This window comes from Salvelinus namaycush, unplaced genomic scaffold (assembly GCF_016432855.1).
Source record: "Salvelinus namaycush isolate Seneca unplaced genomic scaffold, SaNama_1.0 Scaffold975, whole genome shotgun sequence".
Classification (NCBI taxonomy): Eukaryota; Metazoa; Chordata; class Actinopteri; order Salmoniformes; family Salmonidae; genus Salvelinus; species Salvelinus namaycush.
This window is the reverse complement of record NW_024061725.1, coordinates 40,001-96,915: the sequence shown is the minus strand read 5'-3', so window position 1 is coordinate 96,915 and position 56,915 is coordinate 40,001. Positions and strand designations below refer to the sequence as shown.

The following is a 56,915-nucleotide window of genomic DNA, read 5'->3' as shown; positions in this document are numbered from 1 at the left end:
ACCAGCTCAACCAGGTTAACGCTAAGGAAGGTATGTCTAGTGTGTGGTGTTTGTATGTTGTGTGTGTACATTTTTTCCTACCTTATCAGGACCACAATCTCCTGACAAGTCACTAGAATGTCCTGACAAGTCACTAGAATGTCCGGACAAGTCACTAGAATGTCCGGACAAGTCACTAGAATGTCCGGACAAGTCACTAGAATGTCCGGACAAGTCACTAGAATGTCCGGACAAGTCACTAGAATGTCCGGACAAGTCACTAGAATGTCCGGACAAGTCACTAGAATGTCCGGACAAGCCACTAGAATGTCCCGATAAGCCACTAGAATGTCGGACAAGCCACTAGACTGTCCGGACAAGCCACTAGACTGTCCGGACAAGTCACTAGAATGTCCGGACAAGTCACTAGAATGTCCGGACAAGTCACTAGAATGTCCGGACAAGCCACTAGAGTGTCCCGACAAGCCACTAGAATGTCCCGACAAGCCACTAGAATGTCCCGACAAGCCACTAGAATGTCCCGACAAGCCACTAGAATGTCCGACAAGCCACTAGAATGTCCCGACAAGCCACTAGTGTCCCGACAAGCCATTAGAATGTCCCGACAAGCCACTAGAATGTCCCGACAAGTTAGGAGAACAAGAAAAATGTTGAAACGTCAAGACTTTTGTCATGTGCTGAATTAGTTTAAATGCTATTTTAGGTTTAAGGGTTAGGTTTAGGGTTTGAGGTTAAGGTTAGAGTTGGGGTTAAGATTAAGGTTAGGGTTGAAGTCAGGGTAAGGTTATGGGTCAGGGTTAGGTTTAGGCTTAGGAAAAATAAGATTTTGAATGGGAATACATTTGTACTCCACAAAAAGTCCTGAAAATGCATGAAAACAAAGCTGTTTGTGTGTTTTAAAGAGAAGGGTGTTTTTGAGTATGTAGAAGATGCATCGTTTTAATACAGTTCAATAAATTGTACTGTATGTCCTCTCTGACAGATGTGGCTGTCAGTGGGCCCAGAAACTGGATTCTGCAGAGATTGATCCTATTGCTGAAAAGCAGGGTAAGTGTGTATGTTTCTCTTGGTTTTCTATCTATCTATCTATCTATCTATCTATCTATCTATCTATCTATCTATCTATCTATCTATCTATCTATCTATCTATCTATCTATCTATCTATCTATCTATCTATCTATCTATCTATCTATCTATCTATCTATCTATCTATCTATCTATCATCTATCTATCTATCTACTATCTATTCAAGGGCTTTATTGACATGGGAAACATGTGTTAACATGCCAAAGCAAGTGAGGTAGATAATATACAAATTGAAGTAAACAATTAAAAATTAACAGTAAACATTACAACTTACAGAAGTTTCAAAACAATAAAGACATTACAAATGTCATATTATATATATACAGTGTTGTAACAATGTACAAATGGTTTAAAGTACACAATGGAAAATAAATAAGCATAAATATGGGTTGTATTTACAATGGTGTTTGTTCTTCACTGGTTGCCCTTTTCTTGTGGCAACAGGTCACACATCTTGCTGCTGTGATGGCACACTGTGGAATTTCACCCAGTAGATATGGGAGTTTATCAAATTTGGATTTGTTTTCGAATTCTTTGTGGATCTGTGTAATCTGAGGGAAATATGTCTCTCTAATATGTTCATACATTGGGCAGGAGGTTAGGAAGTGCAGCTAAGTTTCCACCTCCACCTTCCACCTTTGTGGGCACTGAGCACATAGCCTGTCTTCTCTTGAGAGCCATGTCTGCCTACGGCGGCCTTTCTCAATAGCAAGGCTATGCTCACTGAGTCTGTATCTATCTATCTATCTATCTATCTATCTATCTATCTATCTATCTATCTATCTATCTATCTATCTATCTATCTATCTATCTATCTATCTATCTACAAATAATAATGAAAGTAGAGCACTTGTGTTTCATTTTTAATAACTTTTGTTTAATCTTTCTCTGAAAGACTCTTTGCCTCAAGAAGAACTAGAGGCTCAAAATGACAGTAAGTTAATTCTCTCTACAACATAGTACATTGATACTAACTTTACTACTACCAGTAATGATAATAATGTAGCTTGCTGAGCAGTCAATACCTAGCTGGAACTAGTGTGTACATGTCCTGACACACTCCCAGATAATGATGTCTCTTATATACTATGATACAGTATGACAGCTGATATTCAAAGTAGACACTTGTGTTTCATTTTTAATAACTTTTGTTTAATCTTTCTCTGAAAAGACTCTTTGCCTCAAGAAGAACCAGAGGCTCAAAATGACGGTAAGTTAATCTCTCTACAACATAGTACATTGATACAGTGTTGTAACAATGTACAAATGGTTAAAGTACACAATGGAAAATAAATAAGCATAAATATGGGTTGTATTTACAATGGTGTTTGTTCTTCACTGGTTGCCCTTTTCTTGTGGCAACAGGTCACAAATCTTGCTGCTGTGATGCACACTGTGGTATTTCACCCAGTAGATATGGGAGTTTATCAAAATTAGATTTGTTTTCAAATTCTTTGTGGATCTGTGTAATCTGAGGGAAATATGTTTCTCTAATATGGTCAAACATTGGGCAGGAGGTTAGGAAGTGCAGCTCAGTTTCCACCTCATTTTGTGGGCAGTGTGCACAGCCTGTCTTCTCTTGAGAGCCATGTCTGCCTACGGCGGCCTTTCTCAATAGCAAGGCTATGCTCACTGAGTCTTGTATCTATCTATCTATCTATCTATCTATCTATCTATCTATCTATCTATCTATCTATCTATCTATCTATCTATCTATCTATCTATCTATCTATCTATCTATCTATCTATCTATCTATCTATCTATCTATCTATCTACAAATAATAATGAAAGTAGACACTTGTGTTTCATTTTTAATAACTTTTGTTTAATCTTTCTCTGAAAGACTCTTTGCCTCAAGAAGAACCAGAGGCTCAAAATGACGACAAGTTAATCTCTCTACAACATAGTACATTGATACTAACTTTACTACTACCAGTAATGATAATAATGTAGCTTGCTGAGCAGTCAATACCTAGCTGGAACTAGTGTGTACATGTCCTGACACACTCCCAGATTAATGATGCCTCTTATACTATGTACAGTATGACAGCTGATATTGAAAGTAGACACTTGTGTTTCATTTTTAACAACTTTTGTTTAATCTTTCTCTGAAAAGACTCTTTGCCTCAAGAAGAACTAGAGGCTCAAAATGACGGCAAGTTAATCTCTCTACAACATAGTACATTGATACTAACTTTACTACTACCAGTAATGATAATAATGTAGCTTGCTGAGCAGTCAATACCTAGCTGGAACTAGTGTGTACATGTCCTGAAACACTACCAGATAATGATGTCTCTTATACTATGTACAGTATGACAGCTGATATTGATATGAATATTTCATAAATACAGAGGCAGCTGCAGTAGGATTACTGCAGGAGATGCAGGGGACACCCAAATCAGAGAAGTTGCAAAATCTGTTTTGGGGATGGCGTTACAGATTTCGCAGGATTTACTGGAATCTCAGACGTATCAACCAGCGGCTGATCAGGCGTCTCCGACGTCTCAGACGTATCATGGGTCGTAGATGGTGGCGCCATCAGCATTGTGGATAAGCACCTGTAAGTCCTACTCTTTCTTTGAGAGGTGAGATGTCTGTGTGACCTGGATATCTGAAAGTAAAGTAATGTCATAAAGTCAGGAGGGAGGGTAAATACATCACATCCTGGACATCTGAAAGTAAAGTAATGTATTTACCTTCCCTCCTGACTTTATGACATCACATCCTGGACATCTGATATGCATCCACCACCTGGGTTCTTTAATCCTGCCTCCACTGATACAACAACCAATTAGAAACAAGTGTTTGTACAAATTAGTATTATAGCATTATCAAAAGTTACAGTAATATATATATATATGTGTGTTGTGTGTTGCCATAAGGTATTGAGGATCCTCTCCTGTCTCCATATTGAATGGACCACTATGGAACTCACACGTCACCTGACATCACCTGCCATTATTACCAACGGATGCAGATCTGCACATCACAATATATCCATCCATTGTACCGTCCATATCTTCTGAATGTACCGTCCATATCTTCTGAATGTACCGTCCATATCTTCTGAAATGTACCGTCCATATCTTCTGAATGTACCGTCCATATCTTCTGAATGTACCGTCCATATCTTCTGAATGTACCGTACCATATCTTCTGAATGTACCGTCCATATCTTCTGAATGTACCGTCCATATCTTCTGAATGTACCATCCATATCTTCTGAATGTACCGTCCATATCTTCTGAATGTACCGTCCATATCTTCTGAATGTACCGTCCATATCTTCTGAATGTACCGTCCATATCTTCTGATTGTACATCAGTATTAATGATGTGATTGATAAACAATGACGATGTGAATTCATGGTGGAAACGTTGTATGGCTCACCAGTTTATCTGTAATCCTTCAATAAACCTATATTAAGCATCATACATTTGTTAGCTGTGATTTTAAAATCTGCCAAATATATTAAAACCTCCCTCTCTTTCCTTGTCTGATTGACAGATCAGTAGTTGTCATCATGTTGCTAGGTAGAGTAGGGTGATATGCTAGTTTACACACTCTGCATGTGTCCTAAATGGCACTCTATTCTGTCCAGAACCCCGTGGTCTCTGGTCTAAAGTAATGCACTGCATAGAGAATGTGGTACCATTTGGAATGCAGTCTATCATGTACTTCCTGCTGACTTTATAGATCAAAGGTCACATTGGGGGATCTAGACACTGAGCAACAGGAAGATTAAAGGTCACATTAGGGGAACTAGACACTGGCCAACAGAAAACATTTCACTATCTCTGCTCTGACTCTACCTTGTGGACATGAGTTGTAGTTACATCTTTGGTTTCCGGGATTCATCCGATGACTTAATTAATAAACTTTCACTTTCAAGTTAAAATCCTTAGTTGCTACATACAGTTTTGGACTTATAAATGAATGTTATATCCATTGATTCTCCAATAAAATAACTTACAAATGCATCATGAGCAGTCTGAGAACCTGAGCACTCTGGAACAGGTTTTCATCAAGGATCTCTCTGTACTTTGCTCTGTTCACCTTTCCCTCGATCCTGACTAGTCTCTCAGTCCCTGCCACTGAAAAACATCCCCACAGCATGATGCTGCCACCACCATGCTTCATCATAGGGATGGTGCATGTTTCCTCCAGAGCACTCAGGACCTCAGACTGGGGTGAAGGTTCACCTTCCAACAGGACAACGACCCTAAACACTCAGGCAAGACAACGCAGGTGTGGCTTCGGGACAAATCTCTGAATGTCCTTGAGTGGCCCAGCCAGAGACCAGACTTTAACCTGATTGAGCATCTCTGGAGAGACCGGAAATAGCTGTGCCACAACGCTCCCCATCCAACCTGACAGAGCTTGAGAGAATCTGCAGAGAAGATTGGGACAAACTCCCCAAATACAGGTGTGCCAAGCTTGTAGCGTCATGCCCAAGAAGACTCAAGGCTGTAATCACTGCCAAAGGTGCTTCAACAAAGTACTGAGTAAAGGGTCTGAATACTTATGTAAATGTGATATTTGAGTTGTTGTATATTTTTCAACAATTTCCTGTTTTTGCTTTGTCATTATGGGGTATTGTGATGTCATTATGGGGTATTGTGATGTCATTATGGGGTATTGTGAAAAGGAAAATTCAAGATATATATTTCCACTGAGCTGCGCTTCGATAGATGGGTCGAAGATGGAAGCCTGGTTTGCTCAGCAGAGATCGCCATTGACCTTTGAAGAATCTATCTGGTCGTAATGTTGTCGAGCGGATACGTTATAGCCTGTCGTTGTTATTAGGAGATTGTCTGTCCTACGCCACGTACGTTTACAGCTGCAGCTGATACATCCTAGAAGTCGAGTTATCACTTCTTCTTTAGTCAATAAGAGTTCAAAGTTCATACCATTTTGCCATAATTAGCTCGTGCTGAATTCTGGCTAGTCTAGTAGAAATTCATCCTTCCAGCGTAGTGATCGTCACCTCCACGTGATCTGGTCTCATGTACATTTCGTTATGTAGAGTGAATATTCAACCATTCTCAACCACAGCTCACGCTGGGGTTTGCGTAGTCTGATGTGAATTGGGTCACGGGGGCTTTATACTGGGGAAGAGAAGGGCATGTTTCATCCCTCTCCAACCAATGTCTGTTCAGTTGGGCGTGGCCACCGAGTAAGCATAAAATGACTTATGAAAACAATTCTCTCATTTAGAAAGATAAAATTACATTTAATATTTTCACAAATAGTTTCATATTTAAACATTTAAATTGCATAACAATTCCATGTGAATCTGATGACTAGAATGTGTAGACTTTCCAAGATATAATTTATGCCGTCCTATCATCAGTAATAATGTCTCAGAAGACAACTGATCTGACATCATATTCTTTAAGTAACAACGGACACTTTCAACTGGTTGGATTACAGAAATATTGTTCCATTCCCCAACCTTTTGATGTTACCATATACTGTCTCTATGTTAAAAAAAGTATTTCCAAGAGTCCATTCTGTAGAGTAGAGAGAGAAAAGGGGAAAAGGTATTTATGGTGGGGGGGGGGGGGGTCATAAACCTCACCCAACAGGATAACGTCATGACACATGTTTTAGATCTGCAATGGCACACCTGTAAGAACCCTCTTCGTGCTGTGTCCAGGACGGTTGCAGAGTATGTCCTGCTCCAGCTTGCTTTGGATGAAGGGGAGACTGGCACTCCTACTTTGATATTCACTGGTTAACCTGTCCTTACACCTTTTGGTCCTGCTGTGTGTGTATGTGCGTGCGTGCAGGACTGTTGCAGAGTACTGCCCCAAGCTGCAGTCTCTGAAGGTGAACCACTGTCACAACGTGACTGAGTCCAGTCTGGACCCCCTGCGGAAGAGGAACGTTGAGATTGACGTGGAGCCACCACTACAGAGGGCCCTTGTGCTGCTGCAGGTATGAAGGCGAAGGACACACTCATGTACAATTATTACTGTCATTTATAACACAACAATTAGTGTATTTGAATAATCACATATCACCCCCCAGTTTTAACACTTAAGAACATCCGGCATCCTATACATTTAATGTGAAGGGCTGAACACACAGCGTCTTGTATTGTTTCACTGAGGCATTGATGAAAGCAATTGTACTGTAAGGACCATACAAAACAAAATGTCCATCTGAAAGGATTTGAAGTATCATCTATAATGTATTGTTGTTCTCTGTCTATTTCCCTGGTGATACTGCAGGATGTGGTGGGGTTCGCTCCCTTCATCAACCTCCAGATCTACGCTAAAGTACATCTGTATTACTCACCCAACCAACTGGAAACAGGTAGGCTAGCTAGGCTAAGGAACATCTGTATTACTCATCCAACCAACTGGAAACAGGTAGGCTAGCTAGGCTAAAATACATCTGTATTACTCATCCAACCAACTGAAAACCGGTAGGCTAGCTAGGCTAAAGTACATCTGTATTACTCATCCAACCAACTGAAAACAGGTAGGCTAGCTAGGCTAAAATACATCTGTATTACTCCTCCAACCAACTGAAAACAGGTAGGCTAGCTAGGCTAAGGAACATCTGTATTACTCATCCAACCAACTGGAAACAGGTAGGCTAGCTAGGCTAAAGGACATCTGTATTACTCCTCCAACCAACTGGACACATGTAGGCTAGCTAGGCTAAATGACATCTGTATTACTCATCCAACCAACTGGAAACAGGTAGGCTAGCTAGGCTAAAATACATCTGTATTACTCATCCAACCAACTGAAAACCGGTAGGCTAGCTAGGCTAAAGTACATCTGTATTACTCATCCAACCAACTGAAAACAGGTAGGCTAGCTAGGCTAAAATACATCTGTATTACTCCTCCAACCAACTGAAAACAGGTAGGCTAGCTAGGCTAAGGAACATCTGTATTACTCATCCAACCAACTGGAAACAGGTAGGCTAGCTAGGCTAAAGGACATCTGTATTACTCATCCAACCAACTGGACACATGTAGGCTAGCTAGGCTAAATGACATCTGTATTACTCATCCAACCAACTGGAAACAGGTAGGCTAGCTAGGCTAAAATACATCTGTATTACTCATCCAACCAACTGAAAATAGGTAGGCTAGCTAGGCTAAAGGACATCTTTATTACTCATCCAACCAACTGGACACATGTAGGCTAGCTAGGCTAAATTACATCTGTATTACTCATCCAACCAACTGACAACATGTAGGCTAGCTAGGCTAAAATACATCTGTATTACTCATCTAACCAACTGGAAACATGTAGGCTAGCTAGGCTAAAGGACATCTGTATTACTCATCCAACCAACTGGAAACAGGTAGGCGAGCTAGGCTAAGGAACATCTGTATTACTCATCCAACCAACTGGAAACAGGTAGGCTAGTTAGGCTAAAATACATCTGTATTACTCATCCAACCAACTGAAAACCGGTAGGCTAGCTAGGCTAAAGTACATCTGTATTACTCATCCAACCAACTGAAAACAGGTAGGCTAGCTAGGCTAAAATACATCTGTATTACTCCTCCAACCAACTGAAAACAGGTAGGCTAGCTAGGCTAAGGAACATCTGTATTACTCATCCAACCAACTGGAAACAGGTAGGCTAGCTAGGCTAAAGGACGTCTGTATTACTCCTCCAACCAACTGGACACATGTAGGCTAGCTAGGCTAAATGACATCTGTATTACTCATCCAACCAACTGGAAACAGGTAGGCTAGCTAGGCTAAAATACATCTGTATTACTCATCCAACCAACTGAAAACCGGTAGGCTAGCTAGGCTAAAGTACATCTGTATTACTCATCCAACCAACTGAAAACAGATAGGCTAGCTAGGCTAAAATACATCTGTATTACTCCTCCAACCAACTGAAAACAGGTAGGCTAGCTAGGCTAAGGAACATCTGTATTACTCATCCAACCAACTGGAAACAGGTAGGCTAGCTAGGCTAAAGGACATCTGTATTACTCATCCAACCAACTGGACACATGTAGGCTAGCTAGGCTAAATGACATCTGTATTACTCATCCAACCAACTGGAAACAGGTAGGCTAGCTAGGCTAAAATACATCTGTATTACTCATCCAACCAACTGAAAACAGGTAGGCTAGCTAGGCTAAAGGACATCTTTATTACTCATCCAACCAACTGGACACATGTAGGCTAGCTAGGCTAAATTACATCTGTATTACTCATCCAACCAACTGACAACAGGTAGGCTAGCTAGGCTAAAATACATCTGTATTACTCATCTAACCAACTGACAACAGGTAGGCTAGCTAGGCTAAAATACATCTGTATTACTCATCTAACCAACTGGAAACATGTAGGCTAGCTAGGCTAAAGGACATCTGTATTACTCATCCAACCAACTGGAAACATGTAGGCTAGCTAGGCTAAAATACATCTGTATTACTCCTCCTTCCAACTGGAAACATGTAGGCTAGCTAGGCTAAAATACATCTGTATTACTCATCTAACCAACTGGAAACATGTAGGCTAGCTAGGCTAAAGGACATCTGTATTACTCATCCAACCAACTGGAAACATGTAGGCTAGCTAGGCTAAAATACTTCGGTATTACTCCTCCTTCGAATTGGAAACAGGTAAGCTAGCTGACGCTTCTCAGAATCAGCTAAATATTTGAATCTTTTTGCTCTAAATACCTGTTTAGGTGTGTAATCCTATGTATTCATGCAGTATCAATGTTATGTAACTACAAATCTCCTGAAGTGTGCACTTGTTCACCACTCCCCATATATAAAGTATTGGATAGGTGTAGGTACGGGCTAGACCGTTTCCACAATGTTTATTATACCAGTAATTACCAGTAAATGCAGTGCATACTTAGGGACAAAGGACAGAATATTGGACTCTACTTTAATGTTCTGCAGTCTATGTAACCAGCGGTATTGTTTTTTTGCAGGTTTTCCTCCACTAGGAGAATGACCTGTTTCAATTGAAACACACCCTGTGTGCTGGGACGTCAATTAAGCAATTCAAGGACAAACAAAAACGGATGTATATGGGAAATATATTGTAGAACTTGTCTCTTATTTATTACAGTGATGTTGCAGATTATAATTATGCACTTAGGAAAAGACTGAAGGAAGCCATGCACTTTTCAGTAACGCTGTCATGAGTCCAAAAGATTCCTGCAGTATTTATTTGTATTTCATCACACCCTAACAACACTTTAGATGTTCTTGTGATCTATAGCTTTAGAAAAGGACCATTCCAACCAAAGGAGAAGACGTAAATATAAGAGCATATTGTTGAGTTTTTGTGTGTTTATTGACATGTTACTCTGCTAAATGTATGATACATACACCTCTAAATGTTTCATTCAGATTAGCTAGGTGAACTTTTTATATATTAGGTAGGTACACTTTTTATATGACGTAAATAAACGTTTTATATTGTGTGTTTGCATTGACCTTACATTGACTGAAACTATGCTCTTACAATATCCGTTTTAATGGTAGTTGAGCTGATCAGTTCAGGCCTGGCCCACCATTTTGTTAAAATGTCATTTTAAAATGTTGTAAGAATCTGGATACCATGATCTTGAAATCCTCCTTTTGTCTGTTTACTTCAGGAAATCTGGTTTTCCATTTGAACGTCTGAAAACATGTAGGACTAGTTGTAAAACCACATTAGTTCAATAAGCTTTCTCATATGGTAGGCTATGAAGAAGGACACATTTCTGTTTGTTTTTTCAATAGTCACATATTACAATCCCAGTTTTACATCTTGGAAGAAACATGAGAAGAACTTGCAGTGTAAAGTACATTTTAATGTGATTGGCTGATCACCCCACATTGTATTGTTTCACTGAGGAGTTGCAGTATTGAAAACGGTTGTATTCTATGTGTAATGAGGACCATCCAATCATGTCTATCTGAGAATATAAAGTTCTATCTATAACCTATGAGCTTTGTCTTGCTAGTTATCGTACTACATTATCTCTGGGTGGCAGTTGGAAGGAACAGGACTTCTCTTTGTGTAGACATAACATTACAACCAGAAGGAATGTTCTCTTCCTGTAACAAACATATGCCTGTACATGTGCACGTCGGTGAACTTCAAGTGAAATGGTTTGAAAACGTACTTCAATTCAGGCATGGAAGGTGCCACTGTACTACTAATTATCCCACAATGCTTCACTGCGAGTTGAGAAGTGGGTATTTTTACTGTCACAGTACTCAATCTCCTGACTGTTAATGCACCAGGCTGGGAGCAACACAGGGTCAGTATTACAGCCTTACCCTTGTAACAGTTTAGGGGTTAAATGCCTTGCTCAAGGCCACAATGGGAGTAGGGGATGGCACCAGCCCTGTGCCTGTTGTCTTTTAAATGCTGTGCTTGATTTAGCTTACCTGGTGCAATAGAATAGTCCCAAAAGTGCAAACCCCACTCACCCATCTGGCACTCCAGACAGGCTCAAGCAAACGCTCAAACAACAGGCTGAATGAAATCAACTTGAACTTTAATACTGTTGGTTCTACTACAGGAACCCTCACATGCTGACAGCTCTCTGACTAGCTGGAGGATCCAGTGTTACACCTCCTCACAGTAATATTATGCCAGTAAATATCTGAAGGCAAATGCACAAACATACAGAGATAGTCCTGAGGTAACCAAATACTGTATATGAACAATGTTGTGTATTTTGAAGTGTTCTTGTGGGTTGGCTAAGGCTTAATGCCCGAGGAGGCAGAGTAACCTATTATGCTTTTGAGAATAGAATGTTGATGCCTGGACGATGTAGAAACGATGTAGAATTGCATCATTTAAAATGTAGGCTTTTCTTAAATACGTCTGCAAGACATCTTGCCAATTAACAAACTATGTCTAAACTGCATCTTCCCAATGCGTAATGTATATAGGTTACATTGTGCCTACGTTGGGCAGAGGTTTGTGTGCTGTCTGGGATCAGGCATCAAATCAGCACGAAATGACAGGGGGAGAACATCATCATTGAAAGCACATAGAACATCATACATATTTATTGCCTGATGATCTTCCTTGATTTTTGGGGTCGGCAGGTAGCCTAGAGGTTAGAACATTGGACCAGTATCCGAAAGGTTGCTGGATTGAATCCCCGAGCTGACAATAATAAAAATCTGTCGTTCTGCCCCTGAACAAGGCAGTTACCCCACTGTTCCTAGGCTGTCGTTGTAAATAAGAATTTGTTCTTAACTGACTTGCCTAGACTGTGGAGTTTTTCAGGATAAAAAAATGAACAGAAAGGAGCTAAGCACAGCCAAAGTCATAGAGGACAACCTGATTCAGTCTGCTTTCCACCAGACACTGGGAGATGACTTCACCTTTCAGCTGGACAACAACCTAAAACACACATCTACACTGAGGTTCTATACCAAGACGACATTGAATGTTCCTGAGGGGACTAGTTACAGGTTTGACTTGAAAATATATGGCAAGACTTGAAAGTGTCCATCTAGCATTGATCAACAACCAACTTGACAGAGCTTGGAGAATTTTGAAAAAAGAATAATGGGCAAATATCCAATCCAAGGCTCTTAAGACTTACCCAAAAAGACCTGCGGCTGTAATCGCTGCCAAAGGTGATTGTAACGTATGTTTTTTTCGATGTGCTACAGGCCAGAACAAGCCTGTTTGACATGTTGTTTTGCATATGGATGTGGATTCATCTGGATCATAACAGTCTTCTAGGGTTGTGATGACAGAGGCTGTGGTCATAGAGCTGTGTGGTCTTCAGTGTGCTGGGAACATGGTCAATTAAAGACCTGTTGTGACGTTAACTCATTTATTTATTCATCACTTTGTTCATCTTACCAGGTTGGTGGTTTACTGGGAACTAATGATATTGTCTTATATTGGTTTATCTTGTCAGAGAACACACTGCAGGTTTGATATAACAGTTACACCAGGTTGTCTGGACCAGAACACACTGCAGGCCTGATATAAAATGGCGCTACAAGATGGCGTAGCAGTCAGACGTCTTTGTCTTGTCTCGTCCCATGTATATATATTTTTATATATTTTTCTTCACATTAAAAAAAATATTTTTCCTAAACCTCAACTTCAAAATACTCTCCCGCAACCCACCTCACCCAATGTGGTGTGGATCTGTTTTTTTCTAAAGTATTTCTATTTACCTCCGAACTGGAATACCTCAACTGAAGCTAGCTAACTAGCTACCAGCTATCAGTCAGTTAACCACTGCTAGCGGTCATCAGCTAACCTTTAGCTCGGAAAGCTCTCGCCATTTCGTACAACACGTTTCAAACCAGAGCATACCAGACCTATTTTTCTCTCCATATCTCCGGATTCCTGCCGCAAACTCTGAACCTTTTCATCTGGATCATCGCAGCTAGCTAACCGCAACCCGGGTTGACTACTCCTGGCTAACGTTTCCGTCCCGGAGCTAGCACCAACTAGCCTGGAGCTAGGCCATGCTAGACCCATCTCCCGGCTAGGGCTCCTGGGCTACTCCTGAAGCCCACTCCTCGGCTACAATATCCGGACCCCTTCTACTGCCGGTATGGGGCACGGAACCCCCCCCGATCCTTCACGACTGGAATACCGACATAATCTGCCCAAGGATCCCAACAGGCCCCTCAGGCGTGACGTCCCCTGAAGGCCCATTCTACTAACCGCGGCCTGCTAGCTATCTAGAGCATATTGGACTGTTAGCTGATCCATCGGCCAGTTTCTTGGACCACTATACCCATTTTGCCAATTGGACTTGGACCCCTCTGCTACTTGGAACCCTACTAATTCCACGACTGGTCTATCGACATCACCGCACGAGGAGGAGAAAACAGACTTTCCCCCATCGCGACGTCCCTCTAAGGCCCTTATGCTAGCTTGCTAGCCCCAGCCTGCTAACTGCTAGCTTGCTAGCCCTGGCCTGCTAACTGTCTGAATCGCCGTGTCCCCAGCCAGCCCAACCACTCACTGGACCCATACGATCACTTGGCTACGCATGCCTCTCCCTAATATCAATATGCCTTGTCCATTACTGTCCTGGTTAGTGATTACTGTCTTATTTCACTGTAGAGCCTCTAGCCCTGCTCAATATGCCTTAACCAACCATGTTGTTCCACCTCCCACATGTGATGACATCACCTGGTTTAAACGTCTCTAGAGACTATATCTCTCTCATCATTACTCAATGCCTAGGTTTACCTCCAATGTACTCTCTTCCTACCATAACTTTGTCTGTACATTATGCCTTGAATCTATGCTATCGTGCCCAGAAACCTGCTCCCTTTTCTCTCTGTTCCAAACATGCTAGACGGTCAGTTCTTATAGCCTTTAGCCGTACCCTTATCCTACTTCTCATCTGTTCCTCTGGTGATGTAGAGGTTAATCCAGGACCTGCAGTGCCTAGCTCCACTCCTACTCCCCAGGTGCTCTCATTTGTTGACTTCTGTAACCGTAAAAGCATTGGTTTCATGCATGTTGACATTAGAAGCCTACTCCCTAAGTTTGCTTTATTCACTGCTTTAGCACATTCTGCCAACCCGGATGTCTTAGCCGTGTCTGAATCCTGTCTTAGGAAAACCACCAAAAACCCTGAAATTTCTATCCCTAACTATACAATTTTCCGCTAAGATAGAACTGCCAAAGGGGGCGGTGTTGCAATCTACTGCAAAGATAGCCTGCAGAGTTCTGTCTTACTATCCAGGTCTGTACCAAAACAATTCGAGCTTCTACTTCTGAAAATTCACCTTTCCAGAAACAAGTCTCTCACCGTTGTCGCTTGCTATAGACCACCCTCTGCCCCCAGCTGTGCCCTGGACACCATATGTGAATTGATTGCACCCCATCTATCTTCTGAGCTCATGCTGCTAGGTGACCTAAACTGGGACACGCTTAACACCCCGTCAATCCTACAATCTAAGCTTGATGCCCTCAATCTCACACAAATTTATGAACCTACCAGGTACAACCGCAAATCCGTAAACACGGGCACCCTCATAGATATCATCCTAACTAACTCGCCCTCCAAATACACCTCTGCTGTTTTCAGACAAGATCTCAGCAATCACTGCCTCATTGCCTGCATCCGTAATGGGTCTGCGGTCAAACGACCACCCCTCATCACTGCCAAACGCCCTCAAAAACACTTCAGCGAACAGGCCTTTCTAATCGACCTGGCCGGGGTATCCTGGAATGACATTGACATCATTTCGTCAGTAGAGGATGCCTGGTTATTCTTTAAAAGTGCCTTCCTCACCATCTTAAATAAGCATGCTCCATTCAACAAATGTAGAACCAGGAATAGATATAGCCCTTGGTTCACTCCAGACCTGTCTGCCCTTGACCAGCACAAAAACATCCTGTGATATGCAACTTTTCAGGGAAGTTAGGAACCAATATACACAGGCAGTTAGGAAAGCTAAGGCTAGCTTTTTCAAACAGAAATTTTCATCCTGTAGTACAAACTCCAAAAAGTTCTGGGACACTGTAAAGTCCATGGAGAATAAGAGCACCTCCTCCCAGCTTCCCACTGCACTGAGGCTAGGAAACACTGTCACTATCGATAAATCCACAATAATTGAGAATTTCAAGAAGCATTTTTTTATGGCTGGCCATGCTTTCCACCTGGCTACCCCTACCCCGGTCAACAGCCCTGCGCTCCCCACAGCAACTCGCCCAAACCTCCCCCACTTCTCCTTCACCCAAATCCAGATAGCTGATGTTCTGAAAGAGCTGCAAAATCTGGACCCGTACAAATCAGCCGGGCTAGAAAATCTGGACCCTCTCTTTCTAAAATTATCTGCCGAAATTGTTGCAACCCCTATTACTAGCCTGTTCAACCTCTCTTTCGTATTGTCTGAGATTCCCATAGATTGGAAAGCTGCCGTGGTCACCCCCCTCTTCAAAGGGGGAGACACTCTAGACCCAAACTGCTACAGACCTATATCTATTCTACCCTGCCTTTCTAAGTTCTTTGAAAGCCAAGTTAACAAACAGATTACTGACCATTTTGAATCCCACCGTACCTTCTCCGTTATGCAATCTGGTTTCAGAGCTGGTCATGGGTACACCTCAGCCACGTTCAAGGTCCTAAACGATATCATAACCGCCATCGATAAGAGACATTACTGTGCAGCCGTATTCATCGACCTGGCTAAGGCTTTCGACTCTGTCAATCACAACATTGGCAGACTCAATAGCCTTGGTTTCTCAAATGATTGCCTCGCTTGGTTCAACAACTACTTCTCTGATAGAGTTCACTATGTCAAATCGGTGGGCCTGTTGTCCGGACCTCTGGCAGTCTCTATGGGGGTGCCACAGGGTTCAATTCTCGAGTTGACTCTCTTCTCTGTATACATCAATGATGTTGCTCTTGCTGCTGGTGATTCTCTGATACACCTCTACGCAGACGACACCATTCTGTATACCTCTGGCCCTTCGTTGGACACTGTGTTAACTAACCTCCAGATGAGCTTCAATGCCATACAACTCTCCTTCCGTGGCCTCCAACTGTTCTTAAATGCAAGTAAAACTAAATACATGCTCTTGAACCAATCGCTGCCTGCACCTGCCCGCCCGTCCAGCATCACTACTCTGGACGGTTCTGACTTAGAATATGTGGACAACTACAAATACCTAGGTGTCTGGTTAGACTGTAAACTCTCCTTCCAGACTCACATTAAACATCTCCAATCCAAAATTAAATCTAGAATCGGCTTCCTATTTGCAACATCCTTCACTCATGCTGCCAAACATATCTTTGTAAAACTGACCATCCTACCAATCCTCGACTTCGGCGATGTCATTTACAAAATAGCCTCCTACACTCCACTCAACAAATTGGATGCAGTCTATCACAGTGCCATCCGTTTTGTCACCAAAGCCCCATATACTACCCACCACTGCGACCTGTACGCTCTCGTTGGCTGGCCCTCGCTTCATACTCGTCGCCCACTGGCTCCAGGTCATCTACAAGTCTCTGCTAGGTAAAGCCCCGCCTTATCTCAGCTCACTGGTCACCATAGCAGCACCCACCTGTAGCACGCGCTCCAGCTGGTATATCTCACTGGTCACCCCCAAAGCCAATTCTTCCTTTGGCCGCCTCTCCTTCCAGTTCTCTGCTGCCAATGACTGGAACGAACTGCAAAAATCTCCGAAGCTGGAGACTCTTACCTCCCTCACTATCTTTAAGCACCAGCTGTCAGAGCAGCTCACAGATCACTGCACCTGTACATCTGTAAATAGCCCATCCAATCTACCTCATCCCCATACTGTATGTATTTATTTATCTATCTTGCGCCTTTGCACCCCAGAATCTCAACTTGCACATTCATCCTCTGCACATCCTACCATTCCAGTGTTTAATTGCTATATAGTAATTACTTTGCCACCATGGCTTATTTATTGCCTTACCTCTCTTATCCTACCTCATTTGCACATGCTGTATATAGATTTTCCTACTGTATTATTGATTGTATGTTTGTTTATTCCATGTGTTGTTGTATGTGTCAAATGCTTTGCTTTATCTTAGCCAGGTTGCAGTTGCAAATGAGAACTTGTTATCAACTAGCTTACCTGGTTAAATAAAGGCGAAAAAAAAGACAGGTACACCAGGTTGTCTGGCCCAGAACACACTGCAGGTCTGATATAACAGTTACACCAGGTTGTCTGGACCAGAAGACACTGCAGGTCTGATATAACAGTTACACCAGGTTGTCTGGACCAGAACACACTGCAGGTCTGATATAACAGTTACACCAGGTTGTCTGGACCAGAACACACTGCAGGTCTGATATAACAGTTACACCAGGTTGTCTGGACCAGAACACACTGCAGGCCTGATATAACAGTTACACCAGGTTGTCTGGACCAGAACACACTGCAGGCCTGATATAACAGTTACACCAGGTTGTCTGGACCAGAACACACTGCAGGTCTGATATAACAGTTACACCAGGTTGTCTGGACCAGAACACACTGCAGGCCTGATATAACAGTTACACCAGGTTGTCTGGACCAGAACACACTGCAGGCCTGATATAACAGTTACACCAGGTTGTCTGGACCAGAACACACTGCAGGCCTGATATAACAGTTACACCAGGTTGTCTGGACCAGAACACACTGCAGGTCTGATATAACAGTTACACCAGGTTGTCTGGACCAGAACACACTGCAGGTCTGATATAACAGTTACACCAGGTCGTTCTTCTCCACGTCTCTTTTGGACGTCCTGGATTTCTCTTCCCATCCTGTGTACTGTGTATTAATTGCAGGCTGTGTTTTGGTGATAGTCTGCATACTATATGTCCCATCCATTGCCATCTTTTGTTCTTCACCATCAAGGTCAAGGGTGTTGTGTCTGTCTCAAATTAAACGTCCCCTCAAACAGATCTTTATTCATCCATTGTCAGTGGAAATGTGTATATTTCCTGCCACAGACAGTACCCAACCCTCTGAAACACTGTTCACGTAACAGGCAATTAAACAATTAAGATATATTTCATCTGAAAATGTTTATTGAAAACATAAATACATTTGCCCAATAAGCACTTGTTGTCTTTAAAAGACAGTGTTACAGTTGTTGTTTAGCTAAAATGGTTCTATGTAGATCTTTTAGGGGTCTCGTATATTAAGAATGCAATAAAACCCCTTTAAGTTGTATCTATATATTATTTCTAAGAGTATAGTGAGTGACATTGTGTGCATTGAGTGTTGACTTATTTGATGACCTGGAGCGAGTTTGCATAGGTTTTCTGAAGAATCAATTTACATCATGTTTTTGTACCAAGATTAGCCAAAATCATGTGTTCTTAGGGAAATGCTTAGTGGGTTGGGGTAATGGAAATGACCTGGACAGGTAGGATAAAAGACGTAACAGCAGAGAGGCAACTCATTCTCTGGACCACATCGCAGTCTGCTTCTACCAACTCCAGAATCTCCAGGTTAGTTGAACTTTATTATTATTGTTGTCCTAGGAGGAAGGGTTTTCTAGACAATGTGTGTCTGCTTCTGCTTTGCTTGTTCTTTGGAGTCTGGAATGCCCAGGTTACTGTAAAATGTCTTTGTGACAAATGCTGATGTAAAAAAAGGATTTAGAAATTAATTGATTAATTGATTGGTTGGTTAATTGATTGACTTATTGTCCAACCTGGACGGGGGTGTTTTTTGTGTAGGAAAGGATGAGGCACCAGGGTGTGTTAGTGCTGGTCACTCTGCTGGGTTTCCTGTTGGCAAACCAGCTCAACCAGGTTAACGCTAAGGAAGGTATGTCTAGTGTGTGTGTGTTTGTATGTTGTGTGTGTAAATTTTTTCTTACCTTATCAGGACCACAATCTCCTGACAAGTCACTAGAATGTCCTGACAAGTCACTAGAATGTCCGGACAAGCCACTAGAATATCCCGACAAGCCACTAGAATGTCCCGACAAGCCACTAGTGTCCCGACAAGCCACTAGAATATCCCGACAAGCCACTAGAATATCCCGACAAGCCACTAGAATATCCCGACAAGCCACTAGAATATCCCGACAAGCCACTAGAATATCCCGACAAGCCACTAGTGTCCCGACAAGCCACTAGAATATCCCGACAAGCCACTAGAATGTCCCGACAAGCCACTAGAATGTCCCGACAAGCCACTAGAATATCCCGACAAGCCACTAGAATATCCCGACAAGCCACTAGAATATCCCGACAAGCCACTAGAATGTCCCGACAAGCCACTAGAATGTCCCGACAAGCCACTAGTGTCCCGACAAGCCACTATTATCCCGACAAGCCACTAGAATGTCCCGACAAATCACTAGAATGTCCCGACAAGTCACTAGAATGTCCTGACAAGGTAGGAGAACAAGAAAAATGTTGAAACGTCAGGACGTTTGTCATGTCCTGAATTAGTTTAAATGCTATTTTAGGTTTAAGGGTTAGGTTTAGGGTTTGAGGTTAAGGTTAGAGTTGGGGTTAAGATTAAGGTTAGGGTTAAAGTCAGGGTAAGGTTATGGGGGTCAGGGTTAGGTTTAGGCTTAGGAAAAATAAGATTTTGAATGGGAATACATTTGTACTCCACAAAAAGTCCTGAAAATGCACGAAAACAAAGCTGTTTGTGTGTTTAAAAGAGAAAGGTGTTTTTGAGTATGTAAAAGATGCATCGTTTTAATACAGTTCAATAAATTGTACTGCATGTCCTCTCTGACAGATGTGGCTGTCAGTGGGCCCCGAAAACTGGATTCTGCAGAGATTGATCCTATTGCTGACAAGCAGGGTAAGTGTGTATGTTTCTCTTGGTTTTCTATCTATCTATCTATCTATCTATCTATCTATCTATCTATCTATCTATCTATCTATCTATCTATCTATCTATCTATCTATCTATCTATCTATCTATCTATCTATCTATCTATCTATCTATCTATCTATCTATCTATCTATCTATCTATCTATCTATCTATCTATCTATCTATCTATCTATCTATCTATCTATCTATCTATTCAAGGGGCTTTATTGACATGGGAAACATGTGTTAACATTGCCAAAGCAAGTGAGGTAGATAATATACAAAAGTGAAGTAAACAATAAAAATTAACAGTAAACATTACACTTACAGAAGTTTCAAAACAATAAAGACATTACAAATGTCATATTATATATATATACAGTGTTGTAACAATGTACAAATGGTTAAAGTACACAATGGAAAATAAATAAGCATAAATATGGGTTGTATTTACAATGGTGTTTGTTCTTCACTGGTTGCCCTTTTCTTGTGGCAACAGGTCACAAATCTTGCTGCTGTGACGGCACACTGTGGAATTTCACCCAGTAGATATGGGAGTTTATCAAATTTGGATTTGTTTTCGAATTCTTTGTGGATCTGTGTAATCTGAGGGAAATATGTCTCTCTAATATGGTCATACATTGGGCAGGAGGTTAGGAAGTGCAGCTCAGTTTCCACCTCATTTTGTGGGCAGTGAGCACATAGCCTGTCTTCTCTTGAGAGCCATGTCTGCCTACGGCGGCCTTTCTCAATAGCAAGGCTATGCTCACTGAGTCTGTATCTATCTATCTATCTATCTATCTATCTATCTATCTATCTATCTATCTATCTATCTATCTATCTATCTATCTATCTATCTATCTATCTATCTATCTATCTATCTATCTATCTATCTATCTATCTATCTATCTATCTATCTATCTATCTATCTATCTATCTATCTATCTATCTATCTATCTATCTATCTACAAATAATAATGAAAGTAGACACTTGTGTTTCATTTAATAACTTTTGTTTAATCTTTCTCTGAAAAGACTCTTTGCCTCAAGAAGAACCAGAGGCTCAAAATGACGGTAAGTGAATCTCTCTACAACATAGTACATTGATACTAACTTTACTACTACCAGTAATGATAATAATGTAGCTTGCTGAGCAGTCAATACCTAGCTGGAACTAGTGTGTACATGTCCTGCCACACTCCCAGATAATGATGTCTCTTATACTATGTACAGTATGACAGCTGATATTGAAAGTAGACACTTGTGTTTAATTTTTAATAACTTTTGTTGAATCTTTCTCTGAAAAGACTCTTTGCCCCAAGAAGAACTAGAGGCTCAAAATGACGGTAAATTAATCTCTCTACAACATAGTACATTGATACTAACTTTACTACTACCAGTAATGATAATAATGTAGCTTGCTGAGCAGTCAATACCTAGCTGGAACTAGTGTGTACATGTCCTGACACACTCCCAGATAATGATGTCTCTTATACTATGTACAGTATGACAGCTGATATTGATATGAATATTTCATATGTACAGAGGCAGCTGCAGTAGGATTACTGCAGGAGATGCAGGGGACACCCAAATCAGAGAAGTTGCAAAATCTGTTTTGGGGATGGCGTTACAGATTTCGCAGGATTTACTGGAATCTCAGACGTTTCAACCAGCGGCTGATCAGGCGTCTCCGACGTCTCCGACGTCTCAGACGTATCATGGGTCGTAGATGGAGGCTCTATCCGCATTGTGGATAAGCACCTGTAAGTCCTACTCTTTCTTTGAGAGGTGAGATGTCTGTGTGACCTGGATATCTGAAAGTAAAGTAATGTCATAAAGTCAGGAGGGAGGGTAAATACATCACATCCTGGACATCTGAAAGTAAAGTCATGTATTTACCTTCCCTCCTGACTTTATGACATCACATCCTGGACATCTGATCTGCATCCACCACCTGGGTTCTTTAATCCTGCCTCCACTGATACAACAACCAATTAGAAACAAGTGTTTGTACAAATTAGTATTATAGCATTATCAAAAGTTACAGTAATATATATATATATGTGTGTGTGTGTTGCCATAAGGTATTGAGGATCCTCTCCTGTCTCCATATTGAATGGACCACTATGGAACTCACACGTCACCTGACATCACCTGCCATTATTACCAACGGATGCAGATCTGCACATCACAATATATCCATCCATTGTACCGTCCATATCTTCTGAATGTACCGTCCATATCTTCTGAATGTACCGTCCATATCTTCTGAATGTACCGTCCATATCTTCTGAATGTACCGTCCATATCTTCTGAATGTACCGTTCATATCTTCTGAATGTACCGTCCATATCTTCTGAATGTACCGTCCATATCTTCTGAATGTACCGTCCATATCTTCTGAATGTACCGTCCATATCTTCTGAATGTACCATCCATATCTTCTGAATGTACCGTCCATATCTTCTGAATGTACCGTCCATATCTTCTGAATGTACCGTCCATATCTTCTGAATGTACCGTCCATATCTTCTGATTGTACATCAGTATTAATGATGTGATTGATAAACAATGACGATGTGAATTCATGGTGGAAACGTTGTATGGCTCACCAGTTTATCTGTAATCCTTCAATAAACCTATATTAAGCATCATACATTTGTTAGCTGTGATTTTAAAATCTGCCAAATATATTAAAACCTCCCTCTCTTTCCTTGTCTGATTGACAGATCAGTAGTTGTCATCATGTTGCTAGGTAGAGTAGGGTGATATGCTAGTTTACACACTCTGCATGTGTCCTAAATGGCACTCTATTCTGTCCAGAACCCCGTGGTCTCTGGTCTAAAGTAATGCACTGCATAGAGAATGTGGTACCATTTGGAATGCAGTCTATCATGTACTTCCTGCTGACTTTATAGATCAAAGGTCACATTGGGGGATCTAGACACTGAGCAACAGGAAGATTAAAGGTCACATTAGGGGAACTAGACACTGGCCAACAGAAAACATTTCACTATCTCTGCTCTGACTCTACCTTGTGGACATGAGTTGTAGTTACATCTTTGGTTTCCGGGATTCATCCGATGACTTAATTAATAAACTTTCACTTTCAAGTTAAAATCCTTAGTTGCTACATACAGTTTTGGACTTATAAATGAATGTTATATCCATTGATTCTCCAATAAAATAACTTACAAATGCATCATGAGCAGTCTGAGAACCTGAGCACTCTGGAACAGGTTTTCATCAAGGATCTCTCTGTACTTTGCTCTGTTCACCTTTCCCTCGATCCTGACTAGTCTCTCAGTCCCTGCCACTGAAAAACATCCCCACAGCATGATGCTGCCACCACCATGCTTCATCATAGGGATGGTGCATGTTTCCTCCAGAGCACTCAGGACCTCAGACTGGGGTGAAGGTTCACCTTCCAACAGGACAACGACCCTAAACACTCAGGCAAGACAACGCAGGTGTGGCTTCGGGACAAATCTCTGAATGTCCTTGAGTGGCCCAGCCAGAGACCAGACTTTAACCTGATTGAGCATCTCTGGAGAGACCGGAAATAGCTGTGCCACAACGCTCCCCATCCAACCTGACAGAGCTTGAGAGAATCTGCAGAGAAGATTGGGACAAACTCCCCAAATACAGGTGTGCCAAGCTTGTAGCGTCATGCCCAAGAAGACTCAAGGCTGTAATCACTGCCAAAGGTGCTTCAACAAAGTACTGAGTAAAGGGTCTGAATACTTATGTAAATGTGATATTTGAGTTGTTGTATATTTTTCAACAATTTCCTGTTTTTGCTTTGTCATTATGGGGTATTGTGATGTCATTATGGGGTATTGTGATGTCATTATGGGGTATTGTGAAAAGGAAAATTCAAGATATATATTTCCACTGAGCTGCGCTTCGATAGATGGGTCGAAGATGGAAGCCTGGTTTGCTCAGCAGAGATCGCCATTGACCTTTGAAGAATCTATCTGGTCGTAATGTTGTCGAGCGGATACGTTATAGCCTGTCGTTGTTATTAGGAGATTGTCTGTCCTACGCCACGTACGTTTACAGCTGCAGCTGATACATCCTAGAAGTCGAGTTATCACTTCTTCTTTAGTCAATAAGAGTTCAAAGTTCATACCATTTTGCCATAATTAGCTCGTGCTGAATTCTGGCTAGTCTAGTAGAAATTCATCCTTCCAGCGTAGTGATCGTCACCTCCACGTGATCTGGTCTCATGTACATTTCGTTATGTAGAGTGAATATTCAACCATTCTCAACCACAGCTCACGCTGGGGTTTGCGTAGTCTGATGTGAATTGGGTCACGGGGGCTTTATACTGGGGAAGAGAAGGGCATGTTTCATCCCTCTCCAACCAATGTCTGTTCAGTTGGGCGTGGCCACCGAGTAAGCATAAAATGACTTATGAAAACAATTCTCTCATTTAGAAAGATAAAATTACATTTAATATTTTCACAAATAGTTTCATATTTAAACATTTAAATTGCATAACAATTCCATGTGAATCTGATGACTAGAATGTGTAGACTTTCCAAGATATAATTTATGCCGTCCTATCATCAGTAATAATGTCTCAGAAGACAACTGATCTGACATCATATTCTTTAAGTAACAACGGACACTTTCAACTGGTTGGATTACAGAAATATTGTTCCATTCCCCAACCTTTTGATGTTACCATATACTGTCTCTATGTTAAAAAAAGTATTTCCAAGAGTCCATTCTGTAGAGTAGAGAGAGAAAAGGGGAAAAGGTATTTATGGTGGGGGGGGGGGGGGGGGTCATAAACCTCACCCAACAGGATAACGTCATGACACATGTTTTAGATCTGCAATGGCACACCTGTAAGAACCCTCTTCGTGCTGTGTCCAGGACGGTTGCAGAGTATGTCCTGCTCCAGCTTGCTTTGGATGAAGGGGAGACTGGCACTCCTACTTTGATATTCACTGGTTAACCTGTCCTTACACCTTTTGGTCCTGCTGTGTGTGTATGTGCGTGCGTGCAGGACTGTTGCAGAGTACTGCCCCAAGCTGCAGTCTCTGAAGGTGAACCACTGTCACAACGTGACTGAGTCCAGTCTGGACCCCCTGCGGAAGAGGAACGTTGAGATTGACGTGGAGCCACCACTACAGAGGGCCCTTGTGCTGCTGCAGGTATGAAGGCGAAGGACACACTCATGTACAATTATTACTGTCATTTATAACACAACAATTAGTGTATTTGAATAATCACATATCACCCCCCAGTTTTAACACTTAAGAACATCCGGCATCCTATACATTTAATGTGAAGGGCTGAACACACAGCGTCTTGTATTGTTTCACTGAGGCATTGATGAAAGCAATTGTACTGTAAGGACCATACAAAACAAAATGTCCATCTGAAAGGATTTGAAGTATCATCTATAATGTATTGTTGTTCTCTGTCTATTTCCCTGGTGATACTGCAGGATGTGGTGGGGTTCGCTCCCTTCATCAACCTCCAGATCTACGCTAAAGTACATCTGTATTACTCACCCAACCAACTGGAAACAGGTAGGCTAGCTAGGCTAAGGAACATCTGTATTACTCATCCAACCAACTGGAAACAGGTAGGCTAGCTAGGCTAAAATACATCTGTATTACTCATCCAACCAACTGAAAACCGGTAGGCTAGCTAGGCTAAAGTACATCTGTATTACTCATCCAACCAACTGAAAACAGGTAGGCTAGCTAGGCTAAAATACATCTGTATTACTCCTCCAACCAACTGAAAACAGGTAGGCTAGCTAGGCTAAGGAACATCTGTATTACTCATCCAACCAACTGGAAACAGGTAGGCTAGCTAGGCTAAAGGACATCTGTATTACTCCTCCAACCAACTGGACACATGTAGGCTAGCTAGGCTAAATGACATCTGTATTACTCATCCAACCAACTGGAAACAGGTAGGCTAGCTAGGCTAAAATACATCTGTATTACTCATCCAACCAACTGAAAACCGGTAGGCTAGCTAGGCTAAAGTACATCTGTATTACTCATCCAACCAACTGAAAACAGGTAGGCTAGCTAGGCTAAAATACATCTGTATTACTCCTCCAACCAACTGAAAACAGGTAGGCTAGCTAGGCTAAGGAACATCTGTATTACTCATCCAACCAACTGGAAACAGGTAGGCTAGCTAGGCTAAAGGACATCTGTATTACTCATCCAACCAACTGGACACATGTAGGCTAGCTAGGCTAAATGACATCTGTATTACTCATCCAACCAACTGGAAACAGGTAGGCTAGCTAGGCTAAAATACATCTGTATTACTCATCCAACCAACTGAAAATAGGTAGGCTAGCTAGGCTAAAGGACATCTTTATTACTCATCCAACCAACTGGACACATGTAGGCTAGCTAGGCTAAATTACATCTGTATTACTCATCCAACCAACTGACAACATGTAGGCTAGCTAGGCTAAAATACATCTGTATTACTCATCTAACCAACTGGAAACATGTAGGCTAGCTAGGCTAAAGGACATCTGTATTACTCATCCAACCAACTGGAAACAGGTAGGCGAGCTAGGCTAAGGAACATCTGTATTACTCATCCAACCAACTGGAAACAGGTAGGCTAGTTAGGCTAAAATACATCTGTATTACTCATCCAACCAACTGAAAACCGGTAGGCTAGCTAGGCTAAAGTACATCTGTATTACTCATCCAACCAACTGAAAACAGGTAGGCTAGCTAGGCTAAAATACATCTGTATTACTCCTCCAACCAACTGAAAACAGGTAGGCTAGCTAGGCTAAGGAACATCTGTATTACTCATCCAACCAACTGGAAACAGGTAGGCTAGCTAGGCTAAAGGACGTCTGTATTACTCCTCCAACCAACTGGACACATGTAGGCTAGCTAGGCTAAATGACATCTGTATTACTCATCCAACCAACTGGAAACAGGTAGGCTAGCTAGGCTAAAATACATCTGTATTACTCATCCAACCAACTGAAAACCGGTAGGCTAGCTAGGCTAAAGTACATCTGTATTACTCATCCAACCAACTGAAAACAGATAGGCTAGCTAGGCTAAAATACATCTGTATTACTCCTCCAACCAACTGAAAACAGGTAGGCTAGCTAGGCTAAGGAACATCTGTATTACTCATCCAACCAACTGGAAACAGGTAGGCTAGCTAGGCTAAAGGACATCTGTATTACTCATCCAACCAACTGGACACATGTAGGCTAGCTAGGCTAAATGACATCTGTATTACTCATCCAACCAACTGGAAACAGGTAGGCTAGCTAGGCTAAAATACATCTGTATTACTCATCCAACCAACTGAAAACAGGTAGGCTAGCTAGGCTAAAGGACATCTTTATTACTCATCCAACCAACTGGACACATGTAGGCTAGCTAGGCTAAATTACATCTGTATTACTCATCCAACCAACTGACAACAGGTAGGCTAGCTAGGCTAAAATACATCTGTATTACTCATCTAACCAACTGACATAAGGTAGGCTAGCTAGGCTAAAATACATCTGTATTACTCATCTAACCAACTGGAAACATGTAGGCTAGCTAGGCTAAAGGACATCTGTATTACTCATCCAACCAACTGGAAACATGTAGGCTAGCTAGGCTAAAATACATCTGTATTACTCCTCCTTCCAACTGGAAACATGTAGGCTAGCTAGGCTAAAATACATCTGTATTACTCATCTAACCAACTGGAAACATGTAGGCTAGCTAGGCTAAAGGACATCTGTATTACTCATCCAACCAACTGGAAACATGTAGGCTAGCTAGGCTAAAATACTTCGGTATTACTCCTCCTTCGAATTGGAAACAGGTAAGCTAGCTGACGCTTCTCAGAATCAGCTAAATATTTGAATCTTTTTGCTCTAAATACCTGTTTAGGTGTGTAATCCTATGTATTCATGCAGTATCAATGTTATGTAACTACAAATCTCCTGAAGTGTGCACTTGTTCACCACTCCCCATATATAAAGTATTGGATAGGTGTAGGTACGGGCTAGACCGTTTCCACAATGTTTATTATACCAGTAATTACCAGTAAATGCAGTGCATACTTAGGGACAAAGGACAGAATATTGGACTCTACTTTAATGTTCTGCAGTCTATGTAACCAGCGGTATTGTTTTTTTGCAGGTTTTCCTCCACTAGGAGAATGACCTGTTTCAATTGAAACACACCCTGTGTGCTGGGACGTCAATTAAGCAATTCAAGGACAAACAAAAACGGATGTATATGGGAAATATATTGTAGAACTTGTCTCTTATTTATTACAGTGATGTTGCAGATTATAATTATGCACTTAGGAAAAGACTGAAGGAAGCCATGCACTTTTCAGTAACGCTGTCATGAGTCCAAAAGATTCCTGCAGTATTTATTTGTATTTCATCACACCCTAACAACACTTTAGATGTTCTTGTGATCTATAGCTTTAGAAAAGGACCATTCCAACCAAAGGAGAAGACGTAAATATAAGAGCATATTGTTGAGTTTTTGTGTGTTTATTGACATGTTACTCTGCTAAATGTATGATACATACACCTCTAAATGTTTCATTCAGATTAGCTAGGTGAACTTTTTATATATTAGGTAGGTACACTTTTTATATGACGTAAATAAACGTTTTATATTGTGTGTTTGCATTGACCTTACATTGACTGAAACTATGCTCTTACAATATCCGTTTTAATGGTAGTTGAGCTGATCAGTTCAGGCCTGGCCCACCATTTTGTTAAAATGTCATTTTAAAATGTTGTAAGAATCTGGATACCATGATCTTGAAATCCTCCTTTTGTCTGTTTACTTCAGGAAATCTGGTTTTCCATTTGAACGTCTGAAAACATGTAGGACTAGTTGTAAAACCACATTAGTTCAATAAGCTTTCTCATATGGTAGGCTATGAAGAAGGACACATTTCTGTTTGTTTTTTCAATAGTCACATATTACAATCCCAGTTTTACATCTTGGAAGAAACATGAGAAGAACTTGCAGTGTAAAGTACATTTTAATGTGATTGGCTGATCACCCCACATTGTATTGTTTCACTGAGGAGTTGCAGTATTGAAAACGGTTGTATTCTATGTGTAATGAGGACCATCCAATCATGTCTATCTGAGAATATAAAGTTCTATCTATAACCTATGAGCTTTGTCTTGCTAGTTATCGTACTACATTATCTCTGGGTGGCAGTTGGAAGGAACAGGACTTCTCTTTGTGTAGACATAACATTACAACCAGAAGGAATGTTCTCTTCCTGTAACAAACATATGCCTGTACATGTGCACGTCGGTGAACTTCAAGTGAAATGGTTTGAAAACGTACTTCAATTCAGGCATGGAAGGTGCCACTGTACTACTAATTATCCCACAATGCTTCACTGCGAGTTGAGAAGTGGGTATTTTTACTGTCACAGTACTCAATCTCCTGACTGTTAATGCACCAGGCTGGGAGCAACACAGGGTCAGTATTACAGCCTTACCCTTGTAACAGTTTAGGGGTTAAATGCCTTGCTCAAGGCCACAATGGGATAGGGGATGGCACCAGCCCTGTGCCTGTTGTCTTTTAAATGCTGTGCTTGATTTAGCTTACCTGGTGCAATAGAATAGTCCCAAAAGTGCAAACCCCACTCACCCATCTGGCACTCCAGACAGGCTCAAGCAAACGCTCAAACAACAGGCTGAATGAAATCAACTTGAACTTTAATACTGTTGGTTCTACTACAGGAACCCTCACATGCTGACAGCTCTCTGACTAGCTGGAGGATCCAGTGTTACACCTCCTCACAGTAATATTATGCCAGTAAATATCTGAAGGCAAATGCACAAACATACAGAGATAGTCCTGAGGTAACCAAATACTGTATATGAACAATGTTGTGTATTTTGAAGTGTTCTTGTGGGTTGGCTAAGGCTTAATGCCCGAGGAGGCAGAGTAACCTATTATGCTTTTGAGAATAGAATGTTGATGCCTGGACGATGTAGAAACGATGTAGAATTGCATCATTTAAAATGTAGGCTTTTCTTAAATACGTCTGCAAGACATCTTGCCAATTAACAAACTATGTCTAAACTGCATCTTCCCAATGCGTAATGTATATAGGTTACATTGTGCCTACGTTGGGCAGAGGTTTGTGTGCTGTCTGGGATCAGGCATCAAATCAGCACGAAATGACAGGGGGAGAACATCATCATTGAAAGCACATAGAACATCATACATATTTATTGCCTGATGATCTTCCTTGATTTTTGGGGTCGGCAGGTAGCCTAGAGGTTAGAACATTGGACCAGTATCCGAAAGGTTGCTGGATTGAATCCCCGAGCTGACAATAATAAAAATCTGTCGTTCTGCCCCTGAACAAGGCAGTTACCCCACTGTTCCTAGGCTGTCGTTGTAAATAAGAATTTGTTCTTAACTGACTTGCCTAGACTGTGGAGTTTTTCAGGATAAAAAAATGAACAGAAAGGAGCTAAGCACAGCCAAAGTCATAGAGGACAACCTGATTCAGTCTGCTTTCCACCAGACACTGGGAGATGACTTCACCTTTCAGCTGGACAACAACCTAAAACACACATCTACACTGAGGTTCTATACCAAGACGACATTGAATGTTCCTGAGGGGACTAGTTACAGGTTTGACTTGAAAATATATGGCAAGACTTGAAAGTGTCCATCTAGCATTGATCAACAACCAACTTGACAGAGCTTGGAGAATTTTGAAAAAAGAATAATGGGCAAATATCCAATCCAAGGCTCTTAAGACTTACCCAAAAAGACCTGCGGCTGTAATCGCTGCCAAAGGTGATTGTAACGTATGTTTTTTTCGATGTGCTACAGGCCAGAACAAGCCTGTTTGACATGTTGTTTTGCATATGGATGTGGATTCATCTGGATCATAACAGTCTTCTAGGGTTGTGATGACAGAGGCTGTGGTCATAGAGCTGTGTGGTCTTCAGTGTGCTGGGAACATGGTCAATTAAAGACCTGTTGTGACGTTAACTCATTTATTTATTCATCACTTTGTTCATCTTACCAGGTTGGTGGTTTACTGGGAACTAATGATATTGTCTTATATTGGTTTATCTTGTCAGAGAACACACTGCAGGTTTGATATAACAGTTACACCAGGTTGTCTGGACCAGAACACACTGCAGGCCTGATATAAAATGGCGCTACAAGATGGCGTAGCAGTCAGACGTCTTTGTCTTGTCTCGTCCCATGTATATATATTTTTATATATTTTTCTTCACATTAAAAAAAATATTTTTCCTAAACCTCAACTTCAAAATACTCTCCCGCAACCCACCTCACCCAATGTGGTGTGGATCTGTTTTTTTCTAAAGTATTTCTATTTACCTCCGAACTGGAATACCTCAACTGAAGCTAGCTAGCTAACTAGCTACCAGCTATCAGTCAGTTAACCACTGCTAGCGGTCATCAGCTAACCTTTAGCTCGGAAAGCTCTCGCCATTTCGTACAACACGTTTCAAACCAGAGCATACCAGACCTATTTTTCTCTCCATATCTCCGGATTCCTGCCGCAAACTCTGAACCTTTTCATCTGGATCATCGCAGCTAGCTAACCGCAACCCGGGTTGACTACTCCTGGCTAACGTTTCCGTCCCGGAGCTAGCACCAACTAGCCTGGAGCTAGGCCATGCTAGACCCATCTCCCGGCTAGGGCTCCTGGGCTACTCCTGAAGCCCACTCCTCGGCTACAATATCCGGACCCCTTCTACTGCCGGTATGGGGCACGGAACCCCGCCGATCCTTCACGACTGGAATACCGACATAATCTGCCCAAGGATCCCAACAGGCCCCTCAGGCGTGACGTCCCCTGAAGGCCCATTCTACTAACCGCGGCCTGCTAGCTATCTAGAGCATATTGTTATACTATTATATATATTATATATATATATTATTATGTTATATATTGTTATATAGCATACTGTTAGCTGATCCATCGGCCAGTTTCTTGGACCACTATACCCATTTTGCCAATTGGACTTGGACCCCTCTGCTACTTGGAACCCTACTAATTCCACGACTGGTCTATCGACATCACCGCACGAGGAGGAGAAAACAGACTTTCCCCCATCGCGACGTCCCTCTAAGGCCCTTATGCTAGCTTGCTAGCCCCAGCCTGCTAACTGCTAGCTTGCTAGCCCTGGCCTGCTAACTGTCTGAATCGCCGTGTCCCCAGCCAGCCCAACCACTCACTGGACCCATACGATCACTTGGCTACGCATGCCTCTCCCTAATATCAATATGCCTTGTCCATTACTGTCCTGGTTAGTGATTACTGTCTTATTTCACTGTAGAGCCTCTAGCCCTGCTCAATATGCCTTAACCAACCATGTTGTTCCACCTCCCACATGTGATGACATCACCTGGTTTAAACGTCTCTAGAGACTATATCTCTCTCATCATTACTCAATGCCTAGGTTTACCTCCAATGTACTCTCTTCCTACCATAACTTTGTCTGTACATTATGCCTTGAATCTATGCTATCGTGCCCAGAAACCTGCTCCCTTTTCTCTCTGTTCCAAACATGCTAGACGGTCAGTTCTTATAGCCTTTAGCCGTACCCTTATCCTACTTCTCATCTGTTCCTCTGGTGATGTAGAGGTTAATCCAGGACCTGCAGTGCCTAGCTCCACTCCTACTCCCCAGGCGCTCTCATTTGTTGACTTCTGTAACCGTAAAAGCATTGGTTTCATGCATGTTGACATTAGAAGCCTACTCCCTAAGTTTGCTTTATTCACTGCTTTAGCACATTCTGCCAACCTGGATGTCTTAGCCGTGTCTGAATCCTGTCTTAGGAAAACCACCAAAACCCCTGAAATTTCTATCCCTAACTATACAATTTTCCGCTAAGATAGAACTGCCAAAGGGGGCGGTGTTGCAATCTACTGCAAAGATAGCCTGCAGAGTTCTGTCTTACTATCCAGGTCTGTACCAAAACAATTCGAGCTTCTACTTCTGAAAATTCACCTTTCCAGAAACAAGTCTCTCACCGTTGTCGCTTGCTATAGACCACCCTCTGCCCCCAGCTGTGCCCTGGACACCATATGTGAATTGATTGCACCCCATCTATCTTCTGAGCTCATGCTGCTAGGTGACCTAAACTGGGACACGCTTAACACCCCGTCAATCCTACAATCTAAGCTTGATGCCCTCAATCTCACACAAATTTATGAACCTACCAGGTACAACCGCAAATCCGTAAACACGGGCACCCTCATAGATATCATCCTAACTAACTCGCCCTCCAAATACACCTCTGCTGTTTTCAGACAAGATCTCAGCAATCACTGCCTCATTGCCTGCATCCGTAATGGGTCTGCGGTCAAACGACCACCCCTCATCAATCAATCAATCAATCAAGTTTATTTTATATAGCCCTTCGTACATCAGCTAATATCTCGAAGTGCTGTACAGAAACCCAGCCTAAAACCCCAAACAGCTAGTAATGCAGGTGTAGAAGCACCTGCATCACTGCCAAACGCTCCCAAAAACACTTCAGCGAACAGGCCTTTCTAATCGACCTGGCCGGGGTATCCTGGAATGACATTGACATCATTCCGTCAGTAGAGGATGCCTGGTTATTCTTTAAAAGTGCCTTCCTCACCATCTTAAATAAGCATGCTCCATTCAACAAATGTAGAACCAGGAATAGATATAGCCCTTGGTTCACTCCAGACCTGTCTGCCCTTGACCAGCACAAAAACATCCTGTGATATGCAACTTTTCAGGGAAGTTAGGAACCAATATACACAGGCAGTTAGGAAAGCTAAGGCTAGCTTTTTCAAACAGAAATTTTCATCCTGTAGTACAAACTCCAAAAAGTTCTGGGACACTGTAAAGTCCATGGAGAATAAGAGCACCTCCTCCCAGCTGCCCACTGCACTGAGGCTAGGAAACACTGTCACTACTGATAAATCCACAATAATTGAGAATTTCAAGAAGCATTTTTTTATGGCTGGCCATGCTTTCCACCTGGCTACCCCTACCCCGGTCAACAGCCCTGCGCTCCCCACAGCAACTCGCCCAAACCTCCCCCACTTCTCCTTCACCCAAATCCAGATAGCTGATGTTCTGAAAGAGCTGCAAAATCTGGACCCCTACAAATCAGCCGGGCTAGAAAATCTGGACCCTCTCTTTCTAAAATTATCTGCCGAAATTGTTGCAACCCCTATTACTAGCCTGTTCAACCTCTCTTTCGTATCGTCTGAGATTCCCATAGATTGGAAAGCTGCCGTGGTCACCCCCCTCTTCAAAGGGGGAGACACTCTAGACCCAAACTGCTACAGACCTATATCTATTCTACCCTGCCTTTCTAAGGTCTTTGAAAGCCAAGTTAACAAACAGATTACTGACCATTTTGAATCCCACCGTACCTTCTCCGCTATGCAATCTGGTTACAGAGCTGGTCATGGGTACACCTCAGCCACGCTCAAGGTCCTAAACGATATCATAACCGCCATCGATAAGAGACATTACTGTGCAGCCGTATTCATCGACCTGGCTAAGGCTTTCGACTCTGTCAATCACAACATTGGCAGACTCAATAGCCTTGGTTTCTCAAATGATTGCCTCGCTTGGTTCAACAACTACTTCTCTGATAGAGTTCACTATGTCAAATCGGTGGGCCTGTTGTCCGGACCTCTGGCAGTCTCTATGGGGGTGCCACAGGGTTCAATTCTCGAGTCGACTCTCTTCTCTGTATACATCAATGATGTTGCTCTTGCTGCTGGTGATTCTCTGATACACCTCTACGCAGACGACACCATTCTGTATACCTCTGGCCCTTCGTTGGACACTGTGTTAACTAACCTCCAGATGAGCTTCAATGCTATACAACTCTCCTTCCGTGGCCTCCAACTGTTCTTAAATGCAAGTAAAACTAAATACATGCTCTTGAACCGATCGCTGCCCGCCCGTCCAGCATCACTACTCTGGACGGTTCTGACTTAGAATATGTGGACAACTACAAATACCCTAGGTGTCTGGTTAGACTGTAAACTCTCCTTCCAGACTCACATTAAACATCTCCAATCCAAAATTAAATCTAGAATCGGCTTCCTATTTGCAACATCCTTCACTCATGCTGCCAAACATACCCTTGTAAAACTGACCATCCTACCAATCCTCGACTTCGGCGATGTCATTTACAAAATAGCGTCCTACACTCCACTCAACAAATTGGATGCAGTCTATCACAGTGCCATCCGTTTTGTCACCAAAGCCCCATATACTACCCACCACTGCGACCTGTATGCTCTCGTTGGCTGGCCCTTGCTTCATACTCGTCGCCCACTGGCTCCAGGTCATCTACAAGTCTCTGCTAGGTAAAGCCCCGCCTTATCTCAGCTCACTGGTCACCATAGCAGCACCCACCTGTAGCACGCGCTCCAGCTGGTATATCTCACTGGTCACCCCCAAAGCCAATTCTTCCTTTGGCCGCCTCTCCTTCCAGTTCTCTGCTGCCAATGACTGGAACGAACTGCAAAAATCTCCGAAGCTGGAGACTCTTACCTCCCTCACTATCTTTAAGCACCAGCTGTCAGAGCACCTCACAGATCACTGCACCTGTAATTAGCTCATCTGTAAATAGCCCATCCAATCTACCTCATCCCCATACTGTATGTATTTATTTATTTATCTTGCGCCTTTGCACCCCAGAATCTCAACTTGCACATTCATCCTCTGCACATCCTACCATTCCAGTGTTTAATTGCTATATAGTAATTACTTTGCCACCATGGCTTATTTATTGCCTTACCTCTCTTATCCTACCTCATTTGCACATGCTGTATATAGATTTTCCTACTGTATTATTGATTGTATGTTTGTTTATTCCATGTGTTGTTGTATGTGTCAAATGCTTTGCTTTATCTTAGCCAGGTCGCAGTTGCAAATGAGACCTTGTTCTCAACTAGCCTACCTGGTTAAATAAAGGCGAAAAAAAAGACAGGTACACCAGGTTGTCTGGCCCAGAACACACTGCAGGCCTGATATAACAGTTACACCAGGTTGTCTGGACCAGAACACACTGCAGGCCTGATATAACAGTTACACCAGGTTGTCTGGACCAGAACACACTGCAGGTCTGATATAACAGTTACACCAGGTTGTCTGGACCAGAACACACTGCAGGTCTGATATAACAGTTACACCAGGCCGTTCTTCTCCACGTCTCTTTTGGACGTCCTGGATTTGTCTTCCCATCCGGTGTACTGTGTATTAATTGCAGGCTGTGTTTTGGTGATAGTCTGCATACTATATGTCCCAGCCATTGCCATCTTTTGTTCTTCACCATCAAGGTCAAGGGTGTTGTGTCTGTCTCAAATTAAACGTCCCCTCAAACAGATCTTTATTCATCCATTGTCAGTGGAAATGTGTATATTTCCTGCCACAGACAGTACCCAACCCTCTGAAACACTGTTCACGTAACAGGCAATTAAACAATTAAGATATATTTCATCTGAAAATGTTTATTGAAAACATAAATACATTTGCCCAATAAGCACTTGTTGTCTTTAAAAGACATTGTTACAGTTGTTGTTTAGCTAAAATGGTTCTATGTAGATCTTTTAGGGGTCTCGTATATTAAGAATGCAATAAAACCCCTTTAAGTTGTATCTAGATATTATTTTCTAAGAGTATAGTGAGTGACATTGTGTGCATTGAGTGTTGACTTATTTGATGACCTGGAGCGAGTTTGCATAGGTTTTCTGAAGAATCAATTTACATCATGTTTTTGTACCAAGATTAGCCAAAATCATGTGTTCTTAGGGAAATGCTTAGTGGGTTGTGGTAATGGAAATGACCTGGACAGGTAGGATAAAAGACGTAACAGCAGAGAGGCAACTCATTCTCTGGACCACATCGCAGTCTGCTTCTACCAACTCCAGAATCTCCAGGTTAGTTGAACTTTATTATTATTGTTGTCCTAGGAGGAAGGGTTTTCTAGACAATGTGTGTCTGCTTCTGCTTTGCTTGTTCTTTGGAGTCTGGAACGCCCGGGTTACTGTAAAATGTCTTTGTGACAAACGCTGATGTAAAAAAAGGATTTAGAAATTAATTTGATTAATTGATTGGTTGATTGGTTGATTGGTTGGTTAATTGATTGACTTATTGTCCAACCTGGATGGGGGTGTTTTTTGTGTAGGAAAGGATGAGGCACCAGGGTGTGTTAGTGCTGGTCACTCTGCTGGGTTTCCTGTTGGCAAACCAGCTCAACCAGGTTAACGCTAAGGAAGGTATGTCTAGTGTGTGTGTTTGTATGTTGTGTGTGTACATTTTTTCCTACCTTATCAGGACCACAATCTCCTGACAAGTCACTAGAATGTCCTGACAAGTCACTAGAATGTCCGGACAAGTCACTAGAATGTCCGGACAAGTCACTAGAATGTCCGGACAAGTCACTAGAATGTCCGGACAAGTCACTAGAATGTCCGGACAAGTCACTAGAATGTCCGGACAAGTCACTAGAATGTCCGGACAAGTCACTAGAATGTCCGGACAAGCCACTAGAATGTCCCGATAAGCCACTAGAATGTCCGGACAAGCCACTAGACTGTCCGGACAAGCCACTAGACTGTCCGGACAAGTCACTAGAATGTCCGGACAAGTCACTAGAATGTCCGGACAAGTCACTAGAATGTCCGGACAAGCCACTAGAGTGTCCCGACAAGCCACTAGAATGTCCCGACAAGCCACTAGAATGTCCCGACAAGCCACTAGAATGTCCCGACAAGCCACTAGAATGTCCCGACAAGCCACTAGAATGTCCCGAAAAGCCACTAGTGTCCCGACAAGCCATTAGAATGTCCCGACAAGCCACTAGAATGTCCCGAAAAGCCACTAGTGTCCCGACAAGCCATTAGAATGTCCCGACAAGCCACTAGAATGTCCCGACAAGTTAGGAGAACAAGAAAAATGTTGAAACGTCAAGACTTTTGTCATGTGCTGAATTAGTTTAAATGCTATTTTAGGTTTAAGGGTTAGGTTTAGGGTTTGAGGTTAAGGTTAGAGTTGGGGTTAAGATTAAGGTTAGGGTTGAAGTCAGGGTAAGGTTATGGGTCAGGGTTAGGTTTAGGCTTAGGAAAAATAAGATTTTGAATGGGAATACATTTGTACTCCACAAAAAGTCCTGAAAATGCATGAAAACAAAGCTGTTTGTGTGTTTTAAAGAGAAGGGTGTTTTTGAGTATGTAGAAGATGCATCGTTTTAATACAGTTCAATAAATTGTACTGTATGTCCTCTCTGACAGATGTGGCTGTCAGTGGGCCCAGAAAACTGGATTCTGCAGAGATTGATCCTATTGCTGAAAAGCAGGGTAAGTGTGTATGTTTCTCTTGGTTTTCTATCTATCTATCTATCTATCTATCTATCTATCTATCTATCTATCTATCTATCTATCTATCTATCTATCTATCTATCTATCTATCTATCTATCTATCTATCTATCTATCTATCTATCTATCTATCTATCTATCTATCTATCTATCTATCTATCTATCTATTCAAGGGGCTTTATTGACATGGGAAACATGTGTTAACATTGCCAAAGCAAGTGAGGTAGATAATATACAAAATTGAAGTAAACAATAAAAATTAACAGTAAACATTACACTTACAGAAGTTTCAAAACAATAAAGACATTACAAATGTCATATTATATATATACAGTGTTGTAACAATGTACAAATGGTTAAAGTACACAATGGAAAATAAATAAGCATAAATATGGGTTGTATTTACAATGGTGTTTGTTCTTCACTGGTTGCCCTTTTCTTGTGGCAACAGGTCACACATCTTGCTGCTGTGATGGCACACTGTGGAATTTCACCCAGTAGATATGGGAGTTTATCAAATTTGGATTTGTTTTCGAATTCTTTGTGGATCTGTGTAATCTGAGGGAAATATGTCTCTCTAATATGTTCATACATTGGGCAGGAGGTTAGGAAGTGCAGCTAAGTTTCCACCTCCACCTTCCACCTTTGTGGGCACTGAGCACATAGCCTGTCTTCTCTTGAGAGCCATGTCTGCCTACGGCGGCCTTTCTCAATAGCAAGGCTATGCTCACTGAGTCTGTATCTATCTATCTATCTATCTATCTATCTATCTATCTATCTATCTATCTATCTATCTATCTATCTATCTATCTATCTATCTATCTATCTATCTATCTATCTATCTATCTATCTATCTATCTACAAATAATAATGAAAGTAGACACTTGTGTTTCATTTTTAATAACTTTTGTTTAATCTTTCTCTGAAAAGACTCTTTGCCTCAAGAAGAACTAGAGGCTCAAAATGACAGTAAGTTAATCTCTCTACAACATAGTACATTGATACTAACTTTACTACTACCAGTAATGATAATAATGTAGCTTGCTGAGCAGTCAATACCTAGCTGGAACTAGTGTGTACATGTCCTGACACACTCCCAGATAATGATGTCTCTTATACTATGTACAGTATGACAGCTGATATTCAAAGTAGACACTTGTGTTTCATTTTTAATAACTTTTGTTTAATCTTTCTCTGAAAAGACTCTTTGCCTCAAGAAGAACCAGAGGCTCAAAATGACGGTAAGTTAATCTCTCTACAACATAGTACATTGATACAGTGTTGTAACAATGTACAAATGGTTAAAGTACACAATGGAAAATAAATAAGCATAAATATGGGTTGTATTTACAATGGTGTTTGTTCTTCACTGGTTGCCCTTTTCTTGTGGCAACAGGTCACAACTCTTGCTGCTGTGATGGCACACTGTGGAATTTCACCCAGTAGATATGGGAGTTTATCAAATTTGGATTTGTTTTCAAATTCTTTGTGGATCTGTGTAATCTGAGGGAAATATGTCTCTCTAATATGGTCATACATTGGGCAGGAGGTTAGGAAGTGCAGCTCAGTTTCCACCTCATTTTGTGGGCAGTGAGCACAGCCTGTCTTCTCTTGAGAGCCATGTCTGCCTACGGCGGCCTTTCTCAATAGCAAGGCTATGCTCACTGAGTCTGTATCTATCTATCTATCTATCTATCTATCTATCTATCTATCTATCTATCTATCTATCTATCTATCTATCTATCTATCTATCTATCTATCTATCTATCTATCTATCTATCTATCTATCTATCTATCTATCTATCTATCTATCTATCTATCTATCTATCTATCTATCTATCTATCTATCTATCTATCTACAAATAATAATGAAAGTAGACACTTGTGTTTCATTTTTAATAACTTTTGTTTAATCTTTCTCTGAAAAGACTCTTTGCCTCAAGAAGAACCAGAGGCTCAAAATGACGGCAAGTTAATCTCTCTACAACATAGTACATTGATACTAACTTTACTACTACCAGTAATGATAATAATGTAGCTTGCTGAGCAGTCAATACCTAGCTGGAACTAGTGTGTACATGTCCTGACACACTCCCAGATAATGATGCCTCTTATACTATGTACAGTATGACAGCTGATATTGAAAGTAGACACTTGTGTTTCATTTTTAACAACTTTTGTTTAATCTTTCTCTGAAAAGACTCTTTGCCTCAAGAAGAACTAGAGGCTCAAAATGACGGCAAGTTAATCTCTCTACAACATAGTACATTGATACTAACTTTACTACTACCAGTAATGATAATAATGTAGCTTGCTGAGCAGTCAATACCTAGCTGGAACTAGTGTGTACATGTCCTTAAACACTACCAGATAATGATGTCTCTTATACTATGTACAGTATGACAGCTGATATTGATATGAATATTTCATAAATACAGAGGCAGCTGCAGTAGGATTACTGCAGGAGATGCAGGGGACACCCAAATCAGAGAAGTTGCAAAATCTGTTTTGGGGATGGCGTTACAGATTTCGCAGGATTTACTGGAATCTCAGACGTATCAACCAGCGGCTGATCAGGCGTCTCCGACGTCTCAGACGTATCATGGGTCGTAGATGGTGGCGCCATCAGCATTGTGGATAAGCACCTGTAAGTCCTACTCTTTCTTTGAGAGGTGAGATGTCTGTGTGACCTGGATATCTGAAAGTAAAGTAATGTCATAAAGTCAGGAGGGAGGGTAAATACATCACATCCTGGACATCTGAAAGTAAAGTAATGTATTTACCTTCCCTCCTGACTTTATGACATCACATCCTGGACATCTGATCTGCATCCACCACCTGGGTTCTTTAATCCTGCCTCCACTGATACAACAACCAATTAGAAACAAGTGTTTGTACAAATTAGTATTATAGCATTATAAAAAGTTACAGTAATATATATATGTGTGTGTGTGTTGCCATAAGGTATTGAGGATCTTCTCCTGTCTCCATATTGAATGGACCACTATGGAACTCACACGTCACCTGACATCACCTGCCATTATTACCAACGGACGCAGATCTGCACATCACAATATATCCATCCATTGTACCGTCCATATCTTCTGAATGTACCGTCCATATCTTCTGAATGTACCGTCCATATCTTCTGAATGTACCGTCCATATCTTCTGAATGTACCGTCCATATCTTCTGAATGTACCGTCCATATCTTCTGAATGTACCGTCCATATCTTCTGAATGTACCGTCCATATCTTCTGAATGTACCGTCCATATCTTCTGAATGTACCGTCCATATCTTCTGAATGTACCATCCATATCTTCTGAATGTACCGTCCATATCTTCTGAATGTACCGTCCATATCTTCTGAATGTACTGTCCGTATCTTCTGAATGTACCGTCCATATCTTCTGAATGTACCGTCCATATCTTCTGAATGTACCGTCCATATCTTCTGAATGTACCGTCCATATCTTCTGAATGTACCGTCCATATCTTCTGATTGTACATCAGTATTAATGATGTGATTGATAAACGATGACGATGTGAATTCATGGTGGAAACGTTGTATGGCTCACCAGTTTAACTGTAATCCTTCAATAAACCTATATTAAGCATCATACATTTGTTAGCTGTGATTTTAAAATCTGCCAAATATGTTAAAACCTCCCTCTCTTTCCTTGTCTGATTGGCTGTTCAGGGGTTGTAGAAGCCTCCCTCTCTTTGCTCATCTGATTGGCTGTTCAGGGGTTGTAGAAGCCTCCCTCTCTTTGCTCATCTGATTGGCTGTTCAGGGGTTGTAGAAGCCTCCCTCTCTTTGCTCATCTGATTGGCTGTTCAGGGGTTGTAGAAGCCTCCCTCTCTTTCCTTGTCTGATTGGCTGTTCAGGGGTTGTAGAAGCCTCCCTCTCTTTGCTCATCTGATTGACAGATCAGTAGTTGTCATCATGTTGCTAGGTAGAGTAGGGTGATATGCTAGTTTACACACTCTGTATGTGTCCTAAATGGCACTCTATTCTGTCCAGAACCCCGTGGTCTCTGGTCTAAAGTAGTGCACTGCATAGAGAATGTGGTACCATTTGGAATGCAGTCTATCATGTACTTCCTGCTGACTTTATAGATCAAAGGTCACATTGGGGGATCTAGACACTGAGCAACAGGAAGATTAAAGGTCACATTAGGGGAACTAGACACTGGCCAACAGAAAACATTTCACTATCTCTGCTCTGACTCTACCTTGTGGACATGAATTGTAGTTACATCTTTGGTTTCCGGGATTCATCCGATGACTTAATTAATAAACTTTCACTTTCAAGTTAAAATCCTTAGTTGCTACATACAGTTTTGGACTTATAAATGAATGTTATATCCATTGATTCTCCAATAAAATAACTTACAAATGCATCATGAGCAGTCTGAGAACCTGAGCACTCTGGAACAGGTTTTCATCAAGGATCTCTCTGTACTTTGCTCTGTTCACCTTTCCCTCGATCCTGACTAGTCTCTCAGTCCCTGCCACTGAAAAACATCCCCACAGCATGATGCTGCCACCACCATGCTTCATCATAGGGATGGTGCATGTTTCCTCCAGAGCGCTCAGGACCTCAGACTGGGGTGAAGGTTCACCTTCCAACAGGACAACGACCCTAAACACTCAGCCAAGACAATGCAGATGTGGCTTCGGGACAAATCTCTGAATGTCCTTGAGTGGCCCAGCCAGAGACCAGACTTTAACCTGATTGAGCATCTCTGGAGAGACCGGAAATAGCTGTGCCACAACGCTCCCCATCCAACCTGACAGAGCTTGAGAGAATCTGCAGAGAAGATTGGGACAAACTCCCCAAATACAGGTGTGCCAAGCTTGTAGCGTCATGCCCAAGAAGACTCAAGGCTGTAATCGGTGCCAAAGGTGCTTCAACAATGTACTGAGTAAAGAGTCTGAATACTTATGTAAATGTGATATTTGATTTTTTGTATTTTTTAAATAAATGTTCAACAATTTCATGTTTTTGCTTTGTCATTATGGGGTATTGTGATGTCATTATGGGGTATTGTGATGTCATTATGGGGTATTGTGATGTCATTTTGAGGTATTGTGGTGTCATTATGGGGTATTGTGTGTGGATTGATGAGACAAAAAAACTATTAACTCCATTTTAGAATAAGGCTGTAACTTAACAAAATGTGGAAAAAGTCAAGGGGTCTGAATACTTGCTAAATGCACCGTATGGACCACAGGAAGATTGATGTGGAGCGTGCCCACAGGACTTGAAAACCCACCACCGGCCCAGGTGATAGACCCAGGCCGATAGTGGTCAAGTTCCTGAGGTTCAAGTATAAGGTAGCTTTTCTGGAAAGAGCCAAGATCTTGAGAGGAACGTATATCTTCCTCAACGAAGACTATCCTGAAGCTGTGCGCCAGAAGAGGAAAGATCTGATCCCAGCCATGAAAGCTGCCAGAGTGCGTGGGGACATTGCTTACATCCGCTATGACAGGCTCATTGTCCATCCTCCCTCCCAGAATGCTGGAAGGGATGAGCGAGTCAAGCCTATGGGTTCGTAGCTTCAACCCCGCAGCACGCACACACACACACACACACACACACACACACACACACACACACACACACACACACACACACACACACACACACACACACACACACACACACACACACACACACACACACACACACACACACACACACACACACACACACACACACACCAACTGATTAATGGACTGCTGAATGTCTATTTTTTGCTTTGTTTGCTCTTCAGTATTATGTCTATCTCTGATAAGCTCCCCAGGAAAGGGCTGAAAATAGCCCATAGTATTATACGTAGCCTTAGAAATAAGGTTCCTGATATCAATGACTTGCTGACATCAGAGAACATTCATATATTAGCCATTTCTGAGACTCACTTATATAGTTCATTTAATACAGCAGTAGCAGTACAAGGATATAGCATCTATAGAAGAGACAGAAATTCTTATGGGGGAGGTGTTGCTGTATTCAGAGCCATATCCCTGTAATGCTTAGAGAAGGTCTTATGTCAAGTGTTATTGAAGTGTTTGCAGGTTCACTTGGCACATCTAAAGCCTTTTCTTCTGGGGTGTTGCTATAGGCCACCAAGTGCTAACAGTCAGTATCTAAATAATATGTGTGAAATGCTTGATAGTGTATGTGATGTAAACAGAGAGATCTACTTTCTTGGGGCCCTGAAAATTGACTGGTTTTCATCAAACTGTCCGCTCAAGAGGAAGCTTCTCACTGTTACCGGTGCCTGTAATCTAGTTCAGGTTATTAATCAACCTACCAGGGTGTTTACAAACACTACAGGAACAAGATCATCCACATGTATCGATCACATTTTTACTAATACTGTAGAACTTTGTTCTAAAGCTGTATCCGTACCCATTGGATGCAGTGATCACAATATAGTGGCTATATCCAGGAAAGCCAAAGTTCCAACAGCTGGGCCTAAAATAGTGTATAAGAGATCATACAAAATATGTGGATAATGTTGAAAATATTTGATGTGATTAATGAGGAGCATCCAGACACTGCACTTGATGAATTTATAAAATAAATGATTGATAAATATGCACCTGTTAAAATAAGAAACTGACTGTTAGAACTGTTAAGGCTCCATGGATTGATGAGGAATTGAAAAACTGTATGGTTGAAAGAGATGGGGCTAAATGAGTGGCTAATCAGTCTGGCTGCACATCTGACTGGCTGACTTACTGCAAATTGAGAAATGATGTGACTAAACTCTACAAGAAGAATATGAATCTATATTGTGATTTTTTTGTTTGTTTTTATTTAACTAGGCAAGTCAGTTAAAAACAAATTCTTATTTACAATGACAGCCTACCCCGCGCAAACCCGGACGACACTGTACCAATTGTGCGCCGCACTGTGGGACTCCCAATCAGGGCCGGATGTGATACAGCCTGGATTCGAACCCGGGACTGTAGTGAAGCCAAGATCAATGATATAAAGAATTATGGAAAAAAACAACTTTGAAGTGCTTTAAATTAAATTATGGGCAGAAAAACAAATTCAACTCCATCTCATCGAATCAGATGGCTTATCACAAAACCATTTGATGTTGCCAATTATTTTAATGATTACTTAATTGGCAAAGTGGTCAAACTTAGGCAGGAAATGCCGACAATGAACAGTGAGCAATTGTATTCATGCATAAAAAAACAAATAATGAAAGAAAAGCATTGCAAGTTTGAATTTTGTAAAGTTAGTGTCGGAGAGGTGGAAAAATTATTGTTATCGATCAATAATGACAAACCTCTTGGCATTGCCATGATGGAAAGCTACTGAGGATGGTAGCTGACTCTATAGCCACTCCTATCTGTCATATCTTTAATCTGAGCCTAGAGGAAAGTCGTTGTCCTCAGGCCTGGAGGGAAGCCAAAGTAATTCCGCTACACAAGAGTGGTAAAGCGGCCTTTACAGGTTCTAACAGCAGACCTATCAGCAGACCTATCAGCTTGCTGCCAACTCTTAGCAAACTGTTGGAAAAAATTGTGTTTGACCAAATACAATGGTACTTCTCTGTAAACAAATTAACAACAGACTTTCAGCATGCTTAAAGAGAATGGCACTCCACATGTACTGCACTGACACAAATGACTGATGATTGGTTGAAAGAAATTCATAATATGAAGATTGTGGGAGCTGTACTGTTAGAATTCAGTGCAGCCTTTGATATTATTCAAATCAAATCACATTTTATTTGTCACATGCGCCGAATACAACAGGTGTAGACCTTACAGTGAAATGCTTACTTACAAGTTCTTAAAAACTCTTAAGGATATGCCCCTTTAAAAAAATGTATTTCACTTAAAATGACATACCCAAATCTAACTGCCTGTAGCTCCGGCCCTGAAGCAAGGATATGCATATTCTTTGTACCATTTGAAAGGAAACACTTTGAAGTTTGTGGAAATGTGAAAGGAATGTAAGAGAATATAACACAATAGATCTGGTTAAAGATAATACAAAGAAAAAAAAAACGTTCTTTTGTACCTTTTTTACCATCATCTTTGAAATGCAAAGGCCATGAGGACACTAAGGTAACCTGCCTAAACGACTACCGACCCGTAGCACTCACGTCTGTAGCCATGAAGTGTTTTGAAAGGCTGGTCATGGCTCACATCAACACCATTATCACCATTATTGCATACCGCCCCAACAGATCCACAGATGATGCAATCTCTATTGCACTCCACACTGCCCTTTCCCACCTGGAGAAAAGGAACACCTATGTGAGAATGCTATTCATTGACTACAGCTCAGCGTTCAACACCATAGTGCCCTCAAAGCTCATCACTAAGCTTAGGACCCTGGTACTAAACACCTCCCTCTGCAACTGGATCCTGGACTTCCTGGCGGGCCATCCCCAGGTGGTAAGGGTAGGTAACAACACATCCGCTACGCTGATCCTCAACACAGGGTCCCCTCAGGGGTGTGTGCTCAGTCCCCTTCTGTACTCCCTGTTCACCCACGACTGCATGGCCAGGCACGACTGCAACACCATAATTAAGTTTGCCGATGACACAACAGTGGTTGGCTGATCACCGACAACGACGAGACAGCCTATAGGGAGGAGGTCAGAGACCTGGCCATGTGGTGCCAGGACAACAACATCTCGCTCAAAGTGATCAAGACAAAGGAGATGATAGTGGACTACAGGAAAAAGAGGACTGAGCACCTCCCCATTCTCATTGACGTGGCTGCAGTGGAGCAGGTTTAGAGCTTCCAGTTCCTTGGTGTCCACATCACCAACGAACTAACATGGTCCAAGCACACCAAGACAGCCGTGAAGAGGGCACGACAAAACCTATTCCCCTGAAAATATTTGACATGGGTCCTCAGATCCTCAAAAGGTTCTACAGCTGCACCATTGAGAGCATCCTGACTGGTTGCATCACTGCCTGGTATGGCAACTGCTCGGCCTCCGACCACAAGGCACTACAGAGGGCAGAGGTGTGGACTCGAGTCACATGACTTGGACTCGAGTCAGACTCGAGTCACAAATATGATGACTTGGAACTCGACTTTGACTTGAACACCAATGACTCGTGACTTGACTTGGACTTGAGCCTTATGACTCGACCTGACTTGATACCCTCCCCAAGCCCAAATATGAAAAATGATGCTATTAGAAAAAGCGTGCAGTGGATCAACTCTTCATTTAACGGATTACAGTTTGAATCGGAGAGCAGCCAATCAAATTTTGCCAGCTGAGAAAAAGTTGCGCGTGGCAATGCAGAGGAACGTCGGCGGGTGAATTCAGATGGAGCCCTTGGAAAGATGATACCCCAAATTATTATTTTCGGAAATAAAGACAACGCTGTATCAACAAAAAAAATGGATTGCAACTTACAAAACATGCGGGAAGAAAATTACAGACGGAGGCGCAACAATTTCCAACTTTGTTCTACATTTGAAAATGCACAAAGAATGGTAAGTCGTGGCTAATATAGCCGGCAGCTATGTATTTTAGTACTTTACTTGTGTATCATGTAGGCTAACATAACGTTAAATCTATGAGTCTCCACACAGTCAGTCAGTGCGGGAACGTGATCATTGCACCCAAGATTGAGCTACAACTGGCTAGGCAGTTGGTAGCCTAAATCCTGCCTGATGTTACTGCTGTTTCTAAAACCATTGACATACGTTAGCCTACTGTAACCACACAGAGAGAGAGAGTGTGTGTGTGTGTGTGTGTGTTAAGGTTGGGCGATTGTGTACAAGCCTACATCACCCGATTGCGCCCCATAGTGATCCTCGATAGTCGATCACTATGGGGGGTCTTTCTCATGGCTACCCATGTATTTCCATGGAAATTTAACGTTTATTTGGAAAGTAATAAATATATAGATATTTTTTAAAGCATTCATGATTTGCGTAAATGTAATATACTAACTATTACTCTTGTTAAAAATATCAAATGGTATTACATTTGGTCAAGAGCACATTATGACTTGTTTAGGACTTGAAACTCAAAGTTTAGGACTTGAGACTTGACTTGATACTTGACGGTCTTGACTTGAGACTTGGCTTGGAACTTGAGTGCTAAGACTTGAGACTTACTTGTGACTTGTAAAACAATGACTTGGTCCCACCTCTGACAGAGGGTAGTGCGTACGGCCCAGTACATCACTGGGGCCAACCTTCCTGCCATCCAGGACCTCTATACCAGGTGGTGTCAGAGAAAGGCCCTAAAAATTGTCAAAGACTCCAGCCACCCTCGTCATAGACTGTTCTCTCTGCTTTCGCATGGCAAGTGATTGTCATTTCTCTTGTGGTCTGGTGTGCTCAGCAGAGGGGAAGAGCAGGATTTATTTTTTTGTATTTACTTTTGACTATGGCGTCTTACGTAGATGAGTTAATTCGCTTTCCATCAGAGGAACTGTTAGAATTATGTACCAAAGAACAGCTGAAGATGGCTGAACACTACATGGTTGAAATTAGTGATAAACGTCTACATTTCTATTAGGTCAATATTGAAGGCCAATCTGATGGAGAGTGGTATTCTTGAAGTTCCCACTGGGGCAGCCTCTGCCGAGGACTCACCGTCTCCCAGTAACGTTACAATGACCGCTCCATCTGTTAGCCCTAGTAGTCTTTTTGAACAGCAGAAATAACTGCTTCTGTTACAGCTAGAGCATGATCGTATTAAGTAGGAAAAAGAATGGGCATTTAAACAGGATTTGGAGTGTGCTAAAATCAAGCTGCAACAAGAGCGGCTAGAGTTGGTTCGGGAAGGAAAGCTCTCAGGGGAGTGTTTGTTCTGGGAAGGTGACCCAGATTTACCTAGGGGTCGCTCCTCTTTTGGTCGTGCCCCGGACACATTTGATATTGTTGGGAACTTACGGTTGTTGCCAAAATGTAATGAGATGGACCCTGAGACATTATTTTCGTTGTTTGAGCGTGTTGCTGACGCTAGGAGTTGGCCTGGACCCTGAGACATTATTTTCGTTGTTTGAGCGTGTTGCTGACGCTAGGAGTTGGCCTGGACCCTGAGACATTATTTTCGTTGTTTGAGTGTGTTGCTGACGCTAGGAGTTGGCCTGGACCCTGAGACATTATTTTCGTTGTTTGAGTGTGTTGCTGACGCTAGGAGTTGGCCTGGACCCTGAGACATTATTTTCGTTGTTTGAGTGTGTTGCTGACGCTAGGAGTTGGCCTGAGTCTGACCGTACTTTAATGTTGCAGTGTGTGTTGACTGGTAAAGAGCAAGAAGCATATTCAGCTCTTAGTGTAGCCGACAGTGTCAGTCATGATAAGGTTAAAATGGCTGTTACAGATTTACAAATTGGTTCCTGAGGCTTACCGCCAACGAGAACTTTAAAAAGGGATGATTAACAGACTCATGTTCAGTTTGCGCGAGAGTTCTCTACACAGTTTAATTGATGGTGTTCCGCCTCTGCAGTTATGACTTTCCCAGGGCTGTGGGATCTGATTATGCTAGAGCAATTTAAGGACACAATCCCTAATCGTATAGCCACGTACATTAACGAACCAAAAGTAAAGACTGTCGCTGAAGCTGTGGTTTTGGCGGACGAGTATGTTTTGCCTCACGTGTCTTTGCAGAGCCCAGTATTCGGAGAGATTTGGGCCTTGCTAACCGAGATACTCTGGTTCAAGGGCAGTGTTTCATTCAACTAGGGTTGAGCCTGACTCCTGTGGTAAAGTTGACCTTGTTCAAGAGTGTCACTACTGTCAAGGTTCAGGTCATTGGAAAAACGACTGTCCGGTTCTCAGGGTTAAGGGTAAATTCAGTACTTGCGCTTATGTTAAATCTAAGCCTACTGCGTTAGCAGCGCCTGTCCCACATCAGTTCACTCTTGACAGTCTCATGCCCAGGGGCATGTGAAAGTCCATATTGACCCAGACTATTTACCTTTCATTATGGAGGGTTTTGTGTCTATTTTAGGAAGTAAGGACCTAGTGCCAGTGAAGATCCTGAGAGACACAGGTGCCTCTGAGTCGTTTGTCTTGGAGTCTGTTACCCTTCTCTGCTGAGACTGATTCGGGGAATAGTGTTCTAATTAGGGGAATAGGTTTGAACACTGTCAGTTCCATTGCATTCTGATGTTGGATTGTGGACTGGTGAAAGGTGAGGTTGTTGTGGGGGTGTGTCCTTCGTTGCCTATTGAGGGTATCGACGTTATCCTTACCTTGGCTGGTGAGCGTGTATGGCCTGTCGTGTTTCCATCTCTAGTGGTTTCCACTAAGCCGTCATTTGTAGGGATTCCTGATGAGTGTGCAGAGTTTCCCAGAGGTGTTCTCGGCGTGTGCAGTGACGCGTTCTATGAGCCGTGGTGACCTGTCACTGCGCCGGCTAACAAGAATGGCACAAAGAAATCTGTCACTACTTTCCCTGTTATCCTGTTATCTGTGCCCCGCTCTGATCTAAGCAAGGAGCAACGGGCTGACCCCACATTAAAAGAGTTGCGTGACCAAATTGTGCCCGTGGAACAGTTGGGATATGTCGCCCATGGCTATTTTCTCCAAGAGGATGTCCTGATGAGAAAGTGGGTGTCTCATGGTAGTAGTTTTGTGGGGGAGGCGATTAGTCAGGTTGTTGTACCAGTTAAACTCCGTGAGTTGGTTTTGACAACTTCCCACAACGACATTGCTGGACATATGGCTGTGAGGAAAACCTGCAATCGCATACTAAAACATTTCTTTTGGCTTAGGTTAAAGAGGGATGTTTCTGAGTTCATCAAAACTTGTCACACCTGTCAATTAACTGGTAAACCTAATCAAGATATTAAGCCGGTACCACTGTTTCCTATTCCTGTACTCAGCCAACCTTTTGAGTATCTGATTATTAACTGTTGGTCCTCTGCCTCGTTCTAAAAAGGGTAGTAGTTACTTGTTCACTGTGATGTGTCAGACCACTAGGTTTCCAGCAGCCTATCCTCTCTGTTCTATCACGACTAAGTCTGTGCTAAAAGCTTTGACTCAGTTTCTCACTGTTTGGAATCCCTAAGGTTATTCAGAGTGATCAAGGATCTAATTTCACCTCTAGTCTGTTTGGTCAGGTTCTCCAACAGCTCCATATTAAACACAATTTGTCTAGCGCCTATCACGCGCAAAGTCAAGGAGCGCTGGAACATTTCCATCAAACACTTAAGTCTTTGTTGAGTGCTTATTGTTCTGAGATGGATTGGGAGGAGGGGTTGCCTTGGTTACTGTTAGCCGCTAGGGAGGTTTCACAGGAGAGCACGGGTTTCAGTCCAAATGACCTTGTGTTTGGACACAGGATGCGTGGACTTCTATCTGTTCTCCAGGATGACTGGAAGTCTCCCGAGCCCCCCAGTCCCTGTTATCATATGTGTGTGATTTCCGGAGACATCTGTACGCTGCCGGTGAAATGGCTGAGGCTGTTTACGTATGGTCTTCTCTTTGTCAACAAGCTTTTGAAGATGCAAATAGGTTGCTAACCTCAACTCCGGGGTTGGCCCCTCCTCGTGTGGATTTGTCATTTACCTTGCAGGTGGATGCTAGTCATATGGGGGCAGGTGCAGTTTTGCTGCAAGCAGATGTGTCTGGTGTTGAGAGGCCTGTTTCTTTTCCCAAAAAGTTGAACCTTTATCAGTTGAACTACTCAGTCATGGAAAAAGAAGTGCTAGCACTCATATGGGCGCTACAACACTTCAAGGTCTATGTCGGGTTGGGAGTAGTACCTATTACGGTCTACACTGACCATAATCCTCTCACCTTCTTGAGGTCCATGATGTGTCCTAACCAGAGGATAATGAGATGGTGTTTATTTTTACAAGCATTCCGTCTCCATGTGCGGCACATCAGGGGGACTGAAGGTCGTTGCTGACGCGTTCTCCCGTGCACCCTGTTCCTGAATGTCCAACTGACTGACCACTGTTATTTTAGGTTTGGTATTGTCCTGTTCTATCGCTCCTGTCTGTTCCCTTCTGGTCTCATTTAATTCTTTCCTCTTAAAGGTTGCTTCCTGTGCCAAAGGTTGCTGAGGTCTGGGGAGGACCTCAGCAATCCACCCGGGCTCGGGTGTGTCCTGGGATAAATACACCTCTTCCCCATTTATTGAGGAGACTCTCTCCATGCAGACACACTGATCGATTTTGGTTGTGGCATTTCTGTGGCTGTTTAGTTTGTTTGCTTTGGCACATTTCAACACCCCTCATTATCACATTTATGCACGCAAACACTCACTTACACTACTGAATACACACACCATTGTTAATTGTATTTAGTTTACTTCAGTTAATAAATATATTTAGTTATTGTCACGTTCCTGACCTGTTTTCTCTTGTTTTGTATGTGTTTATTGGTCAGGGCGTGAGTTTTGGGTGGGCAGTCTATGTTTTCTATTTCTATGTTGGGTTTTTGTGTTCGGCCTGGTATGATTCTCAATCAGAGACAGGTGTGTATCGTTTGTCTCTGATTGAGAGTCATACTAAGGCAGCCAGGGTTTCACTGGTGTTTTGTGGGTGTTTGTTCCTGTGTCAGCGTTTGGGCCACACAGGACTGTTTCGGGTTTGTCACGTTTGTTGTTTTGTATGTTGAAGTGCTTTGTTGTTTTGTCATTAAATAATGAACACTTATCCCTCCGCATCTTGGTCCGATCCATGCTCCTCCTCGTCCGAGGAGGAGAACGACATTGACAGCCGTTACAGAAACACCCACCAAACCAGGACCAAGCGGATTGGAGAAGGACGGCAGGAACAAAAGCAATGGAGAGAAGAGGAATGGACATGGGAGGAGATCCTGGACGGCAAAGGACCCTGGGCTCAGCCAGGGGAATATCGCCGTCCCAAGGCGGAGCTGGAGGCAGCGAAGGCAGAGAGGCGCTGGTATGAGGAGGCAGCGCGGCGACGCGGTTGGGAGCCCGAGAGGCTCACCCAAAAATTTCTTGGGGAGGGGCTAAAGGGGAGTGTGGCGAAGCCGGGTTGGTTACCTGAGCCAACTCCCCGGGCTTACCGTGGAGTGAGAGGGCGTCGTACTGGTCAGACACCGTGTTATGCGGTAAAGCGCACGGTGTCCCCAGTACGCGTGCTTAGCCCAGTGCGGGCTATTCCACCTTGCCGCACTGGGAGGGCTAGGTTGGGCATCGAGCCGGATGTCATGAAGCCGGCCCAACGTATCTGGCCTCCAGTACGTCTCCTCGGGCCGGCGTACATGGCACCAGCCTTACAGGTGGTGTCCCCGGTTCGCCTGCATAGCCCAGTGCGGGCTATTCCACCTCGCCGCACTGGCAGGGCTACGGGGACCATTCAACCTGGTAGGGTTGGGCAGGCTCGGTGCTCAAGAGCACGTGTCCTCCTTCACGGTCCGGTATACCCGGTGCCACCTCCAAGTACCAGTCCACCGGTGGCAGCCCCCCGCACCAGGCTGTCTCTCCGGGTTCTCTCTCCAGCTGCTCCCACCTGTCCAGCGCTGTCAGAGCTTTCCTCCTCTCCAGCGCAGCCAGTGCCTATACCACGCACCAGGCTGTCTCTCCGTCTCCTCCCTACAGGTCTGCCAGTCTGCCCAGAACTGCCCGTCGGGACTGAGCCTGCAGAGCCGTCGTCCAGCCAGGACCAGCCAGAGCCGTCCAGCCAGGACCAGCCAGAGCCGTCCAGCCAGGACCAGCCAGAGCCGTCCAGCCAGGACCAGCCAGAGCCGTCCAGCCAGGACCAGCCAGAGCCGTCCAGCCAGGACCAGCCAGAGCCGTCCAGCCAGGAGCTGCCAGAGCCAGCCAGCCAGGATCCGCCAGAGCCTTCCGCCAGCCAGGATCCGCCAGAGCCTTCCGCCAGCCAGGATCCGCCAGAGCCTTCCGCCAGCCAGGATCCGCCAGAGCCTTCCGCCAGCCAGGATCCGCCAGAGCCAGCCGCCAGCCAGGATCCGCCAGAGTCAGCCGCCAGCCAGGATCCGCCAGAGCCAGCCGCCAGCCAGGATCCGCCAGAGCCAGCCGCCAGCCAGGACCTGCCAGAGCCGTCCAGCCAGGACCTGCCAGAGCCGTCCAGCCAGGACCTGCCAGAGCCGTCCAGCCAGGACCTGCCAGAGTCCCTCAGCCAGGACCTGCCAGAGTCCCTCAGCCAGGACCTGCCAGAGTCCCTCAGCCCGGAGCTGCTGCCCCTTATCCCGGAGCTGCTGCCCCTTATCCCGGTGCTGCCCCTTATCCCGATGCTGCCCCTTCATTTAGGTGGGTTTAGTTGGAGGGTGGTCATTGGGAGGGGGATACGGAAGCGGGGAGTGACTATGGTGGGGTGGGGACCTCGCCCAGAGCCTGAGCCACCACCGTGGTCAGATGCCCACCCAGACCCTCCCCTAGACTTTGTGCTGGTGCGCCCGGAGTTCGCACCTTAAGGGGGGGGTTATGTCACGTTCCTGACCTGTTTTCTCTTGTTTTGTATGTGTTTATTGGTCAGGGCGTGAGTTTTGGGTGGGCAGTCTATGTTTTCTATTTCTATGTTGGGTTTTTGTGTTCGGCCTGGTATGATTCTCAATCAGAGACAGGTGTGTATCGTTTGTCTCTGATTGAGAGTCATACTAAGGCAGCCAGGGTTTCACTGGTGTTTTGTGGGTGTTTGTTCCTGTGTCAGCGTTTGGGCCACACAGGACTGTTTCGGGTTTGTCACGTTTGTTGAAGTGCTTTGTTGTTTTGTCATTAAATAATGAACACTTATCCCTCCGCATCTTGGTCCGATCCATGCTCCTCCTCGTCCGAGGAGGAGAACGACATTGACAGCCGTTACAGTTATTCCTTATTGCCACGTTGTCTCCCTTTTTTTTACGAACTTCGAGCCGGTTCGTGACATAGAATATGTAGACCTAGACAGTGTTCTATAACTGGTATAGAGAATATGTAGACCTAGACAGTGTTCTATAACTGGTATAGAGAATATGTAGACCTAGACAGTGTTCTATAACTGGTGTAGAGAATATGTAGACCTAGACAGTGTTCTATAACTGGTGTAGAGAATATGTAGACCTAGACAGTGTTCTATAACTGGTATAGAGAATATGTAGACCTAGACAGTGTTCTATAACTGGTATAGAGAATATGTAGACCTAGACAGTGTTCTATAACTGGTATAGAGAATATGTAGACCTAGACAGTGTTCTATAACTGGTATAGAGAATATGTAGACCTAGACAGTGTTCTATAACTGGTGTAGAGAATATGTAGACCTAGACAGTGTTCTATAACTGGTGTAGAGAATATGTAGACCTAGACAGTGTTCTATAACTGGTATAGAGAATATGTAGACCTAGACAGTGTTCTATAACTGGTATAGAGAATATGTAGACCTAGACAGTGTTCTATAACTGGTATAGAGAATATGTAGACCTAGACAGTGTTCTATAACTGGTATAGAGAATATGTAGACCTAGACAGTGTTCTATAACTGGTATAGAGAATATGTAGACCTAGACAGTGTTCTATAACTGGTGTAGAGAATATGTAGACCTAGACAGTGTTCTATAACTGGTATAGAGAATATGTAGACCTAGACAGTGTTCTATAACTGGTATAGAGAATATGTAGACCTAGACAGTGTTCTATAACTGGTATAGAGAATATGTAGACCTAGACAGTGTTCTATAACTGGTATAGAGAATATGTAGACCTAGACAGTGTTCTATAACTGGTATAGAGAATATGTAGACCTAGACAGTGTTCTATAACTGGTATAGAGAATATGTAGACCTAGACAGTGTTCTATAACTGGTATGGAGAATATGTAGACCTAGTCAGTGTTCTATAACTGGTATAGAGAATATGTAGACCTAGACAGTGTTCTATAACTGGTATAGAGAATATGTAGACCTAGACAGTGGTCTTTATTATTACAGATATTAGTGTCATAACCTTTTGTATTACCCTACTATTTTCCATGTGCTTATGTATATTTTTCCACTAGTTCATTAGTTATAATCAGTATGCCGGTGATGGTGAGACAGGGAATCGGTAGCTTCAGGCTGCCTCCTTTGAAGTTGCTGTCATGGCCCTTTTGTCATGTTTAGTCATTGGCCTGTTCACTGTATATCTCTGCCCTGCCATCTTGTGGAGCTTTCACTTACTGTTTCCTATTTAATCAATGTTGCATTTACTCTGAGAGAACCAAACATTAGGAACAGCTTCCTCATATTGACTTGCACTCCCCTAGG

The 56,915-nt window shown here is 42.7% G+C and overlaps 3 long non-coding RNA genes across 3 annotated transcripts; all 3 read left to right on the top strand.

Moving 5' to 3' along the window:
• Positions 1-7,533: 7,533 nt before the first annotated feature.
• LOC120043610 lies at positions 7,534-10,526 on the top strand. Its single transcript, XR_005476484.1, has 2 exons — positions 7,534-7,580; positions 10,029-10,526. It is a non-coding gene; the product is annotated as an uncharacterized LOC120043610 (long non-coding RNA).
• Positions 10,527-26,018: 15,492 nt separating this feature from the next.
• LOC120043611 lies at positions 26,019-29,011 on the top strand. The gene is made up of 2 exons (XR_005476485.1): positions 26,019-26,065; positions 28,514-29,011. It is a non-coding gene; the product is annotated as an uncharacterized LOC120043611 (long non-coding RNA).
• An 8,247-nt stretch (positions 29,012-37,258) lies between these two features.
• Positions 37,259-38,719, top strand: LOC120043609. The gene is made up of 3 exons (XR_005476483.1): positions 37,259-37,300; positions 37,549-37,639; positions 38,654-38,719. It is a non-coding gene; the product is annotated as an uncharacterized LOC120043609 (long non-coding RNA).
• The last annotated feature ends 18,196 nt before the right edge of the window (positions 38,720-56,915 follow it).